General features: G+C 41.2%; 1 protein-coding gene and 1 pseudogene across 1 annotated transcript in view; both read right to left on the bottom strand.

Annotated features, from left to right (window-relative positions):
- LOC104290362 (granulocyte-macrophage colony-stimulating factor receptor subunit alpha-like) overlaps positions 1–7,806 on the bottom strand; it is a 15,220-nt gene extending 7,414 nt beyond the window's left edge. Inside the window, exons 1-7 of the mRNA XM_009889457.1 lie at positions 7,719–7,806; positions 7,411–7,547; positions 6,270–6,390; positions 4,427–4,556; positions 4,160–4,335; positions 2,864–3,003; positions 138–176 (exon numbers count right to left, since the gene is read on the bottom strand). Coding sequence (XP_009887759.1) covers positions 138–176; positions 2,864–3,003; positions 4,160–4,335; positions 4,427–4,556; positions 6,270–6,390; positions 7,411–7,547; positions 7,719–7,806 — 831 coding nt within the window. The remainder of the gene's footprint in view (positions 1–137; positions 177–2,863; positions 3,004–4,159; positions 4,336–4,426; positions 4,557–6,269; positions 6,391–7,410; positions 7,548–7,718) is intronic.
- A 20,510-nt stretch (positions 7,807–28,316) lies between these two features.
- Positions 28,317–45,905, bottom strand: LOC104290348 (annotated as a pseudogene).
- Positions 45,906–72,089: the final 26,184 nt, after the last annotated feature.

Here is a 72,089-nt window from a genome sequence, read left to right as displayed (position 1 = left end):
TACCACAGGAACATATTTTCATGAATTCTCATTGATATATTAATACAAAAAACTATAGTTCTAGAAGTAATTATGTAATGGTATTTATATGCTTAAGTGGGCAAAAGCACAAATTTGTATAGGACAAGAATACTTACTCTTACAGGTAGATCGTTTTCCTCTTCTTTGGGTTTATCCTGCAGACAAAAGACAAATCTTAATTTTTATTATTTTCTTGTCAAATAATGAAATATTTCTCCCTCTTGTGTTCTCATTTTCATGCTTAGAAAGATAAAAAGTAATTTTAAACTGAAAAATCAATTGGATATTCTGCTCCAGTAATGTTCCAGAATATAGCACGTTATGCAGAGTTTTGGCTTCCTCAATTTCCTTTTAGAAAAGGAAGGAAACATGAATTATTTATCAGTGGTTGTGAGAAGCTGTATTTGCCTCTAAGGGCATATTTACACTGTGCATTCTCTGTTAGACATCTGAGTGATCCATACTCAGAGGCTTTCCCCAAAGTATGTGAAGAGCTACTTGCACATCCCATGTGATCAAAATTTAATTAGCTAGAATCAAGCATTGACCTAGATCAAAGAACCTGAAAATTCTGAAAAAAGGATAGGTTCAAAAATGAGTGAACAAAATCAATGGCAGTGATTTTAGCAAGCATCCCAGAAAACATTGAAAGGCTGAGGTCCTGGAAATATCTATCACATGTAATGTCAGAAGGATAGCTGGCATTATGGAAAAATCAGAACGATGTTATTGGAAGGAGTGTCTCATTTCAGAAAATACATCCACCGTGTATGTTGCATTAGAAAACAGACTACTATTCCCCCATTATTCATTGTCAGCTGAGCTCTTTCAACTCAGGACATGATGGAAGTCATCAGCCTGTGCTGTGAACAGGGAGGGTGCAAATGAGTTGCTGAAAATTTAGGTGTACAGTGCCATTTTAGCTCCTCTAGTATATCCTGCCTTACCACTGACAGCCTCTACCGAAAGGTGGGAGTTATATCTGCCATCTCCATGTAGATACCTCTGGTACCTGCAGTACCTATAGCACCTTAAGGGGCATGAGGCACCTTCTGCTCAGCTGCACGGAGCCGTAGATATGCCTTGGCTGTTTTGGAATATCCATGCTCCTTTGCAGACACCTACATTAGTGCCTTATTTTGTGAGATGAATTTCATGCACAAATATAGGAATCTACTGATCCCCACCTATTCTGATTGCTGCACAGGAAAGAAGAGTTAACATATATTTGTTCAAAAGAAAAGTTTTGGAAATATTGTTTTAGTCATATGTTGTAATCTATATCTTTATGTAAAAAAATTCAAGTATTTCACACAAGATCTTACAGTCAAATCATAGCAGCTGACTGGAAAGCTACGTGTACTGCAATTGCTCCTTCAAATAGCTACCAAGGTAGATACCATTAATGCATGCAAGACACAAAATCCAGACAATCCAAATAGCATGCAAGCTGCAGGCCTTGTTTTGAATGAATTAATGAGTGTTAATGATGTATTGCTTTGTTGCAGTTGTGTATTTTTGTTTAGCCCTTAGTTGAGCTTTCCTGAAATGGTCTTGTGTTAAAAACAGCTGAGGAATTGCCGCTACAGTAAGCTTCTGACCTGTGGCTGGGAAAGGGGATGTGTACGCAGCCCTAATTTGGCACGGTACAGACGTTATCCACATGTGGAGATCACATAATGGTGGAACAGGTATCCCAGGGATGGGGAGGAAGAGTGCTTTTTCTTGCCTTCTCGTCAAACTCATGGGCTCCAAGAATTTTGCTGCCCTTTGTCCTTAGGGGTGTTAAAATCAGGTCCTTTAGGCACTGAGATTTGTAGAGGAGGATTTGATCAGCTATAGTAAATTGACATGCTCTGTCTTGTCCTGCACTTTTCCTGTAGTCACTATGGTAAATCGGTAGTGCTCTGCCTATAGCGTAGGAAAAATCCCTGCTCGCTTTTGGTACATACATGTTTACATCTGAGGTAGCCATCTTTCGTTCCTCTCTTATAGCCAATGGAAAGAAAGAAGGACTTTAAAGCATGATTCGTCTGTCATGAACCTTGGAAGGAGATGGGTAACACCACATCTGACTGCAGAGAGAGTAGCGGGTAACCCACTGAAAAGCAAATGCATCCATTGCGGACATCTACCCTGGGCCTGTGTGAACTTTCTCCTGAGTTGCTGGTATCTAATTTTTCAGAGGGGTGGTTTCTATTTCAGCACCTGTTTCAAAACAGGTTTTGGTGGATATCGTGTAGACAGGTGGGGGTCGGGCTGGCTCAACCAGGCTCCAGGGGAAGAAGGACAGCATCTGAGGGAAGGCTGCCAAAGGGCAACAAACAGAAAGGTGGTGGAGGAGAGGTGTGGAGGCCAGGGGGTGGCAAAACAGTCCCACATGTTGAAATTGAGGGGCAGCTGTGAGCTTTCCGGCATCTGCAAAATCCCCTCAGATGTGGCTGAAGCTGAGGTGCCCAGGGAAGCAGGGTAAGGGTGAGCAGTCCTGGGATGGACTGGAGGTTGCCACCAAGGCAGCACCCTGGTTGCAGATCACAGGCTGCCATCACGTGGTCGTCTCTTGTGAGACATGCTCATGCAGGAAAACTTCTCATGTGCTCTCCCAGTCTTGGGACAGAGACCCCTCATAATATTTCCCTGCTCTCCTCTGCTTTTCTGCTTTGCACCTCTGATATTAGTTTAAAGTCATGAGTGGTGGGATATGAGACCAGTAGAACTGGAGCAGAAGTACACAACAACTTATGAGAGAGAAGTTAATAAATAAAGGAAACAGAAGTTTTCACATCATAAATATGCATGTAGGTAGGTGCAATGCCAAATACAAACCAAGAATTTTTTTTACCTTGTTTCGTATGCTAATTTCATACTCAAAACAATCTCCTTTTCGCAAATGACTTGTAAGGGGTGTTTGCCATGTAATTACGCAACTCGATGAATCTCTAGTATAATTGACAGCAACATTTAATGGAGGAGTGAGTATTTCTGGAAAGAGATTAAGTGGTTAATGTAGACGTGGTCAGTAATCAGCTACAACTCGTGTTCATTGCTAAATACATGTGAAGTTAAGGCAACTGATGTACAACTGTGTGCTACTGATGTTAACAAACGTTACCTGTTAAACAGGAGTAAAATACAGTAGGAAAACTTGGGAATGTATCACTTCAGTTGTTGGACATCTGAAGTAACTGAAGGTCATGTAAAAAAAGTATGAAGGATTTTGTGTAATCAGTAACGCAATCAGCAGAGTGCCATTTTCTTCTCTGTCTAAATTTCACATTGACAACGCAAGTCTCCATAGGAAAAAAGACGGACGTTTCTGTGCATGCGGTGGTACTCAGGTAGTAGATTAAGTTGTCTGAATCTCAGTGCCTACAACGTAGTTGACTAGGTGTGACTTAAGAGTCTAACCACTAGAGTCAGCAGAGACCTCACCGGTAGCGCCCGTGATGCCTGCAAAGCCGTTTGGTGTACCACAGAGCAGGCGTGCTCAGCCAAAGAGCTCTGAGCTTTACAGCCATGGGCTGCAAGCAGGGGTCAGTCTCACGCTGCGCATTGCAGACACCATAGGACACCCAGGAGGACCCTGGTCTCTCACAGGTGCTGGGCCACCCCTTGTGGATGCCTCAAGTGTCTGAGGGTGTTTCAAATGGCACTAATAATGCATATCTTTAGGCAGCTGAATCCTGTCCTGGATCTCTAGCAGAGCTTAGATGCCTAGCTCGCACATAGGTACTCACAGATTTAAATAACACAGTCTAAATTTGCAAGTTGAAGCCTCCCTTTGGTTTTTTGGACATATAGCTTTTGTGGCTCCCAGGCATGGAATTATGGGATGGAGAAACGATCCCATGAGAAAAGTGGCCTTGAAAGTCTAACCATTGTTTTTCATCACTTGGATTCCATGGATATGTTCACCGCACTTCTTCAAGCTGTTATTTCAGGCTGCTTCTGCCTTTGCTTGTTTTAATTAAGTTTTGGAACTATAGTCTGTCAGCTATCAGGAGCAAAGTCTGTCCTGCAGTGTAGGATCCTGTCCTGGCTACAGACTTTGTTTTATAATTTTTTTCTCTTCAGAGAAAATTTCCCCACTTCCTTATTTTATAAAACAATAATAAAATAAAAATGTTCATTTACCTACCAATTTTATACAGTTGAATGTACTCATCATAGAACTGGATCAGGGCGTCTTTGCTAGACCCGTTCACCAAGAAGTAAGCTTTTTCAGTTGCTATCTTCACATTTTGGAATCTGCATCCCGTGTTTCTGCCATTTTCATCTTTAATGTAAAGCTCACATTCCATTGCATCATCATATCTGTATACAGCAAGGTATTTTAGTTAAATGTGGGCAGTGGATATGTCAAATGAGAATTCAGACTTCCCTAGGCTCAAGCAAACCTACTTACATCGAGTTCTGCCAGTAGAGAAAATAGTGGGTATCTCCTGGAGCATCCCTGCCTGCCTGCCAAGTGCAGTTCATGAGGGAAATGTTATAAATCACACAGGAGAAATTTTCAATGGCCGACCCTTTCATGCCTGCAAACACAGGAATATCCACAATGAGGAAAAATGGTGTGACTGTTTCATTCTGGAGGATCATAGAACATGCTTAGATATGTTAGATACCTGCAACTCCAGCTGGTTATTGGTTGGGTTAGGCATGACAACTGAGAGAAAGCTGGACATTCCCTATTTTGACTGCCTCTGAACTGTGAAACCTGGGACTGAACAGAGCATTCACACAGGTAAAGCAAGGCACACGGCCTTTTAACACCATCCTTGGTGCTACAGAAAGAAGTATTTCTCCTTTTAAAATTAATGCTCAGGAATCCACTCCTGGATTGCTTACACACAGTGTTTAAAAAGTTGGGGCTTTTAAAAGTAAGGGGGGGCCCTCTGATCAAATGACCTCCTGGCTAGATCTTTCCACCCTGACGTGGATGACAGAGATTTGATCTGTTCCTTTTCTGGAGCACATGGAACCACAGAATGGTTTATATTGGAAGGGACCTTAAAAATCATCTAGTTCCAACCTCCCCGCCATGGGCAGGGATACCTTCCACTAGGCCAGGTTACTCAAACCTTGGAGGGACAACCTCATTTCCTCAGAAGCTCCCTTGTGGCTGGGCTGTGCAGGCATGCTCAGCTTCCTTCTTTCTTCTTCAGCCATTCTTCTGCTTCATTCTGTGGTGGGCCCCAACTTCAGCGAAAGGGTGGAGGCTTCCTCTGCTACTGCCTCCAGCCCCCTCCAGCACCCATTATTGAGGGCACCCTTGTGGAAGCAGGGGCAATCCCCTGGGGAACCTGCATGCTTGGAGGCTAGGGCCAGCTAGGGAGGAGCATCAAAAAGAAGCCGTGTGTGCTGGTTTGTATTTTGAGGGTCACCGTGACTGTGTTTCCTCTGTCAGGTCGCCGGGAAGAGGTGAGTAGTGAGCACTTTCTCTACTCAGATATGAGCAAGCTGCTAATCTCATCACGTCTGCCACATCTGAAACATCCCAGTTACGCACAGCTGCAGGAACACTGGCGAGTGGGCAATTTCAGTGGAGAACTCTGAGTTCAAAAGGCAGGGGAAAAAGGGCTGTAAAAACTTCAGGTTTGGAATGATGAACCTAGGATCTGCCTAAATCCCACTTTGATGAACTCCCACATGGGGCAAGCTCAGAATATTTTTGTGAACACTTGCCTCAGCGCAGTGGGTGCACAGCAGCTGAGGGAACCCACAGGAGTGTGTGCATGTGTGCGGGCACGTCCACGCCAGGGCCAGTTTGGGAGATTGCTACATTCAGTTTGCCCCTCGCTGCTTATCACTGGCATTTCCTTTCCTCACACCCTCCCATTTTATGGGTTTCACTGATCCCCCAGACTGTGTCTTTAGCTAGCTCTGTGGTCTGGCTCCTGACAAACTCACCAACAGCCCAGCAGAAAAGCATTGAATAACGAAATGGGTGCCAACATCTTAATTTGTAATGGCCAGAACAGTTATTTGAATCCACCCTTAAATTTAGTGGCATTTTGGAGCCCTAGTATGAAAGAGAATAATGCAATTACCAATACATTTGTAGTAATACGTCTCTTGCAGAACTGAGGAAACATTCATTACAGGGCAAATAATTTTAGCAGATCCGCAAAAAATAATTTTTAATAGAAAATAAAAGTTACCTACTGGTAAGGAATTGTTTTCTAAGTCAATGTTTACCTTTGAAAGATTGCAAATGGAGAAAATCTCACCTAGACCACAGACATTACCTCTACGAATAAAGGTGCAGTTTTTTGAGATGTTTGTGTTTGGCACTTCAATGATGAAGAATACCCCTTTGTGCAGAGGAATGTATCGTTCCACTGGAAACCTGCATCGTGAAATAGTCACCTGAAAAAGAACATGTTGATGTTTTATTTCTGTTTTTCCTTCACTTGTGTTAGATGCTGCTGGCTGTGGAAGTGCAACTCAGAAACTCAGGTTGTAGGGCCAAAATCTTGTGTGTGTATATGTATGTGTTTTAGGTTTAAGAGCTAACTCTCTCCTTTACCACTTGAGGGTGATGAAAAATGGAGCTAAGTGATCAAAAGCATAACTACACAAAAAGCTTTGCAGCTCAGGAGTTGCATGCTACACCAGTGCGCAACTATTAGAGCAGTTAGTACTCCAGTGGCATAACAGAAGATAGTAAATGAGGGAACCACATTGGAATTTAATTAAAGGATTAAGCAAAATAAAAGTCCTCATCTGACCTCCCCAGAAAGGTGTCTATGGCATTATATTTATAATCTTCAATAAAAATGTGATGTGTCTTTCTAATATGTATTTCTAATTAAGGCATCAGCTTTGCCATCTAAATAAACCATCACCATCTCTCTTTCTGTCAAGCTTCCTACTTTTCTCTTTGGATGATGTGGGCTCATGACATAACCTCTGCTACAGACAGGGTCAAATTTACTGGGAAACAAGTGAAGAACTTGAGATAACGAAAACCCATGGTAGTGTTCAGAGAATCCCCTTTTTGTTTGAAGAGGCTCTTGCTCTGTTTCTCTAAATTCTCTAGGAGTCTCACTTAGTCTCACAGCCCCTTTATTCAGCACCTACATCCCTATTCATGATTCAATGTAGCTACAGTCCAAGCTATCGCCTCCTTTCCACTTTGGTGCCAGGACTTCAGTTCTGTGGTATGCACAGGATGCTCCTCCTGCAGCAAATGCACCCTGGAACCGGTGATGATTTTGCACAGCCCTTGACAGATCGAGCTGTAGACTGCAAACAATCACTGATCAGATTTTACCTGCAATGGATTATTTTTTTAAAGTGAAATTGATAAAAGGTAAAAAAAAAAAAAAAAAAAGAAAAAAAAAGAAAAAAGGTGCAATTATTTATCTCAACAAATAGCAAGTTTACCTGATAGGTCGTGTTATCCTTGTTCTTGTCCATGATGGTACAGTTGTACTTAGAGAAATTCTTGCTGCTCTCCCAGGACAGTTCCATTTTTCTCCAGTTCATTTTCACATTTGTAATAGGTGATTCTTGTGCTTCTGCTGAGAGTGTTACAGAATAAACTCAGTAAGGATATGCTATTGTTTTTGTTGAATGTAGAGGATGTTATCTGTCAGACTTAAGATGACAATTGCCAGATTAATTGCAAATATCTCTGATAAATGAAGAATTAAACCCTGTTTCTCAGATTATATCTGCATAAACGTACTTACAACCCGTACACTGGATGTCAGCATGCGAGGGATGAAATAGCATCATACACCACCAAATCATGCAAATGATTCCATGAGTATCAAACATCTTTTCTTCTCTGCAAAAAGACAATGAAGCCTTCAGGGAAAAAAAAAAAAGAAAGAAAGAAAGAAAAAGGAAAAAAGAAAAGAAAGAAAGAAAGAAAAAGGAGAAAAGAAAAAAAGAGAAAAGTGACACCAAAGTGTATTTTGGTTTCTGCAAAGCTTCATTATTTTTTTCATGGGAAGAGTCAAAGGTGCTGTCTAATTCACCCTTAGGAAATAGCCAAGCACAGAGTGTGCTTCAGGACGTCTGGCAGGCACATCTTCTTTGAAAGAACTGAGTAGGCTCACTATGGTCCATTATAACACAGCTCTTTGAGGCAGAGAGGCCACAGACTCTCGGTATGATACATACGCTCACCATATTTGATGCAGAGACCATGACTTAGGATTACCGTTGTTCCACATATCTATCCTAACCCTACCACCAGAAAGTCAGGTTTTCTTGCTTTCTGATCCTGTGAACATCCCTGCAGATTTTCCAATGCAGTGCTCCAGTTTCTGCTGCAAAGTGAGCATTTAGACTGGCTTTCAACCATTTGTTAAAGGCGCCTTTTGGGAGGTGGATGGTTTGGCTTTTGGTTGTGTCAGGGTGTGGATGACTCAGTTCTCCGTGAGTGCTCTGGTAAAGCCAGCATCACCATCAGACATGTTCAGAGCCCATACCTGCTCCTGCCAGCATGTCTTAGGAATGCATGGAAAACGTCCGTGAGATCTGAACTAGGCAAAGCAGGAACAGAAAGGTCTCGATCTCTGTCAGGTTTTAGCAGGAATTAAATGCTGACCTGCTTAACTTTTTTTTCTGGCTGTGGCAAATCTACAGACTTGCTTCAAAGTCTTTTGGGATTGATTTCAAGATTTCATGTAGTAAGGCCTTAATAGCCCTTAAAATAATGTTTAGAGCAATGTCCCAAATCACTTCTTATTCTTTTCCTGGAGGCAAAGATCAAAGCTGACTGTGGACATACTGTTGGTTTTGTATACTTTATTTATCAATTTCAACGCTATTTTCTATCATCTTTACTTCTTTTCTTTTCTGACCACAGATCAGCTAAGAACAGCTTTCCATTCAGAAAAGTACCTTAGGAGCTGGAATTTTAATGGGCCTTTCCAAAGGCCACTTGGTACCCAAGATTCAGCTGCTTTTCCATTGTCCTGAGTATCCCAAATAGCAGCATTTATCTTAAACTTGATGACACTTCAGTCAGTTCCTGACAAACCTGAATGAATTTTTCATTTTATTATTCATGGTCCCTCAGTTTTCACCTCTTTTCACAGAAAACTGAATATACTAAAGAATGCCAGTTGTTAGGTGTAATTTACTGTATCCTACTATTAAATAAGATACTTTTTTTTCTACACTTTCTTTGTTATCATTTGTTTTGTGTCCAGAACTTGTTGAATCTTACTGTGGACATTATTAAACTTTGAGGATGTCCGCTTTGTAATCAAAATATGATGCTAGCTCATAAGAATTATGTCCATAATAATTTTAAACTCGTATAACTGCAGTGATATACAGTTGAACTTGGGCTATAAAATACACTTGAGACGCAAGGAAAAAATTCTGAACCTGCTTAGAGCTATTTTAGAGAATGTGACTCTCAAATCTTCATGTACAGTCCATTTGAACAAAGATTTATATAATTACAGTGCACACTTCTCGGTATTTCTGATCCTCTGCACCTACAACTTTCCTTCTGTAAGTTGTCAGCATTTTCTAGAATGTACTTCTGCCTTTGTGTGTTTTTCAGTCCAGTTTCCTGAAATGAGTTATAGTATATGCTAATGGCCTTTTCAGTGAGGAATGCTACAAAAGACCAGATATTTTTCAGTGTTTCTTTCCCCTCTTGACTTGCCTCCATTATGTCTTGGTAATGAAACAGATTTATTAGCTTAGCTGCGGATTACCTGTGTGGGATGAATTTTAATATTAAGACATCTAAAAGTATCTATAAGTAAGCATTTATGTAAGCATAAGTTGTTTAAGCTCCTGCTACAGTCAATGGAGATAAGGTTGAATTTCATTCACTGCTTCTGGTACACATAAATAATTTCCCACTACTTGTTTTAAAGCCTTTGATTATTGCTATATAGAAGTCTTATTAACCTTTTTAGTATTTTCCTATTTTTTTTTTTAATATTTGATTTTCTGTTTCCCTCAGCTGAGTTTCTTTAGTTTGGAAGTCTTTTTCCCAAAGGCATTTTTTTAAGCAGCAAGCAAACCTTACACCTGGTCAGCTTTCTTTTTCCTGCTTTTTTCTTTTCTTGTCTCTCACATAGCGTACGGATATTGTCTCTGGTGAGGCAGTGTATAGACCATGTGAAGGAGGCTACGCCTCCCCTTGCAGACTGTGTGAGTTTAGGAAAGGGTTGGCACTGCTGCCTGGTTCAACAAGGTAGTTCATGGCTGTGCTTTATTGTGTTGTCCTTCTCTAGCTTATGAAACACTTGGTTCTGGCTGGGTTGGAGTTAACTTTCACCAGAGCAGCCCATATAGTGCTGTACGTTGTAGCTGTAGCTAGAATGGTTTTGATAACACACCAACATTTTGGCTATTGCTGAGCAGTGCTCGCACAGCGTCAAGGCGCTCTCACCAATCTCTCACCCAAAAGCCAGTAGGCTGAGGGTGGGCATAGCCAGGGCAGCTGACCCAGACTGTCCAAAGGGATGTTCCAGACCACATGATGTCATGCTCAACAATGAAAACTGAATGCAGTAAAAGCCAGGACCTCAAGAGATCTTCAAGACATGCAGAAAGATTACAGCTGCCAGCCAGGGAGGCAGATTGCTGCCTGGCTGCTCTAATGCTGGGATAGCGGGCCAACAGTCAGGAATTAGAGGACAGGAAAGCCCAACAGCTGAGATCCCTGACTAGGGACTGGAGAACTGACAGAGGAATTGGAAAAGAGGCAACAATCCATAATCTCTAGAGGTGGCTCCTGTCAAGCCTGTCTCTCCATTCAAGGGAAATTTTTGTGAATTACCAAGGGAAATGGACTACCAGTGAGGAAGGCATCCAGCACCTGAGAGAATTAGCAGTGCCAGAAGTCATCTACAGTGACCTCGGTGACAACCAGGTCTCCAAAGATCTTAATGACATCCTATGTGTGTGTGCCACGTGGAGGAATGTAGTCCAAAATACACCAGTATGATATTCCAATAGCTTGGTAATGATATATTGCCCACATTCAGATACATCACGTGTCAAGAGAGCGTCTTCCTGGCTTCAAAATATTGAAGAAAATCTCTCTCCCTCCTTTTCCCCATGGACCAGCAACTGGGCTGTCATGGACACCACATGGAGTCAGCTCCCTCTGGCCCTGGTCAGAGGGAAGGGAGCCCCAGGTGCATGCCATGTGGCATTTTCCGGTTCTTTCTGCATGACTAGGGGGAAGACATGAGGAAGTGGGATGGTGACCCCACTTTTAAACTGGAAGCCAATGTACGCAAACTGAGGGGGAAAGCAGCTGATAAGAAGGGACCACCTAAGAAGTCTGTCAGCTTAGCTGCTGTTGAGACAGAAGGCGGTGATCAGCAGTCCTCCAGATGCAGAAGGACTGAAATTGCTTCCCTTGATTCTGGTGAATGGACTTCTGGTCTGGCACTGTAAATGTCAGACAGTGAATACTCCAACCAGTAATAGAGGGTCCCTATGTCTGGCCAGGAGGAGGAAAAGGATGACCGGGTTTACTGGACTGTGTGGATTCTATGGCCTGGCACATCAGATCCACAGAAGTATGAGGCTTGGGTAGAGACCAGAGTACAGTATACCCTGATGCCGTCAGGTTATAAGAGCACAGAACCCATCTGGATTTATGGAGCGACAGGGGCATCCCAACAGTTTTCTGTACTGGAGCCTGAGTTGACCTTAGCAGGGTCGAGCGGCAAATGCATCCTACTGTGTTACCACCCAGCAGCCCTGTGTATCCTTGGCACAGGCTACCTCAGGAGAGGGTACTTCAAGGACCCAAAAGGGTATAAATGGGCTTTTGGTGTCACCACCATGAATACAGAAAAGGTTAAACTGCTGCCTACCTCTGTTGTGGACTTCCTGTGGATTGAAGAGCATGTGCCAGTTGCTACCATGATGGTACACTGGTGGCAGTATTGCACCAACCAAGACTCACTGGTTTGAAGCTATAAGCTAATTCAACAACTGGAGAACCAAGGAGTGACCAGCAAGACTCACTCACCCCTTAATAGACCCATACACACAGTGCAGAAGTGACAGAGGGTAGAGGTTAACAGTGGCCTACAATGGCTGCCTTTAACTCCAGTTCATATCCAACATACACATGAAAGCAAACTGTGGCCTGCACTCTGCTGTCACAAGGACTGAGAAAAGAACATGCTTTCATATGGAGGAGTGTCGAATACACCTGGAATCAACTGCCCCAGGAGTGGAAGCACAGTCCTACCATTTGTCATGGACTAATCCAAACCGCAGTGGAACAGGATGATGTCCCTGAGCATCTGCAATACACCAACATCACTGTGTAGGGCACCAAAGCAGAAGAAGTGTTTGAGGAGGGAAAAAGAATAATTCAGATCCTTCTGAAAGCTGGTTTTGCCATAAATAAAGAAGCAAGGTCAAATGACCTGCACAGGGGATCCAGTTCTTGGGAGTAAAATGACAGGTTGAAGATTGACACATCCCCATGGGTGTGATCAATAAGACAGCAGCTATGACTCCACCAGGTAACAAGAAAGAAACACAAGCTTTCCTAGGCCTTGTGGGATTCTGGAGAATGGATATTCTAGGTTATAGTCAGCTTGTGAGCCCTCTCTATCAAGTGATCGGAAAGAAAATCTATTTTGAGTTGGGCTTTTAGCAACAGCAAGCCTTTAAACAGATCAAACAGGAGATAGCTTGTGTGGTAGCTATTGGGCCAGTCTGTACAGAACCAGCTGTACAAAATGTGCTCTAGACTGCAGCTGGGGAGCATGGTGTCACCTGGAGCCTCTGGCAGAAAACAGCAGGTGAAACTCGAGGCTGACCTCCAGGGTTTTGGAACTGGGGGTATCAGGGATTGAAAGCCCACTACGCTCTGACTGAAAAAGAGATACTCCCAGTATATAAAGACATTTGAGCTGTTGAGCTGATTCAAAAGTTGTTGGTACAGAAGTGCAGCTCCTGTTGGCACCATGGTTGCCTGTACTACACTAGATGTTTAAAAGAAACATCCCCTCTACACATCACACAACTGATGCAACATGGAATAAGTGGCTAGCGCTGATCGTAGAACGAGCTCAGATGGAGAACTCCAGACGCCCGGGAACCCTGGAAGAAATCATGGACTGGCAAGAAGGCAGAGATTTTGGATCATTGCCTGAGGAGATGACTCATGCCCAAGAGGCACCACCATATAATGAGTTATCAGAAAATGAAAGACATTATGCTCTGTTTACCGATGGATGCTATCATGTTGTAGGAAACCATCGGAAGTGGAAAGTTGCTGTGGGAAGTCCCACACAACAACTCATTGAAGGATAAGGTGAGTCAAGTCAGTCTGCAGAAGTGAAAGCAATCTAACTGGCCCTAGAGATTGCTAAACAAGAAAAGTGGCCAGTATGCTGTCTGGATGGATGGTGGCAAATGCCCTATGGGGTGGCTACAACAATGGAAGCAGACTAATTGGCAGTGCAGAAATAAACCCATCTGGGCTGTTGCATTGTGGCAAGTCATCACTGCCTGGGTGGAAAACATCGCTCTAAAGGTATGTCATGTGGATGCTCATATGCCCAAGAACCATGCCACTAAGAACATTGAAACAACGAACAGGTAGGCAAAGCTGCCAAAATCGAAGTGACTCAGGTAGATGTGGATTAGGAGCAGAACTGCGAGCTATTTGTAGCTCAATGGGATAATGAAACATTGGGACATCTAGGGAAAGTTGCAACATACAGATGGACTTGTGATCAAGGGGTGGACCTGACCATGGCGACCATCATACAGGTCACCATGAATGTGAAAAATTTGCTGCAATCAAGTGAGCCATGAGAGTAAAGTCTCTGTGGAACAGAGGTGGTGGAACCCAGGTGGTGACTGGGTTTTTGATATGGTGAGGCCTGGCAAATTGACTATGTTGGGCCACTGCCACGAGCCTGCCACAGCAAATGTTACATACTCAGCATGGTGGAAGCAATTACCAGGTGGCTGGAAACATACCTGTAAACCATGCCACTGCCTGAAACACCATCTTGGGCCTTGAAAGGCAAGTTTTTTAGCAACAAGGTACCACAGAAAGAATTGAGTCAGACAATGGGACTCATTTCCAAAATAAGATCATAGAGTCCTTGGCCAAGAAACTCATCACCCATTAGGTGTAACACATCCCCTACCACCCACAAGCCTCTGGAAAAACTGAGTGATATAACGGCTGTTAAAGACTATGCTGACAACACTGGGTACTGAGGCATGGAAGCATTGGAGTTTAAATTTAGCAGAAGCCACTAGAGGATTGGCTAACCGTCCTGGTCCTGCCCAAACAAAGCCCCTGCATACTGTGGGAGGAGATGAGGTTCCCATAGTGCACATAGGGAAGTTGCTGGGGAAAGTGGTGTGTTTTCTTCCTCTTTAGGAAAAGGTAAGCCCATTCGTGAGATTGTCTTTTCTCAAGGACCTGGATGTACTTGGTGGGTAATTTAGAAGGATGGAGAGATCCAGCACATACCTCAAGGAGATTTGACCTTGGGGAAACTTAATCCATGATGTGAATTGTGTGCTGTAGGAAGTAATGTAGTAGCAACTACATGAAATGATGGAGGGAGCTTCACAAGGAACCAGTGAGTGCAGCAGTGACCCAAACCAAGCTGGTGTTGGTGCCCAACAATCAAACATGCTGCTTCCCCTGTCCTGAATGACGGCCTTGACAGATGGGCCAAAGTCATAGCCTGTTCTTACAGACATCTTGGGGAGTGACAGATGCCCATAGAATGGGGAAATAATATCTAGCTATTTGCTAAGGGACAAGGCATATTAATTAATGTGAATGTATAAATCTGTATGTTGGATATAAAGATGCTTTAAGTATATATTATAAGTTGTAAGTATTAGTAAGAAGGGATGTCAGGAATGAGAAACAGAGACAGCGGGATGTTCAGAAGACATGTAAATGTATCAAAGTATGTGGAACCCGAGCATGACACAGATGGTATGGAATAGGTGGTGGAGATTGCATTTGGTCCAGCTGCGATGGAGTTAGCTTTCCCCAGAGCAGCTCATACAGTGCTGTGCTTTGTAGTTGTAGCTAGAACAGTGTTGATAGCACACCATTGTTTTGGCTGTTACTGAGCAGCCGCACAGCATCAAGGCTGTGTCTCCCAACCCACCACACCCATCCCACAAAGGCCAGTAGACTGAGAGTGGGCAAGAGGATGGGAGTGGGCAAAACTGGGACAGCTGACCCAAGCTAACTAAAGGGATATTCCATACCATATGATGTTGTACTCAGCAATAAAGCTGGGAGAAAGGAGGAGGGTGTGGGAGGAGGCATTTATTATTAAGGTATTTGTCTTCCAAAACAACTGCTGTGCATACTGAGGCCCTCCTTCCCAGCAAGTGGCTGGATATCACCTGCTGATGGGAAGTAGAGAATAAAGAAGAGGATCAGTGACAGAGCAGCTTGGTGGGCACCTGGTGGTATTTTTTTCCTGTTTAATATCACAAATGGCTCTCCACTTTTCAAACTAGATTAATTCCCTCTCTTCTTAGAGGTTTACATCCCTTACCCAGGAACTGTCTACTTAAAATGTTTGCTTCTTGCTGTGTCAGAAATGAGGAGTCAGATGTTACAGATCACTGTAGGAAATTTAAATTGCTAAGGAAGTGTGAGTTCCTGCAAAGGGTGACTCCACACTCATTCATGGGGCATGGAAGTCTGAGCAGAGCTAGTCCAACACTGTCATCAGTTCTTGTCAACCATATCTATATCTTAGGTATAATTTTCCTTTTCTTGGAGAAAATGATAACTCTTTGGAAGAGACTTCTGTATTCCCAGCATTTGTTTTTCTGTTTGTTTGTGTTTGGTGTGTTTTGTTTTTTTTTTTTCTAAATGAAGAAGCAACACTGGTTAATAGTTTGTTTTAGTATTTCTTAGTAGTGTAACTTCCTAGTAACAATTTTGTTGATTTCGTGTATTTCTAAGGTTAATTCTAAGACTATGAGGTAAATTCTTACGAACTCTGGAAAAAGAGAAAAATAGTAATATTTTGTTACTTGTCTGTCCTTCGATATTAATTGTTATGGTCATTCCAGAGTGCTGATTCCAGGCTGACTCCATTCGTGGTCAAAGCAAAAACCCAGACAGACCCTCCAAACATGTTGGAGTATTGAATATTTCCAGGAGACACCTCCCATTTCATGGAAATTGGCTTGATGTGACCCATTCGTCTTGGTGTCCAGGAATCAAGCCAGGACAGGACACTATGTTGGGGTTGCAACAGAGACAGGCACTTCACCGTAGCCTCATTCTTCTCTGCTTATCTCTTGCAGCATCAATCTCTTTTTTGTACATCATCAAGCTACAGTAAGGATGTGGCCACAGCTGCTGGGAAGTGATACTGAAGAATCTTAACTACAAACAGTATGGAGGACTGACTGTGAAATGTTATGTGAGATATTGGTCTCAACAGTTATTTTAACTTTCCCATGTCTTGGTGATCTCTCCAGTAATGCACATAGGAACCTTGAGACCTTTTGTCCTTCTAGTCTGCCCCTTTTCATATAGCCATATTTTTTGTCCATTTTGTGCCATCTGTTCAGTCACAACGTTTTCTCCTTCCTTTCCTCACCCTATGTTCCTTTTTAGGCATTTATTTTCTTATTCTCTGGCAACTGTCTGATCACCTTTCCTTTACAGTCTTTGCTTTATTCTTCTCGTCATCTCCCTCTGCCTGCTCTCATGACTGATCTGCTTTCAAAATCTCCCTCAGGTTTCCCACATGACAGCAGCCCCACGCTGCAAGCACTCTCCTTGTTTTTTCATGGAAATGCTTGTCTGGAGCACTGCCAAAGGAGTCATCTGCAGCCCTGCCTTCTTAGAGGAGTGTTTGCTGGGCACCAGTTATATAGGTTTACAGTGGGAGCAGCAGGGCCTGTAAGTGTTCATTTTCCTCATAAGAAATGACCGTTTCCGTTGACCACAGCACTGAGAGGGTTTGCTTCTCAAAGAGTTTGTGTTTCACGGTTGACTGACTTTTAAAACAAGATACACAAGAAAGGATTAGTGTTGGGTTGTGCCTGTATTCTCTCTATTGCCCCAGCTGAAGGTGCCTACATATAGCCAGGTCCCCTGGCTTTTCTCTGGCCTGCAGGTGGGATAAGAGATAGGAGCTGTGGTAAGCCCTAAGCCATTTGCCTGATCCATGCCTACCTTCTGCTCAGTGGCCAAACAAATGTCTCCAGAAGCACATCTGTAGGAACTTCATGCCTCCAGGACCTCCACCCTCTCCCAGACTGCTCTTTTGCAGGCAGGTGTGGTAGAACTCCCCCTGCTCTGAACAGACCTCAGTATTGAAGGTGTCAGAAAGAACACATACTTATGTCAAACTTGTTGGGAGTGTTATTTGGAGGATCAGACCAGAAGAAACATATATGTTAATGTGTAAGTGTTATTTCTTCATACTTCATTAGTATAAGAGATGATATAGAATCTGTTAGGATGAAACCCCCAATCCTTAAAACTCTATGCTTGTTTCTGCTTTGCTTCTTTCCTTTTTCTCTCCTGGTCAGTCTCACAAATATCTTGACCTCTCAACATGTGTCTTCTCTGCTATGTAGGGGACAAGAGGACTTGAGCACCTGGTTTCCACACTCCTTAATTCTTAGCTCAGTCCCTAGCTCTCTCCAAGACAGGTTTACTATAACCTAATCTCTCCACCTAAGCTGTGTGAATATGAGCCAGCCAGTGACACTTGGCCTTGGAGCTTTCTTTTATTGAGAGGTATGTGCATAGCCTGTATGTTTAATTTTTTCACCAGCAAAATCTTATCAAGGAAAATATTGCTGAACTCATTATCTAATGTTACCAGGTGTATGGTGCGTCTTACTCAGCAGATCTCTGGTAAATTGAACACTAGCAAACACAAGTCCGTTTGGTCTTTTGTAGCAAAGCATGGTCAAACTCAATCTGCTCTAGAATGATCTCAGTATCAATGTGTCAGAGTAATATAGAGTCACATTTAAAAGCTGTGTTACGCCTATAGTAGTTTTTTACAGAAAGCATCAATTAAATACCAATTTAAGCACTTTCAATTCTTACCCTTGTAGTCTGTACAGTCTATTGTCTTCACTCTTATGCTGCGAGTGCAGGATGCTACCAGAAAATGCCACCTGAGACCGAGGTTCCTTGGTTCTAATTCCCAGCTTTGCCAGTGACTTGATTTCCTTGAGTGGCTCTGGGAAAGTTACTCCTGCCCATGACACACTTCCAGAAATGAAAATTTGAATTTTACTCATAGGGTGATGTAAGGATAAAAAGTAGTGCTGAGGGACATGGTTTAGTAGTAACTTGGCAGTGCTAGGTTGGACTTGATGATCTTAAAGGTCTCTTCCAACCGTAACAATTCTATGATGCTTATACATAGCCGACAAACAGATGCTTATACATTGCGGACATACGGATAGCGCTGTACACTTGCTCAGGCATACCAGGAGGCATAGAAATAGGAATAAAAACCTTACAGTGCATACCAGGCAATGAAATATTCGTCTAAAATTGCTGCTTAAATGCTTCTTTCCCAGAATTATTTCAGTCTTTAGATCATTATTTTGATTTCTGTAGATGACACAAAGCTGGGAGAAGTGGTTGATATACCACTATTTTGCTACAGAGGAACCTGGACAGGCTGGAGAAATGGGCTGACAAGAATCTCATGAAATTCAGCAAATGGAAGTGTTGAGTCCTGCACCTGGGGAGGAAGTACCTCCAGCACCAGCACAGTCTGTGGACGACCTGCTGGAAAGCAGCTTTGCAGAGAAGGCAATGGGCAAAACCTGAAATAATGGAAATTCAATTTAAACACAAGAAAACACTTTTTACTGTGTTGGTAGTCAACCACTGGAATAGATTTTCCAAAGAGGCTGTGCAGTCTCCAATGTTGGAGATGCTTAAAGCTGACGGGGGAAAGCCCGGAGCAATCTGCTGTAGCTGACCCTGCCCTGAGCAAGGGGTGGGACAGGACAATCTCCAGATGTGCCTTCCAGCCTCAACCATCCGAAGATTTTGTGATTTACTTTTTTGCAAGGAATAGAAATCCACATATTTCTAGTTAGATTACTTTATAGAAAGGGTGCAGAAAATAGCATTTCTTATTGCGAAATAAGTGTCAGATAAAAAATGTCAAAGAGCACAACAGGCATTATAGACATTTCATAGTCTTCCTTGAATCTTGCAGAAAGCTCTAGAAATTTTATATATACACAGATTTATAGTTTTAATCAAATAGGCTAAAGCATCACCACAATTTTGCTTAGACTTCCTCAAGCAGGAAGCTAATCCAGATTTTGTATGTGCGCTAGCATAATTATACCTAATTTAATCCTTGGCAAACATTTGTATTCTGCACAAAATCTTCTGTGGCACAAGAAAAAACAATAGACAACATAGAGAGACATACCTCCTCTTGAAAAAACCTTTCTCCTTTATCTTGTTTGGTTTTGGATCGCAGCAGCAAGAACACCTGAACTGGTAGTTGTGGTCATGCAGGCATCAGTGAGTATTTTGCATGGCCAGTTAACTTCTTTTTACTGCATGCCAGTGTTAAGTAGCAAATGCTGCAAGTCAGACAGTGACTCAGTTTATCATTTCCCTTGCTGCTTTCAAACTTCCTTAAATTTCTTAAATTGCAGATGTTAATGATTTCACACGAACTGATCATGCAATACCTTTTCCTTCCTGTTATGTTGGATGAACTAAGCATTAGTAGTCACAATATGCAAACTCATTATTCAAAAATACATAAATACTCAGTAGTCATAGTACATGACTTTGGTCATAGAAATAACTCTACTACAAATAAACACATTTTCATAAATAACATGTTCTAGAAATAACAGCAGCATTGTGTGACTAATCCATGTTTAAAGTGCTTATAACATGGCCACTTAATTCTGTCAGGACCTGACTAGCTGTATACATCATATATGACCTCTGCATCAGCCCTGGTTCTCCTTTGAGGAAGATCAATCCTTACCATGTGTTTGCAAACAGCCAAGAAAATTCTGTCTTGCGTATTTGTAGGCAAAGTGGCAAGGAAAACATCAGATGCAAATTTCTGAACTTTCGCACTGCCTGATTTTGGGTTGGTTTTGTTTGGTTCATCTTAGGCTACAATACCATAGGTTAGGTGCAAAAGCCTCTGAATTTTCAAATTAAAAGAGACTATCCAAAGCATTTGCTGCTGAATTCAGTAATGTCAAGATCACAAAAGACTTTGCAGACATAAATATGAGACTCTAAGCCACAATGTTTGCTTTAACTTCCAGCAACTTGAGATGTGGCTCTGGGTCATGCTGAGTGTTAGCCACTTCCCAGTTTGCTTTACATGGTATCTGACATGCAGATATGTAATCTTCATGTAATAGATTCTTTTTCTTTCTTGCTGTTCTCAAATGCTTGTAGCAAGTGTGGTTTGAATTAAGCCTTACCTTCCACTCCCGATGCAGACACAGTAGCAGTAATGTGAAGAATTCCCCAGGCTTCTTAGGAATGAGACAGGATTCTTAGTAGTCAGTCTGTTAGAGGAAGAACTATTTTTAACCCTGCTTTCCTTGAACAATTTTTTTTTGTTTTGTTTGTGTATGTTCTCAGATCCACCAATAGCAAATTACTTCACAGACATTTCAAATTTTAAATGTCTTTGCTTTTCAGTCAACACTGCTCAGTCTTCCCTACTTTTACCCAGTGATTCCCACCAGAAGGGCATGTTAATAACATTTTCCATTTTAAAACCCTGATGATATGGATGAAAAAAACTGTAGATAAGTTAAGTGGGCAATACTGAAGGCAGGGTGCATGTGAGGCAGTGGCTCAGCTGCAGAATTTTGTCTCTAGAACCACATGCCTAGCATTGACTCAGTCCTTGCCAGCTTTTTCAGTACCTTGGGAACAGGACAGGCACATTTCAGATCCTGTACTTACTAAAGGATTTAATTTGTTTATTTTATGTAGGCTGAAAAGAACACAGAACATGTGTCAGTGTGGTCTGAAATTGCCTATTCATCAAATATGCTCTACTTGGGTACCACCAGCCACCTCAGTGACCACTACCACCTTTCGTAAGTTTTCCCTTCAACAGGTCCCACCTTCTCCTGGGAACAGTCATGTCAACAGCTTATGAACTGCCACAGTCTACTGCTGTGTGTTTATGATAAGCCAGCAATGATTTTGGTTTTGTTTAATTGTGCTTTTCCGTGGTTTATTCTAGTTCAGTATTGGCAATGTGAGTGGCTGAGACTCTCCCAAGAGTAGTCAGGGGTGGGCAGAGACCTCTCCGGTTCTCCCAGGACAGCCTCTTCTAGCACAAGAGCTCCAAATCCACAGGTGAAAGATGGTCCGCTGGGATCTCTTGCAGGCGGTGTTTCATGCTGTTGATGTAGATGTTGCTAGCCAATTCATTAATAGCTTGTCATAAATGAAAGACAGAAAATTCACTCTACATGGTCTGAAAAATCTGTTAATGGAGTCTCAGTTTAGCATTAGCATTTGCAACATTAGGAGGAGCTCCAAGAAAAAGACCAGGCTAATAAAAGCTACTGAAATGTTACCAACCTTTCATAAGAAAGGAGTAGAGGGAACAATTGTGTTCATATGCTTCAAGAAGTTGCCAAATGTACGAAGCTGTCTTGTAACAGACTAAGAAGGGCTGCTGTAAATCACAGAGTTCTAGGAAATGCACAGCACAATTTTTCAAAACATCGTTTTTGAAAAAGCCATTTTAAAATAATATTATATTGTGTACTTTTTCCTCTTCTGGACAGCATAAATTCAAGTGAGTAGTGGATGATTTCAAGGTTCCTTTTGGACTATTCCTTCAGCCTGCCTGGGTCAGCAGATGGCAACCCTCATCTTAGGCAAATCAGCTGGTCACCCCAATTTGGTGTCATCTGCAAACGTGATGACAATGCACTCCATCACTTCCTCCAGGCCATTGATAAAGAAGTTAAGCTGGATAGGTCCCAGGACAGTCCCCACTTGTCACAGGCATTTACCCCTGGTAAAATAATATTTTCTGTTCCCAGTGACCACCTTCTCCTTAATGCGCCCAGAAATGTGCTCCAAAAGCACTCACACCATGAGTTTCCCAGGTTGACAGCCCTGCAGTTTTCTGGATTGAACTTTTGGCCTTTTTTTCAACATGGGTGCAATATCTTTCCTGAATAAGTTGAAGTACGTTATCCCTTCCCAGGAGAAAACAGGAAACAAATGAGGATTTTGTTTAACATCTATTTAAGAAGAACATAATGCCATCTTCTGAGTGTCTTGATATTGTCGTTATTATACTTTCCTATTCCCTTCCCTACAGAGAGACAATGAATGGGTTATAGCTCATGGGTAGGTTTTGGTAGATTAGAGACAAACTACGCTTCACTCTGGCAATTTTGCCCAAGAGGAAAGGTATCACGAAAGGTTGTATAAACTAGCAGTCGTATAAACTTGTTGTATAAACGTTGTATAAACTTGTAGTCTAGTACAAACCCATCGCTCTTTTAGGAGGTGATTGTGAGCATTTCAACTCTGGCCACTGCTGCGTACTAAGAGAAATACAAAGATGGTTTGCATGTGTGTCCAGCATGAACTCAGCCTCATTAAGAAATTGGCCTTGTTGTTCTGATCTGCTGCAGAAGTCTTCCCAGGCAAGTCTATGACCAAAAGGCAATCATTAACTTTGTCAAAGGCGGTAGGTGTGCCAAGAGTTGTTTGCATACAGCTGCAGTAGAAGTTGGACAGTGTGGGGCATCACCCGTGGCTGCACTGATAACTGGAAGGCTCCCCAGCGCTGGAATGTGTCCAGGAACAACTGTTCCCAGCACTGATTTGGCCAGGATTTGCAAGCAATGTCCTGAACAACTCCTGGACATAGTCCAGAGGTTAGCTCAGGTCAGGGCTAATTTATAAAGGCAGTTTGCATGTGTCCACCTTATTTAAGAGTTTAATAAAATGTGTATGGGCTCTTACACGCCAGTTGGCCTCAATGCAAGAAAGTAGTCTGGGAGTATTTAGTCTAATAATCAAATGTCCAGTATCATTACACAAACAGCAGTGTTCAAATTTCTAGTATAGAAACACAAGCCTTTAAGTCTCAAAGTGAAAAATAATTTTACACCAAAGCATAAACATGATGTGTCAGTGATTCTTCACCCAATTCTGAAAAACATCATGAGACCTCCAAGATCTGAATCTCAGAGACCAAAAGGATCAGATAGATATGTGAGTTATCAAAATTAGAGGGGCTAGTCAGAGGATAAACTTCTTTTTCTTGTGAATAAAAGTGCTTAAAGGCTAATTCTGTTAAAGGAGGAAATTGCTGAGCATTTTCTCTTTGAGTCTCAAGAACATCTTAGAAGTCATGGTGAGCTTCCAGCATTATATCTTCAGATTAGGAGCAAGCGGATGGTTCACTGACCAACCATCCAAACTGGAGAGTTAGATGGTAAGACTCTCTTGGAATAACTCCAGATCAAGGCTGGGCCTTGTATGGAACTAGTCTCTAAACAAAAATGGAAGTTTTTACCTGCCCAAATTCTGACTTTCTTGCTGGAATAGGCTTCTTTCCCAAAGAAAGGAGCCCAAAAATCAAATTATACCAGTAAAATACAGTTTGTTGCTGTGCTCCTGATCTCTGTCAAGGATGTCAGGAGACACCCCAGAAGGTGCGAGTATTCGCGTCTTGTCTTCTGTGCTGACCTCATGCTCTCTACTGACTACTTAGCTCTTACAATGGCTTAAGTTGTCTAAGCAATGCAGAAATTAGATTTTTACCAAGTACTGATAATACTGATATTGTGTAGAAATGTTATCCAATATTCTTTGATTCTACAAAGCCTTCACGTGTGGCAGCACTATGGCAGTATGTGATAAAGAGATGGTTATGCCCTCTCTGGTGTCTTCCCAAACAGTTAAAACAAACATTGAAATGTATTCTTTAGGTCCCATTCATAATACAAACAGAGAAAATAGTTTTTTTTTTCCTCTTTTAAAAAGAAAAATCTCCTTGATCCTGGCTTAGCATAGTAAAGGGTGAGGGAGCCTGTACAAAATAAGATTACTTTTGTCAAAAACGTTGGAGCCCTATCCACAGAAATAAACCAGTGTGTGAATTCTGACAGGATAAATACAAGAGCACAGTAAGTCAGGCCAAAAAAGTGTTTTATGGAACAACCTGTAAAAGTAAAAAAAGAAATCTAGTAATAAATAATTTCCCCAAATAGCAGTCTTATCAGAAACCATTGAGCAAAATATATGATTAAGGTATATGAAAAGATTTGTTAAAGGGGGTAAGGTGACAGCAGAAAGTATCAATGAGTATTTGGTATTACAGATGCCCTCAGGGATGTTGTCATGCTGGGATTTTTCTTCAGGATCACACTCAAAATCAAGTGCCAGTCAAAGGGGTTAGAGAAAAAAATCAGCACTGCATTGTTAGACCAGGAGAAAAGTCTAAGGTGCCTTAAGATAATAGGAGGATCCTCACATGGATAAACAGTTACAAGTAGTTTTACAAGTAGTTTGGGATAATAGAAATCCAAGATGTCTGTGAGGAAGCTCAATAACTTGATAATAGTGAGTGACTGAATGATAAATTGGCAGATAAAATGCCAATTTCATGTACAATGTACAAAAATCTAAAGTTGCACACATGATGAAGAAAAATCTTAATATGCTGAAGTGCTGGATTAGCTGCTGGACATTTTACTCTGAAATGGTATGGCCTTTATGCCCCTATATATTTCTGTTGCTACATGATAGATTTCCAGAGTTTTTTCTGTCTGGTCTAAGAATGCTTGACTTGGAAGACTACATCATCTGAGCATGACAGAACTCCACCTGTCCTTTGGAACAGGGAAAACAACGCCAGCAGGACAGAATCTTTCCTGAAACCACTTCTGCTCATAAATTGCATGAGAAGTTCAGTGTTCCAGCAAAGCAAGAGTGTAAAGAAACCCAGCAATCTAGCATTGGTAAGCGTAACCACTTGTGGGTTAATAAAAGCATTAGCAGAACCTGGCCAGGTGTTATTAGGAAGAGAGGAGAACACTAAGGGTTGAAATGATAACAGTTTCCTAAGGCTTACTTAGAGATACTGGCTGCAACATCCAGCTAAATCTAATATTTAGCAGCGAAACCTCTCAAGCCTTCCACATTTACATACTACTGCTCTGAGCAGAGAAAACAGGCAATAGGGCATTTACAGTACTCTACACAGCAACACTAAAGTAGAGCCTCTCCTGCAGAACACAGTCTCAGATTTGAAATATGGCAAAGTAAACCTTAGGTCTCCCAGGCTTCCGGGAAAATGGTGGAACAGAGCCTATATCAAGAACAATATCCCAGAAGATATCCCTATTCACATCTCTTTAGAATTGATTCCCTTATGTTTATCACTTATCTGAAAAGGCTGTTGCTGGTCCTTTCTAAAGTGTTCCATCCATACAAACGAATTTATGGCAAGGTAAGGCTGCATCAGACTCCCATGACCAACAACAGAAATAGAAATATTTTTCTGCAAACCTTTGACAGAGCTTGTATGTTTTCCAGGAGTGAACCTGTAAGAACAGAGGTTCGGTATACACTTCCCATAAAAAATGAAAGAGGAAAAAGCAGTTGGTCCAATGATTCATGAGAGACAAAGGGCCCTTCCAGTCACTGAAACAGAAAATGAAGAACTGTCTCTAAAGGACATTCTTCCTTTTCCTGCCTCAGAGGAACCACCTAAACACGAGTTACCTGAGCTCCTCACCTTTTCCAATACTTGACTTTCCTATGCTTCCCCAAGCCCTAAACCTAAGGCTATATATCAGGTTGAGAATGTATCAGGAAATGATACTGGTCCAGAGGAGGGCCACGAGGATGATCCGATGGCTGAAGCACCTCTTCTATGAGGAAAGGCTGAGAGTGTTGGTGCTTTTCAGCCTGGAGAAGAGAAGGCTCCGGGGACACCTTGTTGTGACCGACCTTCCAGTACCTAAAGGGGGCCTACAGGAGAGCTGGGGAAGGACTTTTTACGAGGGCATGTGGTGATACGATGAGGGGGAATGGCTTTAAACTGGAAGAGGGCAGGTTTAGATTAAACATTAGGAAGAAATTTTTCAGTTTGAGGGTGGTAAGGCACTGGAACAGGTGGTCTAGAGAAGTTGTTGAGGCCCCATCCCTGGAAGTGTTTAAGGCCAGGCTGGATGTGGCCTTGGGCAACGTGGTCTAGTGGGAGGTGTCCCTGCCTATGGCAGGGGGGGTTGCAACTAGGTGATCTTTAAGGTCCCTTCCAACCTAAACCATTCTATGAAAAAGAAAAAGAAGCGCTGGCTCAAACTGACAGCTCAACACCAAAAAGTAACAACGTCCTTCTAAGTCAAGCCCTGTTCCCAAGTGGAAGAGGCATCTGTTATGCAGTAGTCCTCTAGGCAACTGCACCAGTACATAGTATGACTCCAGCTCTCCCAGTTACTTTAATTGTACCAATGGGTACCATTATTTCACAACAGGCACTTGGAAAGGCTGACCAGCTTTGACAAGAGCCATTTAGAGAAATATTTAGATAAATATTGAGATTGGAATGTACCTCTGAATGTCAGTGAGTCCAATCTCCCACTTAAAGCAGGGTCGACTTCAATGTCAGATCCAGCTGTTTGTCCAGTTGTGTTTTGAATATATCCAAGGATGGAGATTTCACAGACTCTCTAAGTACCTCTTCCAGAGACCGTCCAACCATTCTCACCTGTAAATCATTCTTTTTCCTTATATCAAATTGGAATTTCTCTTGCTGCAATTTGTGACTGTTTCTTCTCATCATCACACTGTGCAGCTCTCAGACAAGTCTGTTCTGCCTTCATTACGTGCAGTGGAAGACAGCAGTAGATTCCCTTAGCTTCTGTTCTGAAAATCCCAGTTCTTTCAGACCCCCATAATTGTCTTGGTGCCCCACTGCTGAACTTACCCAGTTTGTTAATGTCTTTCTTGCACCAGGAGGCTGAAATCTGGACATGTCATGTGCAGACTCATGAGTGTTGAGTAGACAGAATAATCACTGCCCTTTACCTGCTGGGTCCAGTCCTCCCAGTATAGCCTAGTTTTCATTACCATAAGGAAGCACTGCTGATTTGTGTTCAGTTTGTTGCCCACCAGGACCTCAGAGCCTTTTCTGCAGACCTGTCAGTGATCCATTCTCTAGGATACATGCAGTTGTTTTTTCCCAGGTATTTGTCTTCGTATTTGCTTCAGGAGGTTCCCATCAACCCATTTTTCAGCCTGTCAAGAGCCCTCTGAATAGCAGGCCTACCCTTCAGTATGTCAGGCAGTGTCCCCAGTTTGCTGTCATCCACAGTCTTGCTAAGGCTGCATTTCATCCCATTGCCCAAGTTACTGTTAGTACAATCTCAGCATTGGTCCTTGAGGAGCACGGCCCATAAACAGTCATGGCATTAAATGCCAGCCTGGGCTGTTTTCCCTGTACCTTGTCCTAACCCTATGGCTCTGAAAAATTATTGTCCAGCTGAGTAGCAAAGGCCTCTGTTTGAACAAAAGGACACAGAGATTGAGTCATGCACTCAATATTTTAAAATACTAAGAAGTTAAAGAGAAATGAAAGTAGTAAAAATCCAGGAGAGCAGTAAGAACATAAAGAGCTAGATAGCTACAGAAGTAAACTCTGTGCTGATATCAAGTTAATGGTGGATGATCTCTTAACTTGTAACACACTTAAGCTCGAGGATTACTTAGCATTTTAGACATACTCCTGTCCTTTAAGATTCCTGTTGATTACAGGCCACCACTCAATGTGTCAATCTATTTTCAACCCCATTCTCAATTTTCTAGTTGCCAACTAGTACTGGAGATCTAAGGAAACTTCAGGTATGAATAGGCCCATTCTTGATGGTAGGACAAGGGCATTCAGGCAGCAGAATTTTTTATTTCTTTTTAAATATTTGTCTCAATAAATTCATTCTTATTCTTTTTAATATGAGGCAAACGAGTTATCTTTCCTTAAAAAAAAAAAAAAACCAAAAACATAACTAAAACTTCTTGACTGAAATATTTCAATCATATTCACAAAATGGAAGATATCCAATAAGGACAAGTTACCCAAACAGTTAAAGTTAGCCAAAATTAAAAGCAAATACAATGGCACTTAAAAAAAAATTACATGTGAGGTATCATTCTCTCTTGGCTCCACTACTGTTTTTGCCAAGAAAATGAAGAAAGTGAAGAAAGCCTATATTTTATTCCAGACTTTCCACAGGAATATACAGTTGCCTGAGCTAAGAAATGCACTTTCAGATTCCTCAGTTTTTCTTGGTTATTTCACTATGTCAGCAACTAATATTATGTCTTCATTTTCAGATGTTAATGACTGAATTCTGCTCCCCATCAGCTGAAAGGAAAATAAAAACTTCCATTAGTTTTATGCATAGGGTTAGGCTACCCTCTACTTATTTATGCACAATTCTGAGAGTATTTCAGCTTTTGTTGCATATTTTATAGCAATATTTTCCTTCTTTAATTCTTAGTTGATAAGCTTTCCTTAGCTGGACATAACAGTGAAATTTCAGCAACTGTGTAATGCAGACACATGATTTTTGACTCGCCTGGAAGTGGACAGGGAGAACATGTGCTTTTCTCCAGAGAACCATGCAGGTTAGCACATATCATCTCAAATGAATTAATACAAAAGGATTATCTTTGCTAAGGTGTGAAAGTAGGCGAGTACACATTGGCCTGAAGTTTAGCTAATTGAACAGACCATGAGAAACTACTGGACATAACATGATGAACGGCTGACAAGAAAAGGGCACAAGTGAGCTGCTGGTTGGTATGCTGGCCTGGTCAAACTCTATGCGTGACCACCACAGTCTGTTCGTTACCTTACAAAATTCTATTTTGAACTTTTTTCTGTGTCACTTGGCTTTCTATCCTGTATGTCTAACTTGAAAGTGAACTTTGTTGAAGCTGGACTAATGAGTCAGTAGGAGAGACTTGCACCTGGAGACACCCAAGGTGAGAGCTGGTGACCTGGTGGGGGGACCCAGGATCCGGACACAGACCAGATGTGAGGAGCTTGTGAATTTCTGGTTGTTGTGAATGAAGAGAGTGAGGGTGTATGCACGTCTCCCTGGCAAATTTCAGCCCTGCTCAGATGGAGGGGAGCAGGAGGACTGGGATGTCTGAGGCCCTATTTATGTGACTGGTCCTGGTGTTGACGTGGTGCTGCTAAAGGCGCCTGTGCTGCTTTCTGTGGCTGGCTGCATTAGTGTCCTCTCTGTGAGTTACTGTACATGTGTGAGCCTCATGCTGGGAAAACGCATAGCCCTTGCTGCTGCTTGGACCATGGGCATCAGCCCCTGCACCTGTGAGACTGGAATGGGAGAAATACCCTGATTCTGGAAGACAACTGCATTTGACTTCACTTAACAAACTTGCCCGCTGATTTTCTCTTGTAATTTCTCAAAATACGGCAAAGGGAAGAGTTATTCTCTGTGTTAAGTTCCTTATAATTTAAAAAATATCCGCACTAAAGTCTTGTATGTATTTCACACTTTTAATATAGAGAAAGAGAACATACCTCTGGATTTGTATCAGGCAGTCCACAAAATGCATTTTTTGGCTCTGGGATTTCTGGAAGTGCTGCTTTCCAACAGCCAGTCCTGGAGATCAAAAGAGATGGAATAGTAAAGAAAAATTAAGTAACCATCATTGGTTACCTTTGCACCATTGCACCCTTGAACCAGCTCTTATCCTCCTCTTCCAGGACAGAAGAGAAATGAAAAATACACATCATCTCAGCACAGAATGAACACATATCAGGAAAACACTAAGAACTTGGATTATAATAGTTTCATCTTTGGTTAAAGATTCACTAGTAGTTATTTTCTTCTCTGAAAGGAAAAGGAATTTGTGTTGCTCTTTAAGTCACTACAACCAGTGAAAAGTGGGTGTAAAGATTTTAACAAGTTCGAAGTATAGTATCGTCTCTGAATTACCGTATATTTTGATACAAAGTGTATGATACAGCAGAATATCCTTTTTCTTTCTGTTTCACTTACATGGTTTATTTCAAGAAGCAAGCTGCTTAGATTATGTGTTTTCAGATACATTCAGTTTGCTAGGACAATTGTAGTGAACGTTGCAGATTCTTTACTGGTAAGTACAATCAACCTGTGTGTTTGCGATAAATTCAGCAGTTTGAGAAATCAGAAAACCTATTGTGTAGACAATTGCATTTACCTGGCAAATATTCAGAGCAGCTGTATTGCTAATATAAGTAATAGCATATAATTTCTGTCCTTGCCATGTTGACAGAAGAGGCCCTAGAAAAATTTGTGTGGATCACCTGAGGAGGGACTTTGGGCATCACCATTATAGCAGCTGCATCAGGATCATTCATTTGGATTAATTTCCACTACAGTGTGAATGAAAAAGTTTAATCTATAGTACAGAGACACCTCTACCTTATTTGTTTAAGAACTGCAGATGTTTCACACTCACACAAAATAAAATAAATGCATAAATTAGGTTTACCTTTTGCAGAACAAAATTGTGAAAATTGCCACTAAGAGTGTCGCAACTGCTACCACAAGTAAAATCCATACTGAAGAAGAGAGAACTTCTTCATTTCCTGAAACAGTCATAAAGTATTATTTTTAATAAAGAGGAATAAATACACAGCTGTGTCAAAAATCTACCTCAGTGACTGGCTGGTGAATGTCAGTCTGAAAGGCTTCACTTGGTATAAAATCCAACTCTTTAATTTAGGACCATAACAATAACGTCTGCTGGGAAGGATTTACATCGAACCTGTTTGTCCATCTGCTGCAGTAGGCAGGTATGCACTTAGTTGCAAATGTGTAACTTTTTGTATTGATTTCCAATGTCAGACTGTTAAGAGATGTGTTAATTCTCTTCCTCCTCCTCTTCTCAGCAATGTGGAGAGAAAGAAAATGTTTGCCAAGCCTTTATATATCTGTGTGTCCATAGGTGCGCCGCAAAATGTGACGTAGACAGGACATCACTGGGGGAAGAGTAGCCCAAGGCATGGATTTTCTTTCGTACCAAACTCTACAGGTGCACTCCACTCTCCCCAGTCTGGGTTCACGAAGCAGGCACTGCCGGCTGTTCTCATTTTCAAGAGGTACTTCTTTCTTGTGTTGAATCTTTGAAATGTATGATTATTCACCCCTTCCTAAAAAACAAAGCAAAACCAAGTTGGTTTTCTTTGTTGCATATCTAGGTGTTGCTAATATGCAAGTGTCATGTAACAGTGAAACATTTACAAGGCTAGGAGAGCATTGCTTGTTAAAGTAGACTGCTGTTACAAAGCAAGAAATAAAAACACATATTTATTACATATATAAGATGTACATATCTGTGTATCTCCTTTGAAAATAACCTATCACTCAGTAAACTTTTTATGTTTAGAAGCTTTTCATCTTTTAAACTATACCCTGTAATTTCTTCCAATATAGTCTGATCTATTGATAATTTCCCTTGGTACATGGACAGAGGTAGAAAAATATCTTGAATTGCCTCATTTCAATACTGCTAGAATTGAGTGATTTGAGGAATAAACTGTCTGTATGCACCTCACCTTCCTCAGTCTTTGCATTATGACTTTCCAGGAAAGGCATAACTTTCCAGCCAAACCTGTAAAACAAGTAGAAGACTGCAATAACTTAGTGTTACTACGGTTTACTGAAACATGTTTATACTTGGATACTTTTGGGATAGAGATGGGATGTGCAAGCTGCATGGATTAGAATGAGGTGCAATATACTTGGAGGACAGCCTTCATCCCAAAGGATCCCAAAGGCCTTCCGTGGTCTTTGTTTTTCACAAACAAAACTAAATTCCTATGAGGTTTTTTCTCTGTGTCTCTTTTCTCTGCTGTCACTGATGCATAACTTCAAATTCTAATCGCAAAATTTGAGGGAGAGAGTGGGCAATATAATGTAAAATGGAAGGTTTTTCAAAGACTTACAGAATAGTAATAAGGTTCTGCGCTTGAATGTATAATAAATGACATGAGCCATGATGATTTAGCAGTTTGACACATTCATGGAAACTATAAATCAAGATCCCATAAAGCATAGGACATTGAATATGTATTGATTTAAAGGCATTTGCATGCTATTTACTTTTCACAAATGGCTATGAAGCTAACATCTATTGCTGATTAATAGAACAAGCAGACTTACTTGTATAGAAGTATATTTGTTTTTTCCTTCAGGATTATCCTGTAAATTGAGAAAAAAACCCTTTATTTTTATGATTGCTTGTTTTGTGTTTAGATAATAAGTCATTTTTATCTATTGTCCCCTTTTTCTACATAACTCTGCTATCTACTTGACAGTTTGTTCAGAAGAACTAGTAATTTATCTAACTTTTATTATTTAATATATAATTCATCTGCAACACCAAGTTTACGTAGTAACTATTTGTTCTATGGAAAAGTATCTGTTTTCCTTACCACCAGTGTCGAGAAATCAATTTTATTTCAGATTGATGATTAAATTGAAATACAAGCAAACCAGACCTGAATGAAAACTAACTTTATTCTTACATGCACCAGGAAAAAAAAAAAAAAAGATAAAAATCTTTGAAATAAACTTTTTAGTTTACATCTAGTGTTTATATTTTACAATGTCACTATTTTTAATTGCAAAAACTATATTGTTTCCTTTTCCCTCAGATGAAAATATTCAGGACTGACATAGATTCACAGATATTTTAGGCTGCCCCTAAACTACGTATTTGATACATAGAATAAAATTCACTTGTGTTCTGAATAGCCATATTGACTTCCATGTAATGTAGCAACCACATCCAACTAATGACTGCAGACTCTTATCATCTCTGTTAGCTTGCCAGTTATTCATTTTAAAATTATTTTGCATTCTGTATTACTCCATTTAAAAAAAAAATGAAATTAATCCAAACTTGTTTTATCAAATAACCGCATGCATGCTCATGTGGCCCCTGAACATGAGTTTGCAAGTCATGCTGCTGTACAGAACAGCTTCTAGAATCTGTAAACAAGCTAGCTTAAACACAGGGATCAATCTGCAACAATATAGTCTCCTTTTTTTGTGTGTGTGTTTATCCTAAAATAATATATGAGAAATGAAAACAATAAGGCCATGGGGGACTTCAGAAAGTGGAGTTCCAGAAGGACAGCTGGTCTTTTGCAAATTTTGGAAGAAGAGATATATTAAAGAGCACTGTGTTTTAAAAAAAAATGAAGGAGAAAATGTGTATGATAGTTAAAAGAGACTCCCTCCTGCAGGGGATGGTGGCACCAATCTACGGACCTGACGGAGGTCTGTGCTTGTCAGGGACCGGGATTGAGGATATTGCAGAATGACTGCCAGACTTGTCTGGCCATTGAACTATTACCCCTTCCTGCTCTTCTGTGTGGGCACCAATGATATGGCCAAGGGTAAACTGGGTGGTTTCAAGGGTGATTGCAGAACACTGGGAAGATGATGAGGGCAGGAAGCCTAGATGGTGTCTCCTCAGGCCTTCCAGTGAGAAGGAGAGGCTTGAGTGGACTTGAACTCATCCAGCAGGTCAACACCTGTCTGAGCGGCTGGTGTCACAGGTAGGGCTTTGGCTTCTACAACCTTGGGACCCTTTTTGAGAAATGGGGGCTACTGAGCAGGCATGGGATGCATCTCACCAACCGGGGTCAGAGTGTCCTTACAAACAGGCTTGCTGATCTGGTCCTTGTGCTCTATGTAAAGGAGCACCTTGAATAGACAGAGCTCTGTCTTGGGAGAAATAGTGAACCAGTAAGAAACCTTGCGAGGAGGCATCAGAGGACAGACCAACATAGGTGACAATATAGTAGGTGTTTGTTCCAGATCTCCTGATCAAGAAAAGGAAGCAGATGAGACCCTCTTCAGGCAGCTTGAGAAAGCCTCACAGCCACAGGCCTTGGTACTAAAGGGAAATTGCCCTGGAGGGCAAAGTTACTGGTTGATCTACAAGGACAGCCTCCTCAGAGCACAAGAATGGTCCATTCTGGTGTGCAGAAAATCAAGCAAGTGTGCCAGGTGAGCATGGCAGGACATGAAGCTTGAGTCTGAGCTCAGAGACAAAAAGGAAGTATGCAGAAGGTAGAAGAAGGCATTTGGGAGGAATACAAAGACAACATCTGCACATACAGGAACGAAGTCAGGAAATTCAAAGTTCGGCTGGAGTTGAGACTAGTGATAGAGGTGACCACAAGAAAGATTTTTATGAATGCACCGGCAGCAGGAAGTAGATTAAGGAGAATGCAGACCCGTTGCTCACTGAGTTGGGAGAATCTGGTGACAAGGGACATGGGAATGGCTGAGGTATTTTGTGCCTTTTTAGCTCAATTTTCACTGGTAAGGTTTGCCTTCAGGTTTCCCAGGTATCCTGATCTATAAAGCTTTAACTTAAAACATCACTGAAGAAGAATCCAAGATTCTCAGCAAATTCAGTTTATCAGTGTCAGACATGAAAAAATGTGACTGAAATTATGTTACTTATGGTGTTATCCTTTTTTGTTTGCTCCCAATGCAAGTAATTTCCAACTGTGAAAAGGAAGTTTAAAGATAATACAATATATGTTGGTCATAGTGTATTAGTAAAACAATACAAATTTATACCTGGCAGTGGTGAAGCAATAAATTTTGCAATACAGTAATTGCTGGACCTTGACATAATTAGTAGCATGAAAACTGCTAATGATTATTTTAAAAATGCTAGGCAATTCTATTCTTTATAAACCAGATATTAGGCATATTAAAAGACTTTAAGAAGTATGTATTGCTCCAGCAATGCACTTTTGTTTCAATGTCACACAGAGTTTTCTAGAAGCTTTCTGTGCTGCAACGGCCAAGGGATTTGGAGAAGTAATTCATTATTGTAGCAGTTGGTTGCTCTTGCAAGAAAAGTCACCCATGAAACAGCAAGCCCAATCCAAACCAAGAAGTTTAAAATAACAGAAATCTAGGGAAGACCTTCAATCAGCCACCAAGTGGCCAGATCTGGTTGTAGTATGGGTTGGTGTTTCCTTTGTAGTCACTATCTGCCACCCTGTGGTCATTTTACGGAATTCTGCCACAGTAACAGTAGTTTAGGTCTGCTCTTGGAGCCGAACACAGAGATCTCACTCCTTCCCTGTTGCTGCAAGAAGACTTGTAAAGCCAAAGTCTGAATTTGACTTTAAGTAGCTTAAATGATTCCATCAGTAACCTGTGCTTCTTCATACTGCCTTTCTCCTTTCGCTTACATTTATTTTCTCACACTTATACTTGTTAAGTGGATGCACATTTCCCTGTCCAGTATTTACAGCTGATCTCTGCCATTTCACAGAGGTGCAGTCATCACTTGAAGGACTCCAACCCAGGACAGCTCCAACAGGTCTTTGTGAAAGAAATGCCTTTTCTGAGTTTTGTCACAGCCAAAGCTGTGATGTGTTCAAGTTTTGATTAACCATGCTTCTCCTCTTAGTCCCACACAGTCACAGTCAACCAGTGTATATCCAGCAATAACTCACACAGGGGAATAAGGATAAAAAAATGGGGCAGTATGGCATAACAGGCTGCCTGAAAGGCACAATCACAAAGGAATATGGTGCTACTTATACGGAAGGCTACACCATACAGGAGAGATTGATTTTCTTTCTGTCCATTGTCCATTCATTCTATCCATTCATCATACCAATGCATATTGGCAAATGCAAACATATGTATTAATGTTAGAGATGAAGAAATTCATCTTACCTTGTATTTTATGATGATTTCATATTTAAAACACTTGTCTTTGTTAGAATGACTTATTTGGGGACGTTGCCATTTAATTATGCAATCACTTTTAATTTCATCACAGTTGACAGTAATATTTGATGGAGGCATGAGCTTTTCTGAAATGATATAACCAAGAATTCAAATAATTAAAGTCACTTGATCTCTTTTTGCTTTGATAAAAGAGAGTGCAATTGCAAGTAACACCTTTACGAAGAAAGATACTCATTTGTATCTATTTTTCTTAGGAACTTTGTCAGAAATAATTGACAGACCAAAGTTCTTTAAGTTCTGTCCCCAGGATCAGAAAAAATGGGGACTAAGCCAGGGAACATGACTTAGGAGCCTACAAAGATACAAACCCCATCCATTTAGTTTTTTAGATGAGTAAGGTAGAGTCCTGTCTTTTTATAAGGATGTTTTTTACTGTGGAAGAACAAGTTGATGCTAAACCTAATGTAAGAAATATAGAGGTCATTTCTTTCTTCAAGCCTCCTCACATGATGCCTCTGTAACATGAAGTTGTTGCATGCTTGGTGTTGTGAACTATGCAGTTGTTCCCCCCTTCCAAAAAATTAGCCTAACAAATTTAAGAATGACACTTCAGTTTTAAGAATCTAGCCAACTTCTTCACATGTCTTCCCTAAATTCACAGATGGGAGCAAAAATATGAGATATTTTGGTCGTCACCAAGCACTTGATTAGTGTAACAGCAAAAGACAGCCACTCTTGACAGGAAGGGTGATAAAGGCTGATAGAGGAAACCTTAGTTTCAGCTAGACTGCTTCTTCACATCAATATTTACAGACAGGCCTGGCCTATTTGTGATGGGATGTTTGGTCAAAAAACAGTCTTGTTTCACCTGCCATGGGTGATACTACAGCTAAATTCCTTCTCCTTATAGAATGAAGCCTTGTTTGTCCATTTTTTGGAGGCAATGCCAAAAGCAGTGGGGCTTTCCCAAAAAGGCTTTGGCACAGCAAAAGTAATTGCACAGGATGCTTCCAAGTAGAGCACCACACATGAAAGAGCATATGAAAACCTGGAGTATTTTGTACACATATTAATATTCTCTAACCAAGGGTATGGTGTCAGTGTATGCCAATCCCACCGGGAATGAGAAAGAGAAATCAGTGCTCAGATAAACTTCTCCTGAAAAGTCACCTCTGTTGAAAGGTCTTTGGCCATCATTGAAAGGACAGAAGTGGAAAGTAAAATCTTTTAAGTCCATTGGACCTTGTTGGAGAAAGACCTAAAAACAGTAAGGGTAGATTGCTAAGGAATCTGAGGCAGGCTTCAGCTGTGGAGCTTTCATTGCTCTTTTTCTTGGGGAATAGGTTGTCTTGAAGAGACCACAGTCTCTTGCTTTTGACTCCAGGGGATACAGAGTACTTGGTTCCTTCTCAGGAATAAGTGCTCTAATACCCTCATGCAATAGTGAAAATAAAGCAGAAAGAAATTATTGACCTACCAATTTTATACAGGTGAATGTACTCATCATAGAACTGGATCAGGGCGTCTTTGCTAGACCCGTTCACCAAGAAGTAAGCTTTTTCAGTTGCTATCTTCACATTTTGGAATCTGCATCCCGTGTTTCTGCCATTTTCATCTTTAATGTAAAGCTCACATTCCATTGCATCATCATATCTGTATACAGCAAGGTATTTTAGTTAAATGTGAGCAGTGGATATGTCAAATGAGAATTTAGACTTCCCTAGACTCAAGGAGACCTACTTACCTCAAGTTCTGCCAGTAAAGAAAATAGTGGGTATCTCCTGGAGCATCCCTGCCTGCCTGCCAAGTGCAGTTCATGAGGGAAATGTTATAAATCACACAGGAGAAATTTTCAATGGCCGACCCTTTCATGCCTGCAAACACAGGAATATCCGTGATGAGGAAAAATGGCGTGACTGCTCCATTCTGGAGGATCATGGCATGTGCTTAGATATGTTAGATACCTGCAACTGCAGCTGGTTATTGCTTGAGTTGGGAATCAGTTGCTTTGTTTTAGGTAGTAACACTGGAAGATATTTGCACTGACAGATTCAATGAAGAATTTCTCATGGATAAATCCTCCAAAGATATGATTATAGTTGCCTCTGATAGAATAAGTCTCAAGGAAGCCGACACTGCTCTAGAACAGGCTGACACCTAAAGTGGATACCCCTAGGCTTTGAATTGTTCCTATTCAAAAGGAGACACTGGTGCCACAGTGCTGCAAGCTGAAACATTTGCCTGTCATCCTTCAGTATCCTGCTATAGCATTTCTATTCAGAGGATGCTCTTCAGAGCCCTGTCAAATGAATGAAGAGCAGGAGAAACTTCCCTGTGGAATCTGGAGAAGGAGAGAAACCTAAGGGCAGAGCTGTGAAGTTTTTCAAGATTTCAGGGAGATGTAGATGCAAACTTCTGAGGTGCTTCTGCTCTGCAGTGATACCTTCTTCCACCTGGGAGTAACATGAGGAATCTTTTCCTGATCACAAACATCGTATCAATTTACTCCTTAACACCCACCCCCCAAAAAAAACCAAATAAGGAGACTAAACGTACATCTTAAAAGGAAGGATTACTTATCCATCCTCTTATAAGGAACCAGCAAATACTTTTAGCTTGATGAGGCAGTAAGTAGTGCCATTTTGTATAAGCCAACTCTGTGTTGCTTAAGTGAACAGATCTTGTACCTCATACTCTTAAGTCTTATGTATATTACTCTGCTCATACAAACAAGAGTAAATTCCGTCAGACCTTTCATTACTGTGGATGGGACACTGCAAAGTGTCGGTCATTACACCATGAGTTACACTGTGACGAGATTCAAGATTTCACAAATTTCTCAAGGAAGAATTTCAAAACTACAGCCACAAACCTGTTTTACTTGGAATTTTAATAAAAGTTTGAAGATGTTGAAATGCAGTCAATAAAATATTAGCACAAACAAAAAAGAATTGGCAATTAAAAAGACAGCACCAAGCAAGGTGGCAACTAAGGACTAAAAATTTGCTGAGCTAGTTGTAGGAAACCCCTTTTCTTTTCACAGAAAAAATGTCATAAGGTTGTGAACAAGAACTTGTTCATCCCGCAGGAAACAAATTAATTAAGGAATGAAGGGGTTTGGTTTTTCTTTTACCCCCAGTCCATTGGAAATAGGCAAATCCTTTCCCAAAGTCTAACATATTACTTTGAGGAATATAACTGCATATGCTTGAGTATGTGACATTCACATTCACTGATGTAACAGAAAATATTGCCTCATTGTGCATAGGAGGTCCATATATTTCCAAATATACACTTCATATTCTCTGCCTGAAAAATGACATGCAAAAAGTTTACTTTTCAGTTTTTCATTTATTGTTTTACATAGTGCTACTCCCTGTAGAAAGGGCTTAATCTTGTGCTTGATTTGTGACATTGGGACCACCACAATAGTGAAGCAGGTAGTGATGTCTTCCCAGGCTTAAGAACTCTCTTCCCAGAAGTTTTGGGTAATGAACCTTTACCAATGCAAGGTGAAGAGTTCTGTGCTTCGCTCCAGAAAAGCTTCCGGCAGTGTTAAGAATAGCAGTTCTTCCCTTCCTTCTACCCTTAGTCCACAATAGTCTACCAAATCAGTTGAACCACCTCAAAATAGACCATATGTGCTTTCATAAAAATCAACAGATGACTGTAATGTGCTTTACACTCCTTTGAAAGACAAAGGGAGACACCCCACAAAAGACTGCCTGGGCAAGGAGCTGGCTTGAGGTTCGTAAAATCATATAATCCTTGAATTGCCTATGTTGGAAGGGACCTTTAAGATTATCAACTCCAACTATCAACCTAACGCTGCCAACTCTACGGCTAAACCATGTCCCCAAGCAGCACCTTTACCCATCTTTTAAATAGCTCCAGGGATGGCAATTCCACCACTTCCCCAGGCAGCCTTTTCTAATGTCTGATAACCCTTTCTGTGAAGAATTTTTTCCTAATATCCAATCTAAACCTCCCCTGGTGTAACTTGAGGCCATTTCCTCTTGTCCTATTGCTTGTTACTAGTGAGAAGAGATCAAGCCCCACCTCTCTGCAACCTCCTTTCAGGTAGTTGTAGAGAGTGATAAGGTCTCCCCTCAGCCCCCTTTTCTCCAGGCTAAACAATCCCAGTTCCCTCAGCCATTCCTTATAAGACATGTGCTCTAGACCCCTCACCAGCTTTGTTGCCCTTCTCTGGACACACTCCAGAATCTCAATGTCTTTCTTGTACTGAATATAGTACTGAAGGTGGGGCCTCGCTAGTGCTAAGTACAGAGGGACAATCACTTCCCTCATCCTGCTGGCCACACTATTCCTGATACAGGCCAGGATGTTATTGGCCTTCTTGGCCATCTGGGCACACTGCTGGCTCATCTTCAGCCAGCTGTCAACCAACACCCCCAGGTCCTTCTCTGCCAGTCAGCTCTCCAGTCACTCTTCCCCAAGCCTGTAGCACTGCATGGGGTTGTTGTGGCCCAAGTGCAGGACCCGGCACTTGGCCTTGTTGAACTTCATACCATTGGCCTTGGCCCATTGATCCAGCCTGTCCAGATCCCTCTGTAGAGCCTTCCTACCCTCAAGGAGATCGACACTCCTGCCCAACTTGGTGTCGTCTGCAAACTTACAGAGGGTGCACTCAATTCCCTCATCCAGGTCATTGATAAAGATATTAAACAGAAAAGGCCCCAGTACTGAGCCCTGGAGAACACCACTTGTGACCGGCCACCAACTGGATTTAACTCCATTCACCACAGCTCTTTGGGCCTAGCCTTCCAGCCATTTCTTTTACCCAGCAAAATGTACACCCATCCAAGCCATGAGCAGACAGTTTCTCCAGGAGAATGCTGTGGGAAATGGTGTTGAAGGCTTTACTAAAGTCCAGGTAGACAATATCCACAGCCTTTCCCTCATCCACTAAGTGGGTCACCTTGTCATAGAAGGAGATCAGGTTTGTCAAGGAGGACCTGCCTTTCATGAACCCATGCTGACTGGGCCAGATCACCTTGTTGTCCTGCAAGTGCTATGTGATGGCACTCAGGATGATCTGCTCCATAACCTTCCCCAAGGTCAGAATAACAGGACTGTATTTCCCTGGATCCTCCTTCTGGTCCTTCTTGTGGTTGGGTGTCACATTTGCTAACCTCCAGTCAACTGGGACCTCCCCACTTATCCAGGACTGCTGGTAAATGATGGAAAGTGGCTTAGTGAGCACTTCTGCCAGCTCCCTCAGTACCCTCAGGTGGATCCCATCCTGACCCATAGACTTGTGTATGTCTAAGTGCTGTAGCAGATCACTCACTGTTTCCCCTTGGATCATGGGGGTTTCATTCTGCTCCCCACCCCTGTCTACTGGCTCAGGGAGCTAGGTACTCGGGGAACAACTGGTCTTATTGTGAAAGACTGAGGCAAAGAAGACATTAAGTACCTCAGCCTTTTTCTCATCATTTGTCACTATGTTTTTGCCCCTGTCTAATAAAGAATGGAGATGATTCTTAGTCGTCCTTTTATTGTTAATGTATTTATAGAAGCTTTTTTTATTGGTCTTAACATCAGAAGCCAGGTTAAGTTCTAGCTGGGCTTTGGCCCTTCTAATTTTCTCCCTACATAGCCTCACAACATCTTTGTAGGCCTCATGAGTGGCTTGTCCCTTCTTCCAAAGGCCATAAATTCTCCTTTTTATTGCTGAGTTGCAACCACAGCTCTCTGTTCAGCCAGGCCAGTCTTTTTCCCTGATGGCTCGTTTTTCTGCACATGGGGACAGCCTGCTCCTGTGCCTTTAAGAGTTCCTTCTTGAAGAATGTCCAGCCTTCCTGGACTCCCTTGCCCTTCAGGACTGCCTTCCAAGGGACTCTGTCAACCAGGCTCCTGAACAGACCAAAGTCCACCCCCCTCGCCCCTGAAAGTCCAAGGTAGCAGTTCTGCTCACCCCCTTCCTTGCTTCTCCAAGAATAAAAAACTCTGTCATTTCATGATCATTATGCCCAAGACAGCCTCCAACCATCACATCCCCCATAAGTCCTCCATTTTCAAGCAACAGGTCCAGCAGTGCACCTTTCCTAGTTGGATCCCTCACCAACTGTGTCAGGAAATTATTCTCAGCACACTCCAGCAACCTCCTAGACTGTTCCCTCTCTGCTGTATTTTATTCCCAGCAGATATCTTCACTAACATTAGCTTTCTAAAAACTAACACCTAATTTGGGCAAGTCATACAGGTGCCTTGTCTACGCAGTGGTGAAGGAAGACACACACAGTGGCATATAAGATACATGGGATACACTACTTTCAGGCAGGGGCTGTACCTCTCTCATAGCTGCTGTCAGAGCTTAGAAGACTATAATCTCCATGCTTGGATAGTTGAAATGAGGGTGACAAGAATCTATTCAAATCTGTGATTACTGATACAGGTGATAAAACTGCATGGAGCGTCAGAGGAGTCCCCAAATGACAGAATTTTCCAGAAACTGTCTAGAGAAACATTAATATTTAGCGTAGATGTGGTATACATCATGCTTAACACAGCAGTGTAGGGTAGAATGCTCCCTCTCTATTCATTCAAAATAGACTGTTAAAACCAATACCTGCCTGTTACAGTTCCTGTTCTTGAAAAAACTTTATTGTGGAGATTATCTAGCCAATCAGATGCACAAGAAATATTGGCCAAATGGATGGAGGCAACTTTGGGCTCTAGAGGAAGAGAACTTAGCTGAGGCAGGAGTAATACATGTACGGGGAAAAGAATAATCTCGAGAGGACTGCTTCAGGACTTGTCTTGAAGTACCTGGGCAGCTTGTAGAAGCCAGCGAAAGACAAAACAATTTTGCTTAACAAACATAATAGTTGCAAAATAGGAAATGCTTAGCTTGCTGTCTTCTCTGTGTAAGCACTGAAAACAGACTAAATCAGAAGCAGAAGTTGCTTTTTCGTAAAGTCATGACACTTCTCAAGTAATCCATTTACACAAGATCTGAGTTCTAGATCTCCTGTCTGCTATCAAAAGTTTGGATCTGAACTGGAGCTTGTTGTGGTTTGGCCTCAGCCAGCAACAAAGAAACGGGCGGCCACTTGCTCAACTACCACACCCGTGGGAAAAATCAGCAGAAAAAGGCAAAACTCATGGGTTGAGACAGTGCAGTTTAACAGAACAGCAAAAGGGAAGAGAAAAAAGAAACCAAAACCAGTAACATCGATAAAGAAATATAAAGATGTGATTACAGTACCCCTGTGCACCGACTGGACCTGGGCCACCGCAGCCCACCCCATACCCCCTGAGTGGCGACTCCTTTCCCCTCCCGGGCTAGCTCCTCTTATAGCCCCGTCATGGCTCAAGTGGGATGGAATACCTGTGTCCCTGCTGGCTCCTTGGGGAAATTAACCCCATCCCTGTCGGAACCAGGACAGAGCTGAAGTTTGGATCTGATCTGGATCTGAATTTGGCAAGGAATCTGGAAAATAATTATAAGGGATTCTAGAGAAGGGTATGTTGGTCAGAAAAGAAAGATTAAAGAATGTATTGCCCCTGATAAATAAGACAGGAGAACCAGTGACAACAGACATGGAGAAGGCTGAGGAACTCAAACATTTTTGCCTCAATGTTCACTGGCAATCACTCTTACCACATCTAAGTCCCTGAATCTCAAAGCATGCCATCTCCCTCCCATCATAAGAAAAGATCAGGTTTGAGACTTCCTGAAGAACCTGAGCATACATAAGTCCATGGGACCCAATGAGGTGCATCCTAGGGTGCTGAGGGAATTGACTGAGGTAGTTGCCAAGCCACTGTACATCGTATTTAAAAAGTCATGGGAGTCAGGCAAAGTCCCCAGTTACTGCAGAAAAGTGAATATTGCACTGATTTTTAAAAAGGGTCATAAGGAGGATCCTGGGAACTACCGACCAGTCAGCCTTCCCTCCATGCCTACTAAAATCATGCAACAAATCCTCATGGAAGTTATGTTGGAGCATACAGAAGACAGGAAGGTGATTAGAGACACCCAACATGGCATCACCAAGAACAAATTGTGCAATCTAATGCTCCTCTGCAATGGAGTGATTGCGTCAGCTGATAAGGGAACAGAAATAGATGTCATCTACCTGGATTTCTGTAAGATATTTGGTATGGTCCCCCACAATATTCTTGCCTCTAAAATGGAGAGATATGGGTTTGACAGATGGACTGTTAGGTGATAAGGAATTGGCTGGATGGGTACATCCAAGGGCTTACAGTAGTCGATGGCTCAATGTCCAACTGGAACCAGTAATGAGTGGTGTCCCTCAAGGGTCCATACTGGGACAAATATGACTTGGTATCTTTATTAATGACATAGAGAGTGGGATTAAGCACAAACTCAACAGTTTGTGGATGACAACAAGCTGAGTGGGACAGCTGATTCACTAGAGGGAAGGGATGCCATCCAGAGGGACCTTGACAGGCTTGAGGAGTGGGCCCATGAAAACCTCAGGAAGTTCAACAAGGCCAAGTACAAGGCCCTGCACCTGGGTTGAGCAATCTCCAATATCAATACAGACTGGGGGATGAAAGGACTGAAAGCAGTCCTGCAGAGAAGGACTTCAGGATACTGGTGGGTGAAAAATTGGACATAAGCTGGCAATGTGTGCTCGCAGCCCAGAAAGCCAATCACATCCTGAGATGCACCAAAAGAAATGTGACCAGCAGGTCGAAGGAAGTGATTCTGCCCCTCTACTCTGCTCTGGTGAGACCCCACCTTGAGTACTGCATCCAGCTCTAGGGTCCCCGACACAAGAAGAAATGGATCTGTCGGAGCGTGTCCAGAGGAGAGTCACAAGAATGGTCATAGGGCTGGAACACCTCTCCTATGAAGAAAGGCTGAGAGATTTGGGGTTGTTCAGCCTGGAGAAGAGAAAGCTCTGAGGAGACTTTATTGTGGCCTTTTAGTATGTAAAGGGGACTTATAAAAAAGATGTAGATTTTCTACCAAGGCCTGTAGTGACAGAACAAGGAGCAATACTTTAAGCTGAAAGATGGTAGATTTAGATCGGACTTAACAAAGAACTTTTTTATGATGAGGATGACACTGGAACAGACTGCTCAGAGAAGTTGCCCCTTTACTGGAAATATTTAAGGTCAGGCTGGATGGGTCTTTGAGCAATGCGATGTAGTGAAAGATGTCCCTGCCCATAGCAGGGGAGTTGAACTAGATGGTCTTTAAAAGTTCTCTTCCAACCAAACCATTTTATCATTGTATGAACCTGTTTGGAGCTGCGGAGCCAATCCAGAAATATTGTGTCTTCACAGGCTTCTGTGTCACAGCAATCAGTCCTGAGCAAGCATATCATTTCATCTCCAATGTCCCTGAATGCTTATGTATTGTTTTTAGGTAAGACAGTAAGGACCCATATATCTAATTCAGTCTGTCCTTTGTACTTTGAAATTCCTGCACAGCATGAGATGTCTCTCACCAAAGTTTCTTTGAAACCAGGAAAAAAGACAATCTTCAGTCCCATCAAGACCCTGATTCTGCAGGAGTCCTCTGAAGGCAAGAATTTCACAAGAGTGGCCAGAGAGGGTAGATATAGCTCAGTACGAAGATAGGTCTCAACAAAAACTAGAAAGGACTGCTAAAAAAATAACTGGCTTATTCCTTCCAAGGATACTTTTTTCCTTTACTTAAGGATAAGGAAGAAGAAGAAGAAAGCGTAATGAATTATCTCTGTTAAAACTTTACATAGCAATTTTACCATTACAGTCTCGGTAAAATCTTCGGTAGCCACTGAACACTAGTCCTCAGTGAAATTCATGCGGCTCATCCAACTCAGTTCCATTTCCCACTGATTCAGCATCAAATTTCTAATAGATGAGTCTGGCTTCTCCACTGCAAGCGTCACATAATAGGATCAGTAAGGTGCAGGACTCATTCCCAGATTTTTGGGAGCAGAGTTTACAACCTAGCACATCTGAGACAGTAGGCAACTTAAGCACAACTACCCATAATGAGAAGCATGTTACACCACCTCAAAGGATTGCCCCATGGCAGTGTTCTACTCACAGTCTGTGCAGTGCCATCCAACACACAACTGGGTGACCAGTAGCATCCACTGGGTCATGAAGATGAGCACAAGAGGAGCAACCATCTCTTCCTCCTTGGAGACAGAGAACAGTGAAACTTGCTCAAGGTGAAAGATGTCCGCGTGAACCACTTGTCTCTGAATTTGTCTAGTCTGACCTGCTCATATGCATGCTTCTACACCATCTGACCATCTCTCAGATCTGGTGGGAGGAAAGATTAGACAGAGTTCTCAAGCAGTCAGAGAAAGGTTAAAATAAACAGTAACAAAAAGTTAAACAAGTTGTTCTTTTCGATAACAAAACAATTGATTCTATGATTCTATGATTTGTAAGGCTGGTCATCTTGGGAGCACTGTATAAACATTACATACATACATTTTATGACTGCTATCTTAAGGCCTAAAGATTATTTATCTATCTGCTATATACAAAGGTTAGGACGAATAGACATCAAGCAGGTGGGTAAACAGCTGCAAACAGAAAATATCAAAGTGGGTCACAGCAATATCAATCAGCCAGAGCTGCCCAATGATGAGTATGGTAAGTTTGGTGAGGGCATTAGTTCATGTACTTTCAAAGATTTTTTGGAGCGTATGCTTAAAAGTGGATCTAGGAGCAGTGCCTAACTTCTACAAATTCAGTACCAAACCCAGTAAGAAAATCAGAATTGTGGCTAGGACCTTTTTAATACCATTAAATAATTATTAATATTAATAATATTAATAGTATTAATAATAGGTACTTCATTTGCAAAAAACTTAATGCGACTTAACTCCATGTATTCCCCTGACAGCTTTTTAGATTTTGTCTGCGACATCACCCCTCCAGCCCTGGCCTTCCTACAGTCTCAATGAATACCTCAGCAAACAAAACAGTTGTAAAGACAAAGATGGACCTACCTTCTATTTCAAAACGTCTTTATCCTGCTTATCTCTCTATCATAGTCTTCAGGCTCATAGAAGACAGAAAGACTCGTATTTTAAATGGTGGTATAGCTATAAATAGGGCTGTCTTCCTCGGTGCTTGTGTTTTGGGGAACTGTCATACCATGGGAAGTGTTGCAAGATACGATGCTCATCACTTCCTTCTTGGTTCTTACCAAATTCACATAATTGCACAACTCACAATTTCATATAACATGAACAAGCAGTTAGCAGCTTAAACTTTCCTTTCTGTTGTACAGAGTCCACCGGTACTTGGGAACCATAGAATCATAGAATGGTTAGAGTTGGAAGGGACCTTAAAGATTATCTAGTTTCAACCTCCCTGCCATGGCCAGGGACACCTTCTGCTAGACTAGGTTGCTCAAAGCCCCATCTAACCTGGCCTTGGATCCAGCAAGTGCATAAAAATAGTTTCTTTTACAGGTATTTCTTTCTAGCTCTAAATAATACTGAGTGGTACAAAGCATCTCGCAATACAAACCATGTGTGGGGGCCTGGGGCAGGGGGGGCTCCCCATGGTGGATGATGGCAGACCCTGGCTGCCATGGTCTGTCCTAGCCCCAGCCAGGCTCAGGGCAGCGGTGGGCACCAGGGCAGCCCCAGCCCTGGGCATTGGGCACCTCCATGGGGACAGGGACAGGCCGTGGCTGCGATGTGGGCCTGCGGGTGTGGCCGGCTCAGGGGGCACATGGCCAGGCAGGGCAGGGCTGTGGGGAGCTGGAGACCGGCCCTGCTGTGGCGTCCCTAGGGCTGGTGGCCCCGGGGGGCTGACATGGGGTCCCGGCCCTGGGCAGGGTGCAGGGACCCCTGGGGGTCTGAGCAGGGATGGTCTATGGGGACACTCAGGGAGATCACAACGCAAATTGTACAAGTTCCTTAAACCTGTGGAAAAAGAGTCTTTCAAATCTTGGATGTGAAGTCTTCAAATAAGACCTATCACTATCAAACATTGTCATCCATGTTTGTTCTCAGTCCATTTCGCCAAGTGTGAAAAAAACGAAACCACAAATTTCACTGAAATTGAAACCACTAGAAAATATGGCATTTTTCAAACAGCAATATAAGCCAATGTTTTCCTCTTAAAAACAAGCAGATCCGTTCTGCTGGAGTTAAAAACTTGTAGGAGAGAGAACTATCCATATACTTCTCCACCACTCCCGTTTCTTGCCTACTATATTTGGAAAAAGTCACCTGCTGCCCAGCACCCTTCCAGGATGCTCCAGGCTTCACCTTTATCAAAATCCCAAGGTCATTCCTATTCTACTGTTTATTTATCGACATATGGAGCAGTATAACCGTATCAGCAGTAGTTAACATATCAGCTATTCACACATAACTAAGATATAGTTATTTCCAGAAGAGAAAGCCAAAGATAGTGCAGTGCTGACTGCCTTTGGAGACAAAGAGGGCTTACTTTCTAGACACCCAGAAATGCCTAAGCTCGTGAGTATTTCTTCCTCTTAGATTCCTGCTAGAGTGTGAGATTGATGACTGATGAGCTATAAGTGTGCCGTCATTTTTGAGGTTCATTATCTTACGTTGCTTGTAAACCTGGATGATACTGAGTTGTCACTGATACCTGTTAACACCCCAAAGCAGATATCTGACCTGGTTTCTTCTCCACAACTCATATACTATAAAGGGAACAGGTGTAGCACAGCAAGTCTACGCATCATGTCAGCAAAAGTATTTTATACGAAAATAAAAATTGAACCAGCTCAACTTCTGCTTACATGCAGTACCAGAAGCATAAAGCGAGGCCTGAACTGAAAAGCAATATATTAAGTGATACCCTATGGCTGCGTTCATGCTTTTGATCATGTCTGACAGTAACTCAGTATTGATTGAGGAGATGAACAACTCAACTTCACCATCCAGAACTTAGAAAAGCTCCAGTCATCCCTAGAAACAGCAATCACAAGAGAATCAACCAAGCCTGGCCTGGTCTTTTGAGGTTTCAGAGTGAAAGGTCAGAGGCAATGGTGGCTGTATAAGGACCAATTCATGGGAGTTCACCTTCTTCATATGCCAGGAGCGAATAAAAATGTAGCAAATTTTTTCTGAAGCACAGTTATGAAGCAAATAAGAATAAGTGGATATTCTACCAAAAAAGTAGATTTAATAATAGAATAAGCTCTTTATGATAAGACCCATTATCACTATCGCTATCACACTAAAGGTGTCAACAGACAAAGCAACTGAAAGTTTAGATTTCAGGTCTAGGCCCATGATAGTCATTCAGAGGAAAAACTAGTCCGTTGTTAGAAGTTTCACTGTGCTTCCAGATTAAAGAAATTCCATACTTATCCATGTAGGTATTTTTTTAAAACACTTACCGTGCTCTAAAGGTGGAACAAAGGACTTCTGATCACAAAGAATGAAAAAAATCACACACTTTATTGTGTCCTCATCCTTGGAAGAAAAGCACTCAATTTTGAGGTGGTGACAGACTGTATTTCATGGAGAAGGGAGGGGGGAGTGCCCAGGGTAATAAAATCACAGCAGTAGGAAATGTCACAGAGAATCAAATAGGGTTCCAGAAAACGCAGGAAGACAGAGTTTCAGTGCATCTGCCTTTCTCTGTTCTTTCCCCCAACCTTTCACCTCCCTTGGTCTCCATTCTCCAATAGGTCGGTTCCCAGAGCATTAAGCAGTCTCCCATCCAATCCATCAGCAGACACATCCAAACCAGGAGTTGTGCTCACCGTCTGGCACCTCACACTGCAGGAGTGGAGAAGGGAGGGAGTTGAGGGGAGCCATGCAGCACAGAGCCTGGGGAGGAGGAAGACCAGGATCAATTGCACCAAAGTTGCATTTCCTGATTCTGCAGCACTTTAGGGATGGTGTTTAAGGGCAGCTGCTTCTGTGAGGGGGGTATAGCTGCACACTCCTATGGAGATTTATTGGCAGAAGCAGTTGGACCACGAAGTTGTGCCCACTGACAGCTGTGGCTGGATCTCTGGGCAGCGTCTGTATCTGAGATACCCTTTCATCGCATAGTTTGGAGATGATGCAATGGAACGTTGGCTGCCCTGGGCAACTGTGTATTTCTTCTGTGCCTAAATCTGGTACTGGGAAGTGCAGTCAACTTCCAACCTTTGAGTCATCCCAATTATGCATCTTGCAATCGGTAGACAAGCACATCTGTCCAGTACTGCGTTCTCTTTCTCCAGTTGAACTCTCAACTGTGTGACGACTTGTGCACTCCAGGCAAAGCCCTATGCTCCCACTTTGAAGATCTCCTGAGCCTATAGAGCAGGCAGCAGAGGAGTAGTGTGTTCTTTGGTTCTCCCTCAGATTAAGCACCTGCCTAACAAAATGAGGAAGTCTGGGTTTTGAGGTTTTGGTGTCTGGGTACTTTTTGTTTTTAAACTGGAATATACTGCAGCAGAACAATTCAAATAGCCCACAACGACAGTGATGTTACCACAGACAAAGACACTCTCTTACCCAGGGTATTTCTTTGCTTGTCTATATGTAGAAGTACTGCCCTGAGGCTTTCAAAAATGCAAACAAATTAAAAAACTAAAAAATCCCAAGCAAAGTTGGTACTACTGATGGTGCTACTATAGTATGTTGTATTTTAGAGGCCAGAAAACTAGTGTTTAACTTTATCTACCACGAGAAAATATCAACCACCTGAGATGACGTTAACCATCCTGACACCTGCTGGAAGGGCAAAATGGCAGGATACAAGCAAGCCAGGAGAATTATAGAGATCACCAGGAATAATATTTTGACACAGATGCTGGACAAGACAACTACAGGAGGTACTCACCTGGATCTGCAGCTCATCAAAGAACTGCTCATGGATGTGATGGTCATTGACAGTCTCGACTGCAAGGATGATGTGGTGGACTTTAAGCTCCTGAGAGAAAGGAGGAAGGCAAATAGCATACTATAGATGTTGAATATAATGAGAGCAGACTACAGGTTGCTCAGAGCAGGATAGGATCTGAGATCCAGTGCTCTGCCCATCTATCAGCCCTTAATTGAGAGACTGGCAGTAATTCAGAAAATCCCACTATGGACATGCTGGACTGAAGTTTCCTGCCAGCAGTCCGAAGTAACCTCTCTAAACAGCTCATGACATCTGCCAACTTTGCCCTGGCATACCTTGTGCTATGTCAGAGGTGTCCTTGCATACCTCACAGATCCAGGTCTCTGTGCCCTCTGCCACCATTTTCTTCCTCCTGACCTTGTGGATCTCCTCTGCTGAAGGATCTCCCTTGGTGTCTGTCTACTGGAGTGCAGTTCACAGTATGGGATGGTTCAAGGCATCAAGTCCCTCTAGCCAGGGCTCTACTCTGGACAGAAACGAAACCCCCATAGAAAGCCCCAGTTTGATGAGGACAACTAATTCCACCTTCTCCGTTTAAGGACCACGATACAGAGTTTTTTCACCAGGTACAGTCTTTTCTTAACCTCGGCAGCATCTCTTCTATTTTGCCGGGATTTAATTTACTAGAATGTGCAAATCACTTAAGATATTTCCCTGTGCTAGAGTCTGACCTATGGTGGTTTTTTTTTTTCTGGCAGAAATGCAGAAACAAAGATCAAACCAATTTCAGAAGAAGTCATTTTAGCAGCCTAAGATAAATGTTTGGAAAATCCAGTCAGGAACAGAAGTAGGCATGAGTGATCTTTAGTGTTTATTCTGTAGAGACACTCTCCAAGTCACGCTGACATGAGGAAAAAACAGATAATTTGTAATGGAAGTAGCAGTGAATTTAGTTGTTGTACCCATGTAGCCCTGTAATACAGTATCGCCTTTGACAGTAACAGGCTGCACGAGTTTTAATGAGTTTCCAAGCCCTCAGGGCTGAAGTTTGTTGGGTTTGCTCTTGGAATTTTTGTTGACCTGTTTGTAGTTTTGTTTCACCAGGTGTCCATGGCTAATTTGTTTTACCTTTGTGTATCTTTGTAGGGTACTACCAGGGTTTTACAACTCTAATGCACTGATGCAGTGTCGGTCTGGATAACAGAGGCCTTCAGAAGTGGAGACACAAGGCTATGATGTAGAGGTGTAGAGGCATGGGTCTGGATCAGAGGTGGGACACAGGCATGGCATTGGGGACGTCATGGCTATAAATGGCCTCTAACTCCTGATTTTTCTAATCTAAATAATCCATCCACAGAAGCACAATGTGTGATTAACCTCCAAGTTGGTGGTTTTGTCTCATATCTCCTTACTAGTTGGAGGATTCAGGATGTGCCGCTTCTGTTTTGTCCAGGTGTTATAAAACCACACAATCAGCCTGTACCGTTTGCAGCTAGCAAGTTGCAGGCTTCTCTTGGAGAGTTCAAATGCTCAATGTCCTGTTTCCCACCCCACACACATACACATAATTATTTGCTACCTGGTAGCAGTCACATTTTGAGTTATTTTTTTCATCTACCACAGATATGAAGTGATCAAAAGTGGGAGGAAATTTTTTGTTTTTTCAATGGCTGTGAGCAACATCTAGGGCATGCTGTGCTGAAGGATGTAGCAGCATAGCTTGAAGGCAACAAATAGACTTATGAGAAAATACCTCCTGAACACTTTAATAATGTTGATTTTATATGAGTAAATAATCATTTTTTAAGAGGTTTAATCTTGGACAGTTTTCAGTGGTTTTTCACAAAGACAACAAATTTTTATTCCTGATCGCAATCTCAGTATAGCTGTACCCTTTCCAAGGAACTGGACTACTGGAGATCCTGGATAAAACCCTTAAGTTTGGTTGTTCTCATTTTATTCTTTAGCATGGTGTCAAAGAGCAGTATAATAACTTCCAAAGCACTACTAAAATATTTTTATTGAAACATTGCAAGAATACTTAACATAAGAAGAAACAAAAACAGTCCAAACAACTCAAATTATTTATGGAAAACGCAATCAAATACAAAGAGGCTTTTAAAGGTAGGCTTTTGGGAAATTATCTCTGCAGGCAACACTATTTTCTCTGCTTGCAAGAGGGAAAGCATATGAAAAACTTGTAAATTACTGCCAAAGGATATATGTATTTGAAAAAATTCAAGTTGCTCATTTCACTTGTGTGCCATTACGTCACTTCTTCAATAATTGTTATTATCTCTTCAGTTTCATGCTTCATTAATTGATTCTTATATTCTGTCTATTAAAGGAAGAATAAAACATTTCATCAGTTTTCATGCATGAGATTAGCCATGAGTTCACAATTTATGACTCTCCTGTTATTCAGAGAGTTGTTATTTGTTATATAGAAGCCCTAGTGGGACTCTCAATGAGAGGACTAAAGTAGACATGTCTAGGTCTTTCCTCCATGATGAGCTCTCCGAAGAAGAACAAATGACTTCAACACAAAAGCCAGACAACTATCTCTTTAAACATAGGAAAGTTAACATGACAAAAGAACAGTAAGTAAAAGGATGTATAAAGGCTCACCAGTGATCTAGTGTGTCCTTGCAGACACATTCTTGCTTCCAGACCTACCTGTAGCCAACTTAAAAACTTTCAGCAAATTGCAGCAAACTTTGCAATGTGCTCTCTAGATGGGCAGTTCTCCTCTGTTACTTGCAATGTCTGTCTGTTCCTTCTTCTCATGAGCCTCTCCAGTTCTCTGCATAAGCTAGAACCTCTCAGCTCTCTGCTATACTTTCTTGCTTACCATATCCTAGAATGTTTTCCTCCCTCAACATCATTGCCAAATTCTAACATAGGTCTCAACATCTGCTATGGCACATTAATTTTTGGTCAGCAGTACATTTCTTTGCCCCTTCTTTAGTACATTTCTTTAAGGGTGGTAAGGCACTGGAACAGGTTGCCCAGAGAGGTTGTTGAGGCCCCATCCCTGGAGGTGTTCATGGCCAGGCTGGATGTGGCCTTGGGCAACCTGGTCTAGTGGGAGGTGTCCCTGCCCATGGCAGGGGGGTTGGAACTCGATGACTGGATGCAGTCCTGAGTAATGTGCTCTGGGCAATCCTGCTTTAGCAGGGGAGTTGGACTAGATGATCTCTAGAGGTCCCTTCCAACTCTGAAAATTCTGTGATTCTGTGATCTTCAAGGTCCTTTCCAACCTAAACCATTCTATGATTATATGATTCTCTCCCCATAGCTGACCAACAGTCTGATTCTACATTATTATTGGGCTGACAAGCTAAGGCTTAGCACTATTCCAGTGATAGCATATGGCTTATAGGGAGAGCAGGGTGAAATTGGGCACTTTTTCCAATGCTCCAGGTATACAGATGACCAGTGTTTCAGAACAGAAAAGGAAAAACAGAAGAATTATTGCATATAGACCTTCTCTTTTGATACTCCAAGAACAAGAAAAAGAAAGAAAATTTATCCTTGCTTCTGTGCATCTTTCTGACACTTAGGTCATAACTTTGAGACTGCAATGGATCTTTATTTACAACAAAATTCAGACAAACGGAAAGAAAACATACCTGGAAACTCATTGGAGAGATCTCATGGAATGGGTCTCTTGGCTGTGGTAATGTAGCAGATGTTTTTTTCAAATAAATGTTTCTACAATGACAAAAAGGGTTAATGAAGAAAAGACTTCATATCCAAACATATGAACATGCACTATATACTACTGGTCCTGAGGTATTATTTTATTCCTCTAAGACAAAAATAGTGAAAGAATAACTAAAAATTACATAGGCTGAATACAATGGTATCATTTTATTGTTCAGAATTTGGATGATAATTTATTTTATGACTTATTAAAGAATCATAGGAAGTTATTTTTTTAAGTATCTGAAAGGGAAATATCCTCAAAACAAGGAAACAATTTAATGTACCACCCATCTACATTGTAGGGTTTGATGGCAGGAAAGTGGCAATGATACAAGGCCTTGTCTCAGTATTGGAAACTGTTGTGTTACATTGATCAAGTGGGTAAGAAGGTTGGGAATCAGAAATGTAGAGCCCACTTGAGGAACATCCATCAGATCATGATTCCTGCTATAGTTCAGTGTCAATTTTCCCCCTCCCTCCTTTCCTTTAAAAGGAGGTCAGAAATTTTCTGTTGGGAAAGAGATGTTATTCCAACTACAGAATAAAAGTTTTGCACAACAATTAAGGCTTACACTGTGCAGAAAATAAGCATGAGACTTGCTGCCAGCACTGGTATCAGAAATAACATATGTGATGAAGTAGATGTAAGTCGTTCTTTTCCTGAAAGGCAAGCAATCATCAAAGCTTTGATTAGTACCACAGAACAGGAATGGTTGCCCAGCTATGTGCAATCTGCTTTGCACGATAGTGTCAAGCAGCAGTATGAGATAGATGCTTCTTTAGCTTGGCACCTCATTGCCCTGAAACATGTGAAGGAACGGACTGGCTGACAGTATGTGAACTGTTTGCAGTAACTCAAGACCTTACCAAACATTTTGTGAGGAACTGAGGCCTACAGAGTACTTCAAAATCCAAGGTGGCAGAGAGTAATAGGGGAGAAGAGAAATTTATAAAGCCAGAAGTAGAAACGGAAGAAAGAAAAAGGCCAGCAACAGACCTCGTAAAGGTCTGCTTTGTTCACTGTCTCCTTGCAAGAAGCATCCACTGTCACACCAGAATGTTTGGAGACCTCCCTCATGTTAAGAGATATGCCAATTCTTCACTCCTTTTCATCCTAGCAAATTAATGTGCAAATATCAATGTGTTTCCATCTGTAAGTATGAAGTAATAAATGAGGCTGACAAGTAATAAGTGAGGGAAAACCAAGTCAAGGAAGTGATTTTCATTCTTACCAAACTCTACGGGTGTACTCCACTCTCCCCAGCTTGTGCTCACTAAACAACCATTGTCAGTTGCTCTGATTTTGACGCTGTACCTTTTTTCTGCACTGAAGCTCCCAAATATGTAGGAGTTTCCTGTGATGTTTCTTTCCTAAATACACAACAACTAGACTGAGAACTTTTTATTCACTAGATGTACAGATATTAGGAATGCATCAGGTTCATTTAATGATGCAAACAATAACAAAAGAAAATTTGATACATGTTTATGTGAACAGAATAGAGTGAAATAACAAATAGAAAATTAGCTTGTTCCATCCTAATTCCTTTTGTTTGAGCATTTTTGTTATTGGTGATGTGAAGACGAAGTTTGCCATATGCTTCCCTGGCTCCTTAACCTCTGCTAAACAATGGGACTTTGGGGAAAAAGAAAATAACCAGTAGCTTATTTTCAGTCTTTAAACAGTTTATTTTACTACAAATTAGTTACTTAAAGATCTGGCATTCCCTTACTGTGGATGTTTTCAAAACTGAGGTAGAGTTTAACAGGCAGATTATACAGAAGGAAAATCTTGACATAGATTGAAATCCTTCCCAGAAGAATATTGAGACTTCTTGAACACTTGGTTTTTTTTTCGTCCTCTTTTATACTGGCTTAGCCTTTCAGGTGATATTTTCTTGCGTCCTCCATCTCAACCTCTTCTACAGACCATTAATAAAGGAATAATTCTCCACATTTTGTGTGTCTAAGTGTAATGTGGAATTATGATCCGTATTTCTACATATGTATGAATTTGGTAGGAAGTATAAAAGACTGTAAAAGAGAAGATTTTGTGACTTACATAGAAGTAATGTAAAGTTGCACATATGCAGGTGTTTTTTCTACCATACTTTATAAATAACAGTTTAAAACTTTGAGTTTGGGAAACTTGTCAATAAAGAGCATACATACTAAACTCAAACTGGTAGTGTGAAACCAAAACAATTTGGTTGGAGGATGCTCTGATATAGATGAAATTTCCACCCAGCATAGATGTTCAATTAATATGGTAATAAAGACTTACTGTTTTAGATGTGGTTTTGATGTTTTTCTCAGGACCAGCCTAGCAACAAGAGAAAATTGTAGGTTTTATGATTGTTCTTTTTGTTACTATATAATAAAAGTTCCTGCCTTAACAATGTTTGATTTTCAGGAAAAAAAAATATGTAAATTTAATATTTTAAATACCTTCTTTTAAAAATGTGAGGTTAAGCCATTCTTCCACCAAAAGGTTTTTCCTCACCACTGGTGCCCTGAAATACCGTGCCCTTTCAATTTGATTGCAGAACTGAGTATCAAAGAACTAAACAAAAAAAGGCTCAGGTTGCCTACCAATTAAAATTGTATGTTTTACCTGTACAAAACAAAATATCTAAAAAAAACTAGCAAACTGGGAAAATGTTTTTCCATTAAAACTTTTGTCTGTGTAGCTTTTGCATTCTTAAACATTTAATTTAGGGGTTTTTTTTGGGTTTTTTTTTGTTTGTTTGTTTGTTTTTAGGGGTTTTTTTTGCTGTTGGAACAACAAACTCAGAAATATTTCCACAAATATTTCAAACTTTGGTTTTGATGGATATAATACTATGTTCTGTATTCATCTGAGTCTTCAAAATATTTGCAATTACTGAAATGTATAATAACAACCATTGTGGTGGGTTGACCTTGGCTGATGCCCGGTGCTCACCAAGCTGCTCTATCACTCCCCTTCTCAGCAGGACTGGGGAAGGGGGGGGGAGGAGACAAAATAAGATGGAAAAAACTCTCATGGGTCAAGACAAAGACAGTTTAATAAAGCCAAATTGAAGGCTGCATGAAAGCACAGGAAAACAAAAGATTTATTCTCTACTTCCCCTCAGCAGGTGATGTCCAGCCACTTGCTGGGAAGCAGGGCTTTTGGACACATAGCGGTTGCTCCGGAAGACAAACATTGTAAATAATGTACGCCCCATCTCCCTCCCATCCTTTTTCCTTCTTTCTCTCAGCTTTTATTGCTGAGCAGACGTCATATGGTATGGAATATCCCATTGGTCAGTTTGGGTCAGCTGTCAGGGTATGCCCTCTGCCAAGACCTTGCCCACCCCTAGTCTACTGGTGAGGGGGGAATGTTGGAGAGACAGCCTTGATGCTGTGCCAGCACTGTTCAGCAGTAGCCAAAACACTAGTGTGTTATCAACACCGTTCTAGCTACCAATACAAAGCACAGTACTATGAAGGCTGCTATGTGGAAAATTAACTCCACCTCAGCCATAACCAATACAACCATATACAGTTAAGACCTTGAAAACCTGGATATTCTGTTCCAGTAACCTGACAATATTTTTTTTTATTCAAAGACATGGATGGTTCTTTCCACTTTAAGTTAAAAAGAAAAGACACGGAACTTAATAAAACCTCACAATGAACGATCTGTATTACTGTCCCTTACATCTGATAGTGACATCTGTGGGGCAACCACCCAGATTGTGTATGTTGCAGACCTACTTTAGGTAAACATAAACTCCTAAAATCCTTCAGCAATACCACACTGATGTCAGTAAATGGAGGCAATAGGAGAAGGAGGCAAGGTTGGGTATGAAAAGGGCAGGATGGAAAGTATGGGGGTCCAGGTGGAGAAACCTAAGAGCTCTTGCAGCACATCCTAACTTACAGGCGTGCCTTTGTAAGAAAGCATGTGTTACTTCTTTGGACCTAATTTAGTAATGCCATAAACCTGACTGAACAGTAATGATGACTACAAGAAATAGGAACAAATGCTAAGTGAGTTTGTGAAAGGCAAGGTAAAAGGTGAATGATGGGATAGGATATTGTAGAGAGGAAGATCACAGAACAGAAGGTCATGACCTAACTTCATCAAAAAACAGCAGTAGGACTGAAAGACTACACTAGGACCCAAACTGCCTTACAGGTACACATAAAATTGGTTCTGTCCAATTCAACAGTAGCTTTACTTTCTTGTAGTATATTTAGAGTTCATTTAATGTATCCTACAACTGTTCATAATAAAGTTGTCAGATAATATGGTCTATCCCCCTGTATATGCTAGAATAGCTATTCACCCTCAGTGTGGGGAATCCCTTGCCCAGTTCCTCAAAGGACCAGCTGTACAGTGGACTGACAGCATTCCCTCAATTTGCTGCCCCTGTTTGTGAGTGACAGCAGTCCTCAGCTCACACGAAAGAGGGACACTGCATATCAAAAAAAAGAAATTAGTTAAGTAGGGAAGAACAGGGTACTGGTTGTTGAAAATACCATTAAGAGTCATTCTTACCTTGTTTTCTATGACAATTTCATATTTGAAACAAGCACGTCTTTTCACATGACTTGTGCGAGGCGGTTGCCACCGAATTTCACAACCATAAGAAGCTTCTGTACAATTCACAGTGACATTTAATGGAGGGGTGAGTTTTTCTACAGTAATATAATCAGAAATACCATTGATTAATAATCAGCTCTCTTTACGCTGCTTTTTTATAATATAGGTAGATGTTCAAACAACCAGTATAAAAAGATGTAGTGCACCCATATTCTGAAGTAGGAATCCCTGATTTAACATTCCAGCTGAGGAGCCTGGAGTATCAGCAGCAACAGTAGGTAAAATTAAAAAACGCAAACCATTTGTTAGATTTCACTGAATTCATCATATAATCTATGCAGAGATTGTTTGGGTTTTTGTGTTGTGTTTTTTTTTTTTTGTAGTGTTCATATTAAACAGAAGTATTTTTTTTATTAGCAACATTCTTCCACTAAAAAAAATGAAAGTTTTTGCTCACAGTGTTAATTTAATTGGTTCTTTTGTATTATGTGGATGAACAGAATTATGAGATAATGATGTAAAACCAACATCTAGATAGCCCTACTCAAGCATCCTTAGCTAGTTAATTCCAAAAGATGACACCTTTCCTTCAGAGAAAAAATATTTGGCTGAAATGTTGATTATTATCTGACCTATGGTTTCAGATTGTCTCTGCATTCATTTGTTTCTGTTCATTCTTGTACTTTTGACTTTTCAGGCTGGGGAAAAGGGGAAAAAATCTGTTCTGAGGAGCTGTATTTTAAAAATGTATGCTTTTTTCCAGGGATGAATTCTTCATTCCCTTAGTATAAAACTGGAAATAAAACTGGGAAAAAAAATCCTTACCTATTTTGTACAGAATAATCATCTTCTTATACGACTGAATGTTTTGTCCACTTCTAGATCCATTTACCAGGAAATAAGCTCTCTTATTCTCAATTGTCACGTTTTGGAATCTACATCCCGTGTGCCTTCCCCAATTATCTTTGATGTAATTCTGGCATCCTGTGAAATCTTCTTTCCTTTATATGACATATTTCATCAGTTAAATGTTGACAATGTAACATGTCAGACCAGAAATGAAAATTGCCTAGATTCAAGCAGACCTACTTACCTTGAGGTCTTCCAGTATAGAAAATACTGCGTATCTCTTGAAGCAGTCCTGTCCACATGCCAAGTGCAGTTCATGTAGGAAACATTAAAAATGACACAGACAAAATTTTCAATGGCTGTCCCGTTCATGCCTGCAAACACAGGAATAATATCTCATGTCCACTCTGCGGAAAGACTGTATAACTGCTTAAATCACGCAGATCTCTGCAAGGTCATTTAGTAATTTTTAGCCACCTGATTAGTAAATCCAACTGCATATTGTTTAGGTCTTGTAGTTACATGCTGACTATAAAATCGCAACAGTTTTATTTGTGTTGAGCTGTGAGGATTTTCTACCATTGTTACAAGATGCTGAAGATGTGGCTAGGATTTAAACAGCTCTTTAACCAACTCAGGTACAGTGATGTAGTGGAAGCTAATAACAGTCACTGTTGTGACCTTTGCTGAGATCCTTTGTTTATCTAAGGTCCAGTCTACTGTGGAATATAAAGTCTCCAACCATGCGTACTCTCTCCTGTGTTTGTATTAAGTGCTCTGACCCTTGGTTGACTTATATAGGACTAAGGCTATATAAGTTGTCCTCCACTTTCTTCAGTATAACAGCTGGGTGATTACAACCTGACCCTGAGACTGCTTCCTGAAGATAGTCCCCTGTGGAAGTGTCACAATTTCAAAGTGAGAAAGGAACCCGTTTTCAATCTTGAATCAAAAAGGGCTGCTAATGCTGGACCTTCGGTTTCAAGGACAGGGGGAATTTTGTTTTCACTGAACTTGATAGAAGCAGGCCTGTATATCCATGTCATTAGTGTAAAACCAGGACAAAAATTGAAGCAGAAGCTTATAGCTTGCTTAAGTTAAAAGACTGCTCAGGTTGTGTATTCATGAGAAATGAATTTCTTGTGTGTTTCCTCCCTATCAAAAGGTGAGATTTCCAACATAAAATAATAATAATGCAGTACCTCTTCTTAATTACAATCATTGTGAATTGAAGGACTGTGTCACAGCTTTCCAAGGCCGTGAGTGATTCATTGAGCTTAAGAACAATACATACCACCTTTACATGTACCTCCTCAGTTAGCATTAAAGCTCCCCATGTGTCTAACACAGGTTCCCAAACTAGGCTCAGAAGACACTGTATTGTGAGGCAAAGTGACTGCCTCCTGTCCAAGCTTCACTGTAGTCCAAGCTGGAGACCTCTTTTTCCTTACGTTCCCAGAAGCATCTGATTATGTAGCTGACAGCACTGATTTCAAAAGAAATGCTGTTATTGAGCAGGCCAAAACTTCTGACATCAGTGGATGCTTAGGGAGAAAAGTGTAAGGAGACAAAAAGCACCAAACAGGCCTTTGCCTACATACTCCCTTATCTACCAGCAAGCAGTGCCCTATGGACTTGCAAAGTTGAAGGCTACCTCACAGGTCGCTGTGTGTAGCAGTCCAAGAAAGCCCAATCCCCCATTAATTTCCTTCATCCGTTTGGAATCCATTTATTTTTTGGCCTTTACCACATCCCTTGCCAATATGATGAGCAATGGGAGAATTCAAAAGGTCTGTTTTCCTTCTGGCTCCTTTCCTCTCTTCAGCTGTAATGTGAGAAAAGGCAATTCTACTCCAGAAAGGAAGGAGCCTAAACACACTCTTGTACCTAATATTTTTTCATGGGTTACTCAGGCAGATACTGTGCTGTATAGAGGCTTTTGGGAGTACTCTACAGAATTAAGTTTCTTTCATTTGGGTGTACTACAAGTGTAGGCACATAATAAAGGTGGCTAGGATCACAGTTTCCGGAGGGAAAGGCTGTTATCTAGGAGACCTGACCTAACATGATGTTGTATAGGATGGCTACAAATAGAGCTGGATGAATCAAAACCCATGCCTCAGAATGCCTTGGTGGAAGCACTCATTTCACGCTCATCACACTGGAAGTCAGTATGCGCTAGGAGAAATGTCGTCAGGGACAGGACCTTGCAAAGGAATCGCAAGAGTAGCAACCATCTGACTCTTACGCATTTGGAAATAAAGAGGAATTGTTCAAGAGACAAGGAAGTTGTCAGAGTACTCCTGCATTTCTGGAAAACTTCCTCTATTCCAAGAAGAAGGTTGAAACTGTTTCAAGGTCTTGGTTCAGAAGCATTTTTTTTGACAACAGTGTTGGCCTAAGATTCCCTGTTCTTCCCCATCGTCCATGTCTCCTTTCTGATTCCAACTTGCCTTCCTGGCTGTGCTAGTACCGTTCATTGTGGGACCTCATAGCGACTAGTTCTGAAGAAAACTAAAAATGCTTTGCCCACCCCAGCAGTTTTTGTTTCTTCTTTTTTTTTTTTTTATCTGTCTTACCATCCTTTACCACAAACAGTGGAACAAGCTCATCTGAGATGATAGCATGGGTTACCAATGAAGACCCAGAAGAGAGCTGTCTAGGCTATTTCTGCTGCTGCAAGAAATGTTGGTCCCTATCTAGTTACTAGGGGGATCTAAGCTCTGAGCATAGAGTTGCTTGTATCCAACTTATGTGTAATTTTAGATATATATATATAAAAAACAAACCACTCCTGAGAGTTCAGTGATTATGGTACTGTATTGAGGTGATGGAGAGCTTTGCTCAGTTCTCTGGTCTGCCACAATTTCACTTCATGACCGAGGGTCAATCAAATCTGTACTTCACTTCTTCATTTACGAAAGAAATAGAGAAGTTTTCTTCCCATCAAGAAATTGTGAGGTAAATGCAGCAGTCTGAAGTACTATCACAGGTACTGTGCAAGGGTCTCAGGGGGGTGGGATTCATAAAGCCTTTGACAATGCTGGAAATCAAAAGAAAAAATGGTTATTCTGATTTCAAATCACATCACAACCTGGTTGACGTGGCCCAACACTCAGTTGAGTTGGCTGGCAACATAAGGAATAGCGTGAAAGGAACTCATAAATCAACATTGTGGTCAAGGAAAAAGCAAATGAAACCACAGCCTTGGCCCCTTTAGTGATGGCCTCAGTTTTTTACGTCCAAGAGAAGCATACAGAGATATATTCAGATGTTCTTCAATTAGTCTAAGTTCTACAGCCAGAACATTACTCTGCCTACAAAACAGCCATGATCAGCTGCACAGTGTTATGTTCATACCATCATCAAGCACATGCTGGGAAGACCACACAGAAATGTGCGAGTCATTCTATTTCCTTTGCTGACAGGACTTTTTTCGCAGGTTTTGAGGGGGTTTATTTTTCAGTTTTTCTTTATTCACCTTTCTGTGGATATGTCAGAGAAAATCTAGCAGAGTAGACGTGTATGACTACCCTTCCTTTAACGTTTATTTTTAAGCCTATTGTATTCACCTACGGTATAATTGTTACAGTTTTACTTTTATTTTTAGCAATACTTGGAACAGAGCTTAGTCTTCATGAGACATTTCTCCTGTTATTTCAATAAGACACTGAAATTTTTCTCTTTCCAGTTTACGTTTGAGGACTAGCTAAATTGATCTAGTGGCTTCTTGCTTAAACAATCCTCTTTTAATAACCCCATATTTGTCACTTCTTTATCATTATTTCCTTATAAAAGAGATAGGACCATATTCTCCCAATCCTTCTCTGTGAGCTCTGATGCCGAGAACAGTTTAGTTTCTCTGTAGTGCACTCTTCCTTCTGAACTGCCTCCTGTATTCTTTGATAGTGATAATAAAATACACAAGTACACTAATATCCTCACAAGCGTCCTGTTTCATATATGAATAACTTATTTTCCCATATTTTAATATTTTTAGCTATATTTGAAATCTTTCTTGAGATTCTTTTTGTCTTTTCATGAAAGAGGTAAGGTGCTTGACTGAGATAGATGTGATGATCGTGATTGCACACAACTGCACAACAACCCACTATTTTAAGCACACACAGTGATTTCTGTTATTTATTTATTTACTTTTCTTGAGTCAACTTAGATTACCTCCATCTCTTGGGCAGATGTTAGAAACTGTGTAGGAGTAGTAGCTGCAGAAAAATATCAGGGAAAGAAAATTTGGCTCTGCAATCCTTTCTGGTAATCAGGATTATTAACAAGGAAAGACAGGATCTCACCTCTGGGCCTTGAGCCCAAAAGAATTTTTATTTTTATTCAGTAGTTCTTGAATAGGAAATGCATAAACTGCTCTTGACTCTCGGACACAATATATTGGATAATTTATAAAGGATTGTAAATAACATACCTACTACTGGAAATTAATAAAAGGAAACTAAATTGCTTTAACCTTTTTAGCTAACTCTGAAGAAGCTGTAAATTGCGGGGTGGAGTTTGTCTTACCTAAACTTACCCAAGTGCTGTATAGACATGCCCACAGGGGAACCAATAATTCTACACTGCCTTAATAGTGGCTGGAAAGAAACAGCTATTTAAGACACAGTTTATTCAACCTAGTCTCAGACAAGACGAATGAAGACTTCATTATGTTTATTTCCTGCCAGTCACTGAAAAGATAGCCCAGAGGGATCCCTCTAAGACTAAGCTATCCACCTTGGTTAGGTGAATCCAGGAGGATCCATTCCTTTCCCCTCTTACATCACCTGGAATCCACATGTAAGTACTAAACAGAAATGCTGCCATTATTCTTTTCTCACTGAAAATGTAAATTTATTTTTGAAAATACCTTTTCCTCCTCTTTCTTATACCTGTGTTAGTATCATGTGCTTCTTTAGAAAAACAGAACATTTAAAACTTTTTTTCTTTAGAAAAACAATTGCAGTAGAAGAACAGTAGTATTTTCCCAGAGGTGGTCCACACTTTCTTTCACATCTCAAATAGCTCCTGTGGAGATTATTGATCAAAATCTTAAGGAAACATAAAGTATTTCTGTGTGAAGTTGTTCCCTTTCTGCACTGTAGTTTATAAACTTTCTATGAAAATTAGCTACTGCTAGACTCTGTGCTACAGCACAAGCCACTCTCAGAGTGTGCTGAATCTCAATTTCAGACTGTAGAAAATTTCAGCCTGTAAAAAACTACACCATCAAAATTTTGTTACGGCATTCATCGGACAAAAGCATAGATTTGCAGGTAATGTCTATTCACCTCTCACAGTTCTTTTAACAACATTAAAACTTGCACAAATAACAAAACACAGTATCTTTGCCTAACTTCTTTGGAGTAAAAGTAAAAAACAGATAAAGACAAAAGTAAACCTACCTCCTCCTTGAAAACCCGTTTCCCTCTGGCAGTTACAGTAATGGGACACAAATAGGATGGAAGCTGTGAATTTGCGTTGGTGGCATATTTTTGTGTGCTTTGACAATGTGATTTCATTATCAAGTTCTTCTAAACTGCTCATGTAGCAGGGTGTAAAAATCCCGCCTTAAACCACGACAATGTCTTAATCATTTCCCTTCCTTGTAATTCTGTAATGTAACAGGGAAAAGTGTGGTTTCAGTTATTGTTTTTGTACAGGGAGACAAACAGGTCAGAATAGAAGGACACCCTCTTATCGTTTCATTCACATAATTTTCACTCATTTCCGTCACATATTTTTCATATAGGTGTTCATACAGGGCACAACCTCAAAGGCAGGTGAATATATGAGCCTACTTTCTGTCTCCGGTATAGGTCCGGCAGCATTGTTTCAAGCTATGCCACTATTTTCTGTTTATTGTTTAGGGTTACCGCCCTGCATGGGAGAATAAGGCTGGTGCTCTGGACTTTGTAACAGCCGTTCCTAGCTTTGCACTAGCCAGCCTCGTTTCCTGTAGATGGGTATCAAACCAATGTAACCATCTCCCACAACTTGTCTACTTGATGAGTACACGTATATCTGGTCTGGATAAATTCAATGCACAGACCAGGAAAATTTTCTTTGTATGTGCAAATGTTCTAAGTATACCAAATCAACACCTTGTCTCTGGTCTGTGCTCATGCCCGGGTCCCAGGAAGATATGCAGTCCCCCTTGCCCTCTGGCTGCAGAGTCTGAATGTCCTCTTTCCAACCATGGTCAACAATGTGAGCACACACAGTGTGGTGCTCACACAGTGCAACACAGGTTGTGCACTGTCCAGGCATGAACATCCACAACTACCCATGTTAACAGGCTCCTAAATGAGTAAGCCCAAGCCTTTTTTGCTGTTTTGACTTCTTTTGACACTGAAGAGTGTGCTTGAGTCCAGAAAGATGTTTGTCCAGCAAAGCAACTTTCTGTGAACTAATAAACATAGCACTTGCCTTTTCATGTACCCATAGAACAGTCTGATTACATATCACTCTGCCTTTCTCACCTCTCATTTGAACAGGAAAATGAAGCGATTAGAGTAACAACAGCATTTAAATATGATTAGTTATAATATTCATTAAGTATACCAGTCTTACTACACCTATCTGTTGTATCTCACCGGAGGAGTGGTAAATCAGATCAGATTTGTCCTGCTTCTCTTTGCCTGTGTCCCATATATGTTCATTCCCATCAGCCTCTGTTGTTGTTACTCTTCTGTGCAGAGGAGGAATCAGAGGGTTTCTTGAGAAGATGTTTCCTCTTCTTCAGGTCTCAATTCCTCAATTTTATTCATAGAGTAGACAACAGGACACTAGCATGTTCCCTGCTAAGATGCTTTGGTTCAGGAGCTGCAGAAGTAAGGCCTTTTGTTCTCTTTCTCACTTTCTGTTGTAGAGACAGTTCTATACAATTGGAGTGAATTATAGTTTAGAGATAGATTTGTATCAGTGGACCTGAAACCTCATTTTCTATTAGGTATGTACAACCTGCCCATCTAGATGACAATAATGCTGTGTAGGTTGGAAGCTAAATAACTGATTATTATATGCATCCATAAGTTGCACAGAATGAATCAGGTCTTCTGTGGAAAGGATGTAAGTAAGTGTGTAATCACACTGACATCAAAGCTTTTCAGCATGGCAGGAAATATTAGTTGCTGTGTAGTGGACACAATCTGCAATCCCATTACTATTATTTTCTAGCTTAATGAATGAGAATTTCTCAGAACATTTAACATCGTTAAAGGGATTAATTATCCAGGAAAACGACTATAGTAGTCCAGCAATTCCTTGGTTTTTTTTGGTTGTGTTCTGTAGTCCATTGACAGGATTGCTGCTTCCCAAAGTGTCGGTTAATTCTACTCTCACTTTTAACAAACTGTTGATAAGGATATTGCCACTGTGTCCTTGAACCTGTTCAGGGCAGATTGCCTAGGAAAAAAAAAAAAAAAAAGGAAGTTAAAGAAATGAAAGGATTTAGAAAGACTAGAGCATAAAGGAGTCCAAATCCCTTCAGTGGTACGCACAAACTCCCAGGCAACCTGACATTCGATGTGTGCTCTCTACATACCAACCAGGAGGGAAAAGTATGGGACCTGATCCAGAACGATGGACATCACTAGGTAGTCTATCATTGAACACATGGGTCTTCAGAGGAAGCCACTCAAGAAAACAGCACAGTGGGATCATGAGGAATAAAACTAGGGTTGTTTTCTTTGTCAGCAGTGACAGAGGAACAACTTGTTGTTGTGTTTGGTTCAGACCTTAGTATTTCATTTAGCTCCAAGATGTGGTACCTGGTGAATTTACATGAGTTACACTCACTATGGCTTTCCTGATATAATATATGATTTTTTTTTGCAACTAAAACCCCAAAATCATGACCTAACTTCAGGAAATAAGTGAAACTGCTGAAATAGAAACAAAATGGCTTTCATGATGAGCATTCTAGATAAGGTACAAACTGGCACATCTTTCAGACCAACTGGCAGGTCTTACTGGACACAAGATTTTCAGCACTGTTTCTTTTTTACTGTTTTGTAGTGTACAGAAAGGTAACCATTAAGTTGCGAAGTGTGCTTTTACATTTTCATGTCCAGGTAGATCAAAAGCTAATTGGTGACCTTGGGACTAGTGTGCACTCTCTGTTTGGCCACCAAGAAAATCTCATTACTTAAGACATCTTACAATGACTAGAGAAAATTCAGTCAAATGAACTCTGCCTCTGTAGCACCTGTGGCAAGATGCCAAGTTGGTACCAGGTGAGCTGTAAGACAAGTGCTCTCACAACAATCCAGTGTACAGGTTACTCATGATCTGTTTACTGATGGAATAAAGAACAAAAACAAAGCATCAAGTGGTAGTCTACTGCTGCAAGGCCAAGCACCAATTTTATTACCTTTCTCTTTCATATCAGCGCTTCTGCATCCTGAGCATGTGCATGGGAAGGGCATGCTTTGGCAACTAAGTACCCAGAATGGCTTCCCTCAAAACCTCTGCAAGGGTCCAGAGAACAACACTCTGTCTTGACAGATGTAGCTACTACAGGTATGTTTCATGTTACTCGTGTTTCTCCCATAAGCTGAGGAGATGCTTAGGATACACTCGTGATTTCCACCTTGAGCTCAGCACGCAGAATGGGTTGTGCCTGTCTGTCTTTCAGAGAACTTCTGTGGATGCTGTGCTATTTGCTTACCTCAGGGAAGAACCAGTTTTCAAGCTCTATTTAGGCTTGCAAGTAATTTCCAAGTGAAATGGTGGAAATGTCTCCTTGACAAGCTCTCAAGGAGAGAAAAAGTTTTAAAATATGTGCTTCCACTGTCCATTGAATTTGCTCAGTCTTCCAAACCTGACTGAAGCAGCTTCTTGCTGAAGTCCCTTCAGCAAGAGAAACATGTTGCTGAAGCAAGTGAGGGGTTGAAGCACACACATGCCAGAGCATGTGGAATGATAGCGGCACTGATCTGAGAAGAGCTATGTTATGTGCTATTTATAGTTCTTAAAAGAATACTTGCATCAAGCATGCCCATAAACAGCAAGTAAATAGGAGAAGTCCACAATTATGCCAAAAGTTTATTTTGACAAATTGCATTATGGCAATGTCTGGGAGGCTGAGAGACCCTGTGAATTATGGACCAATGTGTTTATTCAGTACAATTATTGTCTTCATAAAAGAGGAAATGAGAGAGAAGAAAAACTTAGTTGTTCTGATTGCTATCTGTAGAGGAATTGAGAGAGCCCTGCTAGAGGATAAAGATAGTGCTGAGACTATTGTGTCTACTTAGCTTCTGTAATTCTTGAAACTGGACCCTGAAGATTCTCAGAACAGAATTATTCTTGGAACCCCAAGTCCCAGAACTGGAGAAGCTGTGTCATGATGTAACTGTTACAGTAATTTAGGATACAGGAAAATGGGCTGGTATAAAACCTCAGTCTCCGGGGAGATCTTATTGCAGCCTTTCAATATACTTCAAGGAAAGATGGGGACAAACTTTTTAGTAGGGCTTGTTACAATGGGACAAGACTTTAAACTAAAAGAGGGTAGATTTAGACTAGAGAAGGAAGATATTTTTTACAATGAGGGTGAAGAAGCACTGGAAGAGGTTGCCTGGAGAGGTGGTAGATGTCCCATGCCTGGAAACATTCAATGTCAGGTTGGACAGGGCTCTGAGCAGCCTGATCTAGTTGAAGATGTCCCTGCTCATTGTAGGGGAGTTGGACTAGATGACCTTTAAAGGTCCATTCCAACCTAAACCATTCTATGATTTTATAATTCTATAAAATCTTAATTTATTGTCAAGTGAATTTCCTTAATTATGAAAGCTTTTCATATTGATTAGAAAAGTTAAAACCATCTATATTTATAGAAAGTAAACAATACACTATCAATTTCAGCATAGGCAATTAAGCTAACTGTATGGAAAGCATGACTTAATGAAAATTCGCAAAATGCCCGAGATCATCTCTGCAGAGGATTTGGGGTACTACATAGGCATCCCAGTCTTGTCATTCAGAGTCTCATAATCAGAACTTGACCGAGACAGAGATGTTTTCACCAAACCAGTCAACTTGAAGATCAAGTTCCCCTTAGCTGCTGTGCACTCTGAAGGATAATTTGGTTTGCTTAATGAAAGGGAGGGCTGTTGCATGCCAGCGGAGCCTAAATGCATCCTTTACTAGACCAGCACATTTTACCACAGACTTTTTGGGTCAATCTGGATTCTTCTTAAAACCAGACTAATTGTACAAGCTTTATATGACTGGTTTTGTAACCTCTAATTTAAAACACAAGAATTCAAAGATTTGCATTTAGTCTTCTTCATAGCTAATGCTAAGAAAGAACATTGCTGTTATAGTCAAGGAAAAGTTGATAATCAAAAAAGAACATTTCATTTATTTTTATTTTTATTTCTCTAGCTTAATCTATTTTAAATTTATCACCATTTATGGGAGACAGCATAAGCAGAAAGCAAGTGATATTAGCAACTTGGATATGGCTTAGAATTGTTTTTTGCTTTTTGGTTTGGTCTTTTTTTTTAATCTTTTTTTTTTTTTTTTCATTCCACCAACAAATATACATGTAGTAGAACTGCCCAAGCCCCAAGCTGGCTTCAGGGCCAGGGATGTTTTCTGTGGAACACAAACACTGTCTTCATCTTTTTGCATGACCAAGCTATGCTTCAAATCTTACAAGCAGAGTTTATGCCCTTTGAAGAAACAGGGCTAAGAATCTATTGGTTGAATTTCATTCAAGTTTGCAAATATCACGAGGTCTCCTAAAACTACAGAATTGGATGATTTTGTCCAAAACTCTCATTTTCCTTTATATAAGGCATACAGTCAAAGCTATTTGTTTTTCTAATGAGTAAGACACTCTGAGACTGTAGCAAGGAGATTTGTTTAAACCTGTCCTGATTTCGGCTGGGATGGAGTTAATTTTCTTGCTGGCAGCTGGTGTAGTGCTGTGTTTTGGATTTGGGATGAGAGTGATGTCGATAACACACTAACGTTTTTGATTGTTGCTGAGCAGTCAAGGCCTTTTCTGCTCCTCACACCACCCAGGCAGCAAGTAGGCTGGGGGTGCACAAAAACCTGGGAGGGGACACAGCTGGGACAGCTGACCCCAACTGACCAAAGAAATATTCCGTACCATATGATGTCATGATCAGCATATAAAGCTGGGGAAAGAAGGAAGGGGGGGACCTTCTGAGTGATGGTGTTTGTTTTCCCAAGTAACTGTTACATGTGATGGAGCCCTGCTTTCCTGGAGATGGCTGAACACCTGCCTGCCTGTGGGAAGCAGTGAATGAATTCCTCGCTTTACTTTGCTTATGCGTGCGGCTTTTGTTTTACTTATTAAACTGTCCTGACCTGAGCACACGATTTTTTCTTACTTTTACTCTTCCGATTCTCTCTCCTGTCCCACTGAGGAGTAAGTAAGAAGCTGTGTGGTGTTTAGTTGCCAGCTGGGGTTAAAACACAACGAAACCTTTTATTCCTTCTGTTTTGCACTTTAGAACAAAAGGTGAAGTTGCAGGCAACTGCAGCTGATGATGTGCTGACCTCATATGGTAAAGGAAGTGTAAGCAGAAGTTTGCTAGATATAAATTTGTCCATAACAGTGCAGTGCTCCAGTCACTTAGCATATCTTCATATAGGGCTATCCACCAGGTACACTAAATAGTCCTATCGTGGATATTAGACTACTTGAAAGCTGAAATATAGCTCAGCTCCTCACTGTGTGGCGGTGACTGGTCCTGATGTTTGTTTTGATTTGACTTTACAAGAAGAAATAATGTTTCATCCTATTTCCTTTGTTTTCATGCTTTCGCTTGCTTGTTTCTGATCCTAGGCTACCATCATGTGGCCGCTTTGAGAATCTTCCCAAGTAACAGAAACAAAGACTACTCAGCCTGGAAAGCAGCAAGGTACTGCCTGCGTACAAGATGAAGGTCACATGTAGTTTTCAGCAGGCTTAATTTTCCTTCTTGATTGCACTCAGTCATCCCTTACTTAGATGCTCTGCCCTTCTTTCTTGTGTCTGTTCTGTTCTGCTTTAATTCTTGCCTCCTAAATACTAACACATATCCTAATTTCAGAAGGAAAAGGTGCAAATTTTTCTACAAGTAGCAGCATTGGGCCACTCCATGGATTAAACTCTAAGACAGGTATATCTATGCTGGGCATTTCTGGCCATGAATTCCAAACTCAGAGTTTCAAATCCTTCCTATGTAAGTCCCTTCTGTAAAGCCATTGATATGGTCCTCCACAATATTCCTGCCTCTAGATTGGAGAGATATCAGTTTAATCAACTGTTAGATGGCTATGGAATTGGCTGGATGTGTGCCTCCGAAAACTTATAGCAGTCAATGGATCAATGTCCAACTGGAACCAGTCCTCAATGGTCTGTACT

Source organism: Charadrius vociferus, unplaced genomic scaffold, assembly GCF_000708025.1.
Source record: "Charadrius vociferus isolate BGI_N301 unplaced genomic scaffold, ASM70802v2 scaffold26, whole genome shotgun sequence".
NCBI lineage: Eukaryota > Metazoa > Chordata > Aves > Charadriiformes > Charadriidae > Charadrius > Charadrius vociferus.
Note: the sequence above shows the minus strand (reverse complement) of the source record. Positions and strands in the feature narration are given on the sequence as shown.